At 43.9% G+C, this 69,767-nt stretch overlaps 1 protein-coding gene and 2 long non-coding RNA genes across 8 annotated transcripts; all 3 read right to left on the bottom strand.

Annotated features, from left to right (window-relative positions):
* Positions 1 to 9,292: 9,292 nt before the first annotated feature.
* On the bottom strand, positions 9,293 to 10,685 carry LOC111775775 (uncharacterized). Its single transcript, XR_002811758.2, has 2 exons — positions 10,533 to 10,685; positions 9,293 to 9,959 (listed from the first exon to the last, which is right to left on the bottom strand). It is a non-coding gene; the product is annotated as an uncharacterized lncRNA (long non-coding RNA).
* An 821-nt stretch (positions 10,686 to 11,506) lies between these two features.
* On the bottom strand, positions 11,507 to 16,105 carry LOC138916354 (uncharacterized). Its single transcript, XR_011423559.1, has 3 exons — positions 15,990 to 16,105; positions 12,198 to 12,574; positions 11,507 to 11,677 (listed from the first exon to the last, which is right to left on the bottom strand). It is a non-coding gene; the product is annotated as an uncharacterized lncRNA (long non-coding RNA).
* Positions 16,106 to 22,280: 6,175 nt separating this feature from the next.
* On the bottom strand, positions 22,281 to 38,051 carry WSB1 (WD repeat and SOCS box containing 1). 6 transcript variants are annotated; one of them, XR_011423049.1, is made up of 10 exons: positions 37,673 to 38,051; positions 32,169 to 32,337; positions 30,939 to 31,207; positions 29,636 to 29,767; positions 27,880 to 27,980; positions 26,828 to 27,003; positions 25,459 to 25,631; positions 24,828 to 24,941; positions 23,695 to 23,802; positions 22,281 to 23,421 (listed from the first exon to the last, which is right to left on the bottom strand). XR_011423049.1 is itself a non-coding variant. In XM_001504047.6 (9 exons), the coding sequence occupies exons 1-9, from the start codon at positions 37,710 to 37,712 to the stop codon at positions 23,262 to 23,264; spliced, it is 1,266 nt and encodes a 421-aa protein (XP_001504097.1). In that variant the 5' UTR covers positions 37,713 to 38,051; the 3' UTR covers positions 22,281 to 23,261. The 6 variants fall into 6 exon arrangements, 4 of the variants coding, with proteins under 4 accessions (XP_001504097.1, XP_023508835.1, XP_023508837.1 ...); XR_011423048.1 differs by having other exon boundaries at positions 25,459 to 27,003; XM_001504047.6 differs by lacking the exon at positions 26,828 to 27,003.
* Between the last annotated feature and the right edge of the window lie 31,716 nt (positions 38,052 to 69,767).

Here is a 69,767-nt window from a genome sequence, read left to right as displayed (position 1 = left end):
CCGCGCAGCGCCGAGTCCCGACCGAGCCCGGGAGGGGCCCGGCCGCCGCCCGGAGCCGGCCGTGCGGGGCGCAGGATTCTGTCGCTGGGGAGAAAGGAAATGAGTCACCCCTATCTGGGGCCGTGGGGCGGCCCGGGGCGAGCGAGGAGACGCGGCCGCAGGAACCCGGGACAATGGCGGGAAGTGAGAGGAATGTGGGCCTGGCTGCCGCAGCGCGGCCCCTGGCCCCGGACCCTGCAGAGGCGAGCGGGCCGGGGCGCCGGCTGCGGGGGCGCGAAGCGGGGGATCGGACGGACGGCCGGGCCGGGCCGGGCGGACATGGGGTGGCTGGAGAAGCATGGGGGCAGAGCCGACCTGAAGGACAGCTCAGGTGATCTTTCCAGTAACCTAGCCCAACCCCTGGGTGGCTCCTCATTGCCCTTCGCATAGTGCTCAGACTTGACTGGACAGCAGAATGATCCCAGTGGCTTGTTAATAACCCAGATCCCCAGATCCCACCCCAGAGTAGATCAGAGCTGGGGCAACATGAATGTGATTCTTTTTTCTTTTTTTTTTTTTTTTGAGGAAGATTAGCCCTGAGCTAACCACTGCCAATCCTCCTCTTTTTTTGCTGAGGAAGACTGGCCCTGAGCTAACATCCATGCCCATCTTCCTCTCATTTATACGTGGGACGCCTGCCACAGCATGGCTTTTGCCAAGCGGTGCCATGTCTGCACCCAGGGTCCCAACCAGCGAACCCTGGGCCACCAAAAAGCAGAGCGTGTGAACTTAACCGCTGCGCCACTGGTTGGCCCCTGAATGCGCAATTTTAACAAGTTCCCAGCAGGTGATGCTGAGGCAGGGGTCCTGGGACCACTCCTTGAGTAACACCACCTTAGAATAGGGTCCAAGCTACTTAGCTGGCCTGTTGTGATGTGGCTTCTCCAGCCTCCCTCTCCTGACTTCCTACCCCCGAACACACATGCAGTCTGGTGACACTCAACTACTGACGTTGGCTGTTTCTTTCCTCTGGGTGTTTGCACAGGCTGTTTCCTTTGTCTGGAACACCTGCTCCTCACACCACTGCCACGCTAACTGGCTGACTTCTACCAACCCTTTAAAATCTTCTCCGCAGTGTGCATCAAAGGGCACACACTCAACAGAGTGAAAAGGCAGCCCACGGAATGGGAGAAAATATTTGAAAACTCTAAATCTGATAGGGGGTTAATATCCAGAATATATAAAGAACTCCTTTGACTCAACAACAAAAAACACACACAACACAATTTAAAAATGGGCAAAGGACTTGAATAGACATTTCTCCAAAGATATACCAATGGCCAATGAGAACATGAAAAGATGCTCCACGTCATTAATCATTAAAGAGATGCAAATCAAAACCACAATGAGATACCACCTCACCCATTAGGATGGCTACTATCATAAAAACAAAAAACAGTAAGTTTGATAAGGATGCCGAGAAATTGGAACCCTTGTGCACTGTTGGTAGGAACATAAAATGGTGTGGCTGCTGTCAAAAACAGTATGTTGGTTCCTCAAAAAAATTAAAAAATAGAATTACCATACGACCCAGCAATTCCACTTCTGGGTATATACCCAAAAGAACTGAAAGCTGAAAGTCGAAGAGATATCTGTACACCCATGGTCATAGCAGCATTATCCGCAATAGCCAAAAGGTGGAAGCATCCAATGACAGATGAATGGATAATGAAATGTGGTGTCTACACACAGTGGAATATTCTTCAGTTTTTAAAAGGAGAGAAATTCTGCTACATGCTACCACGTGGATGAACCTCGAAGATGTTATGCTAAGCGAAATAAGCCAGTCACCAAAGGACAAATACTACACGATTCCACTGATAGGAGGTACACAGAGCAGTCAAATTCCTGGAGGCAGAAGAATTACCAGGGCTGGAGTAGGGAAGCGGGCAATGAGGGGTCATTGTTTAATGGGTATAGAGTTTCAGTTTTACAAGATGAAGAGTTCTGTGGGTGGATTGGGGCGACGGTTGCACAAAAATGTGAATGTACTTTATGCCACTAAACTGTACACTTAAAAATGGTTAAGATAGTAAATTCTAGGTTATGTGTATTTTACTACAATTAAAATTAAAAAAAAAAAATCTCCGTGGCAGCCTCTGCCTGCCCGCTTTCCCTCCCGCTCCAGACAGCTCAGGCCTCCCTGTCTGCTCCCGCTGCACCTAACACCTCTGGGAGAACATCTGCCTCTCTGTAGAGGACGGGGCATCTGTTTGTTTTAATTCACACATTTATTTTGCTAATAGACAGTACGCTCCTTGAGGCACATAAACGAAGTGCATTTGTATTTTGCGTCTGTTAGCCAGTTGTTCTGTCATGAGCAATTGGTCTCTTTTTTCCCACTGATTTGTAGTAATACCATTGCTGTCATGGAACAAGTCCCCATCAATACGGGACCCATCTCTGGGTCCTGTCTTCAGCTCCCTGGTCTACCTTTGCTGACAGTAAATCTTTATTCATGGCAGGACAACCCCCTCCCTCCTTATTCTTCTCCAATAGCGTCTCAACTATTCTTCACCTTTAGTCCTTTACTTTTTTAATATAAGTTAAAGGAAAACTTGTCATTTTCATAGAAAAAAACATTGGATTTTCATTAGTATTGTCCGTGGGTCACAATTTCCCTGTTAGTAAGGAGAGAGGAGAATACGTTTTTTTTTTTCCTCAAAAGAGAGAAACACCTCACTCATCCTGAGGTGACTTTTCAGCAACTCCCAATGTCTAGAAAACTAGAGAAAATAAGAAGAGGGTAAAGAAGGTGTCTGGGAAACTACAGCCACCCCGGAGCCCAAGTGCTAAATCACACACACTTTAGGAGACCTTGTCAGGCCCCCCTGAGAACCTATTGACTTTTACTCTGGTCACTCTTCCAAGAAACCTGATTATCTGGTTTCCTAGCCTACAGCAAACTAGAAGGCTCGACTCAGAGGAGGAGTTACAGAGAGGAAAGCATGCTAATAGCGAAGTCTGACAAAGATAGGAAAGTCTCAATTCTAAAGATGTATACAGGAATATAAGAGGGCAGCAGAGTGGGGCCACTCACTTCTGGAACCTTGGAGGCACTGCTGTGCGCTTTGTAAACAGAAGGCCGCTCTGCTCCACGTGGCCATTCAGGAGCCACCTTCACCTTGTGGCTTCCAGGCTGCCTGGCTGTGGCCATTCTGGTCACAGGTGAGAAGGGAAAGTGAAGAAATTCAAGTCCAGCCTCTCCTCTTAGGCGAGTGAGGTGGGAATCTGTACCCACCACCTGCAGGCCCCTCCCACTGGTGAGAGCTTGGCCCTGTGGCCCCACCCAGCTGCACAGGGGCCTGGGAGACAGAGTCCTTTGCTGGGGAATCAGGTCATACAGGGCCGGTGGACCATTGTGGGATGTGGCTTTTACTCCAAGTGAGACAGGCAGCCCTTGGGGGGTTTTGAGCCCAGCAGTGACTTGATCTGATTTGTAAGAAATCTCTCCAGCTGCCATGTTGAGAAGGCTGAGGGAGTGACCTCTTTCTCCCTTGTTCCCTGTGCTTCCATTTCTCACACTTTAAACACTTATCCTTTGCTTCTCTGTCTCCCTCCAGGTCAATGCATCCACAACACCTGGCCCAGAGCAGGTGCTCAGCAACGTCTGTTTCAAGCATGTCAGATGCAATTGAAATAACAACTGGAACCTGCTGTGTTGGTCTGGGTTCTTTGATTGCAAGCAACAGAAACAACTCTGGCTGTCTTAAAGAAAACTGGGAGATGCCCAGAATGCACAGGAAGGCTGGAGAACGGGGCTGGAAGAAGTGCAGGAAGCAGAAGAGGAGTTTCTCGGCAGCCAGGTTATGCTGCTGGGGTGGAGATGCATACGCCTCTCCTGACTTTGTTTCAAAGTCCTGGGAAACGGGCTGACTGGAAGCACTCAGGTCACACGTCCAGGCTTTGGTCTCACCGGGGCAGAGAGAGGAAGAACCGTGGCCAAGAAAACCTCCAGACCCCGCTTTGGCCTCCATGAGGGAGGGCACGGTTCCTTGTTCATTGTCTCACAAGGCTGCGCTCGTGGGGGTCAGGTCATGGGAAAGGAAACCAGAGAGCTGTGAGGGGAAATGAACGCTGAGTGGCCGAGAGCCAGCGAACGTCCCCTACAATTTCCCAGGGTTGGAAAGGCCCAGGGGCATGAATGAGACCTGTGACCCGTGGGCTGTGGATGGTGAAGGAGAGGCATCTTTCTCATCTTCGCATTCCTGGTGCTTAGCACAGTACCTGGTACTCAGTCGGTGCTCACCTAATGTTTTTCCAGTGAATGCATGGGTGAATGACCTGCTATGGAAGCCCAAGGGCTACTCGTGTCTCCTGAAGCACCAATTTTATGAGTAAAAGGGAATGAGATGGCAGCAGCCTCAGTGAAGAGATTTGCCAAAAAGAAAAAAAATTTTGTCTCAGGGGACAAATTGTAGCTCTGTTCCTTCTGCCTCTTCCCAAAGGGGCTGTCGATCTGGCGCTGAGCAGGATTAACATCTATTTAAAGCCATTGGCCCCTCGCAGCCCTGGCTGATGGCGGTGGATGCAGTGGAGACATCAGGCAGGAGCGGGTGGGCCAGCCTCCAAACCCTCTCAGAAGGAAGCCATGGGTCTGGCCTGATGTGGCGTCCAGGAGTGGGGCCCGGCAGCCTCACGGGAAGAGCCCAGTGGGAAGTGTGGACTGGGTGTGCCACGAAGCCAGTGTCTTCCTAGGAGGTCCACTGGACTGGGCACCAAGACGTGTCACCATCCAGGTCTGGGGGTTGGCTGTAGAGCTGGCCAGGAGGCCATACAGACCAGAGCCTCTAAATGTGCTCCTGGGGCCTGGGACATGACAGAAGTGCCGGGTGCATCCCAGCAGGGTCGGGGAGGAGGTTGCACTCTGAGCCCTCAGCCAAGTTGCCTTCAACAGAGCAGAAACACACGTGTTTCAGGGTTTCCACAGAAGACTCCGAATACAGAGTTCTTCTGCATAGCAACAACAACAACAAAGTGTGGGCTCTAGGTCACTGACCTCGCGCACACCCATTGGACAAAGTGGTTTGGGTATGCGTGTGGGAAGGACACTTAAGTCGTGTTATTAAGGACACTTATTAAACCTTAGTGTCCTCATCTGTAGAATGAGGAAAACATCGGAAGATCGTGGTGAGATTAAGTGGATAATGTATGTGGCTGGATATTATTTTGAGATACTTAGCAACATTCATTTTTCTCCCTGTATTTTTCCTTTTCTTCTCCCACATGCAAGCAGTTTTGTGGGTTGCAGCCGAGTGAGGAGGAAGGAAGGCAGAAGTAACCCACAACTCTTTTTTAAGCGCCTAAGCCCTTAGGAGAACTGAGTTGGTTTCTAGTAATGATAAAAGGGGAAAAGAGGATTCATGCAAATGATCAAGTCACCTGGGCCAGACGCAGTGGGCAGAGGGGCCCCCTCCAGAACCAGGAGGAGAGTCCCCTGGCCTGAAGGAGAGCGACAAGGCCAAGAGCTCTGTGGACCGCAGAGCAGCTCTTGGGAGCAGCGGGAGCCTGGGGCAAATGGTTTGGGGACGCATCTAAGCTGGGACTGTGACAGGAAAGTTACAGGAAGACACCAGACCTGGAGGGGCCCTGCAGAGGGACAAGGACAGCCTCAGAAGTGATTTGGGGGTTGTTTTACGACCAAAACACCATCCTCCTACCATGCACCATTGCATTAAGACCTCCAAATGATGACACAACTCCTGGAAGAAGTTATGTATTTTTCCCCATCAGCCCAAAGGAAAAGGGACTCAGAGTCGGAAAGGAGGCACAGTTATAGAAAACAAAGAAAATTCTCTTTGCCACCCTCCTGAAGTGTCTGGGCACTGAGAGAAGACCCAGCCCGTGGATCTAAGGCCTGGAGCCCAGAGGAGGGGCTGCAGGTGCCTCCTCTGTGCCTCCTCCGCCTGCCTCCGAGCCTCAGCACTCACTGCTGCCTGCTCCCCGCCCCGTCTGCTCTGCGTTACATCCCAACTTTGGCGACAAAGGAGGGGGCAGGCTCCCCCATGCCCCCCAACCCAGCCCTCCACAGGGAGAGGTGGCCTGCTCCCAAGTCTCGGCAAGGCAGCCACGGACATTTGCAAAGTGACGAAAGGAGAGGAGGGGCCTAGGAAGAAAACAGCTTTCACACATGGAAATGCCTGGAAATGTTTTCCAGACACATTCTTCTTCTCTGAGGTGATTTTCGAGGCTCACAGAGCCTGGGGCCTAAGGCTCCTGGTGGTTTCTCAAGTGGCCCAGCAGAGATGCAGAAGCGGCCTCTGCAGCATGTGTGTGTATGTGTGTGTGTATGTGTGAGCGTGGGTACACATGTGGATGTGTGTGTATGTATGCATGTTTGTGAGTGTATATGTGTTTGTATGTTGTGTGTGTGTGTGTGTCCATCCCAGGACAGGAACTCTCCCTAGATCCCTGGAGCTGGTAGTGCATTTAGCAATGCCCAAAATCCAACCCCTTTTTTCCAGGGATGTGGATACCAAGGCCTAAGGGACCTGACCTGCCTAAGGTCACATCACTCTCCAGAGATAGAGGAAGAAGTGGCCTGGGGCTCTGAAGTGCTCTCCTCTGCTCCCCAGCACTGGCCCCTCTCGGTGGAGGTCACGTTCCCCTGACAACGCAGCGTTGGCGGGCCAGGCCTGTATTTGTCATTTACGTAGGTTATGTCATTCCATTTCCTCCTCACCTTCATCTTCCAAGAGAGGCATTTGAATCTACATTTCTCAGACTGAGCCCGGTGCTTTTTCTTTCCCACAGCTGTGCTCGTCCTGTTCCTGTAATCGCGATGGACACTTTTGAGCACGTACCATATGGCAGGCACGGTTCTAAGCACTTCACACATAGTAGCTCATTTTCTCCTCATCGCGGCAGGTACTGTGACGGTCCCATGTTATCAAGGAGGAGCTCCTAAAGCAAAGGGTTTAAGTTATTTGCTCAACGTAAAAAGAAAAGCACGGGGAGGAGTCAGAGGTCCAATGTGCCGTGAGGGAGAAGAGAGTGAGACAGAGAAGGGAGGAGAGGCACTGAAGTCTGCATTAATAAGTAAGTCACCAGGCTGGGCAACGGGGGCTCACCCTCCCCCCCAGCCCAGGCTCCCTGAGAGGCTGCACAGAACACACAGCAGGATGGGGCGGCGGGGGCCGGGGCGGGGGGGGGGGGGGAGGACACGCTCCTCTGTTCCTGGAGTGTTGGCAGCTCCTTGGCACTTCTGAGCTGCCCCATGTGGACTCCTCACCCAGGGAATGTCCTGAGGCAGAGAGGCCAGAAGCCCCCTTCCTAAGGTACTGTCTGCGGGTGACTCCAGGTGGTGGGGAGAGCAGGCAGGGCAGCATCTGCCTCCATGAATTAGGCCCCACACGTTGGGGCTCAACTAGTGCTCATTTTCTTCTCTTTTCTCTACAAGTGCTTTTTTTTTGGTACCCAGACTTTCCTGGAAATCAATAAAGTTAATTTCAGAAAGTGTACATCAAAATGTGATTTGCTTTTATGGTACCATGAAATTTGCATATTAAAAATCTCACCAACTGGAAAACTTACTTTGTCAGATAGCTACCCAATTATTCATAAAAATCATAGTCTCTACAAATGTTCATAGAAGCACTATTCACAACAGCCAAAAGGTGGGAGCAACCCAAAAATCCATCAGTGGGTGACTGGATAAACAAATTGTAGTATATCCATACAATGGAATATTATTCAGCCATTAAAAGGAAGGAAGTACTGGGGGCCAGCCCTGTGGCCTAGTAGTTAAGTTTGGTGTGCTCTGCTTCAGTGGCCTGTTAGCTCAGGGCATATCTTCCTTAAGCAAAAAGAGGAAGATTGGCAACCAATGGTAGCTCAGGGCCAATCTTCCTTAGCAAAAAAAAAAAAAAGAAAGAAAGAAAGAAAAAAGAAAAAAAAGAAGGAAGTATTAATACATGCTATAACATGGATGAACTTCAAAGACATTCTAAGTGAAGAAAGCCAGACACAAAAGGCCATATAATATATGATTCCATTTATAAGAAATGTCCAGAACAGTTAAATCCATAGAGACAGAAGGCAGATTCGTGGTTGCCAGGCTGTGAAGGGAGAGCAGTGGAGAGTGATTGCTTACTGGGTACAAGGTCTCCTTTGGGGGTGACGAAATGCTTTGGAACTAGATAGAGGTGATGGTTGCACAACATTGTGAAGATACTAAATGCCAATGAATTGTTCGCTTTAAATGGTTAATTGTATGTTATGTGAATTTCACTTCAATTAAAAAATATACACCATGGTCACATTAGCCATAAGGAGTAGACAGAGGAGGCTGAGCCACACAGGACACGGGAGAGCCACCTCCCCTGCTCGACAGTCCTGCCAAGGGGCTCCCCAGCGTCAAAGAGCTGCAAATTAAGAGAGAACGATGAAGCGGTATTTTTTGTCTTTCAGATGGGCCATGTTTTATAAATCATACTCAACTTTGGCAGGAGTAGTGGGAAGGGCATGCTCACCCCTCTGTGGTGGGATATAAAATAGTCCAGCCATTCTGGAATTTAAAATGTCCGTGCCCTTTCAAATGAACTGTTCTCCACCCAGTTTTCATGTGCAGATGTTCCCTCAAGATGGCATTTTTAGCTGGACCTTAAAAAACCATGTGACGATGTCCTATATCCATGATCAGTGGTCTGATACGTTTTTTTGAAAAGGGAAGTCCATACCCTTGGACTCGGTGTCTAAGGTCAGGGTCCTGGCCAGAGACAGGCCCAAGCATTTGGTCTATTATTGAGGTGGTATTTCCAATGAGTGGGGAAATACTCTACGAAGACAGAAAGGCTGAATGATGGTATTTGGGAAGTTGGCTAACTACTTGCAAAAAATATATATTTAGATCTTTATCTCACACCTTATATCAAAATAAATTCCAGATGCTTCGAAAGCTACATGAAGGAGGAGAAGGAGGAGGGGGAGGAGGAAGAGCAGCAGGACGAGAAAAAGACAAAATAGCGATCTAGAAGACGATTAGGGAAACCTTTGTCTGGTATGCAGATGGGAACAGTCCTGTAAGCAAAAAGCAAAGAGAGAAAGAATAAAAGAAAACATCAAAAGCTCAGACCACATAAAAATGTGAAGTGTATGTGTCAAAAACACCAAAAATAAAATCAAGAGGTAAATTCTAAGCTTAGAAAAATATTTGCAACACATGACAGACATTTTTAAGAGCTTCTAAAAATCAATAACAGAAAAAATAGAAAATAGAGAAATCGAAGATATGAAGGGCAACTCACAAAAGGAGAAGGGCAGAAGTTCCATCTATTTTTAAAATGCAGCAGACACGTGGTCTTGGGGATGAGGAAAGCAGGAACATAACCCCCCCTTTCAACGGAAATGACATTCCCCTTTTTTCCAGTGGTGGCTGGGGGGCCGGCAGGGGCTGCTGGCCCTGTCTGTGCGAGGCCTCCCCAGGAGCAGGGGTCTGGGACGCCGGCCGAGCTGCCCTTTGCCAGGGCGCTGGAGAAACAATTTCATCTTTTGTTGAGGCTTTACCCAGGGCGAAGCCCACGGCCCCTCAGGGAGGTGATTCCTCCCCCTGTCTACAGTGCGGACCACGGGCTTCGCGGAGCCGGCCTTCGGATGGATCGCACAGCCAGCCGCTGGGAGCTGGGCCGCCGCCTCCGGGGCCGCCTCCCGACCACGGCGCTGCGGCCACCGGGGGGCGGTGCTGCCCAGGGGACGCGCCAGCCTCGGGCTGGGGCGGCGGTGCCAGCTCGGGGAGACCACAAAGGCCCCTTTCTTCTCCTCCGGGGATGAGTCAGAGCCGAGGCAAATGTCAGAAATGGCCGCCGAGCCAATGGCCTGCAGAGATGCGCGGGAGTGGGGGCCGCAGGGCCGGCGCCCGGGAGTCACCCCGGATTCCAGCTCTGGATGCATCTGCTGCTCGTCGGGCTTGTCCGGCCTGCCGGCTGGAAAGCAGGATCAAACTGGTGGCCTAGTTCGCTGTTTAGCAGCAGTGGCCATTGGCAGGAGGGGAGTGGCAAGGGCATCTCAATTTACTCCCTGGCTCCTTCATGTGACAAATATCTGAGGAGTCCCTACTAAGTGCCAGGCAGGTCAGGAGACACTCCGACAGCCAGTTTCCAGTGAACTCCTAAAGTGCCAGCCACATGAGTTCAGAGCTGTAATTTCAGGGCTTGCCTGGGCAGGTCCCCAAATCACTGGTGTCCCTGTCGCATCTGAAGTTCAGCTGCCCAAATTGGAACACCTCATCCTAGCATCGGAGTCCCCTGGCATCTACCCCTGCCCACCTCTCGGACTGGCTCCACCAGGTGGTCCTCACTCTGACACCCCCTCCTCCATCCCCTCCTCCCCCACCCCCCACATGCTGCTCATTGGGCCTGGGGCACGCATGTGTAGCACAGCCCGCCGTGGCCACACGCTTCCCACGCCTCCCCAAGCCCATCCAGTCCCCTCTCCCCTTCTGACTCTGCCCTGGGATGTCTGAGGACTGCATCTCTTTTTCTCTCCCAAATTCTCACTTTTTGCTGATAAAGAGGACATTCTTGGCCCAGGTCCAAAGTTGTGAGCTGCTGGACCTCAGCGAAGCCGGGAACAGCCTGTACAGGCCATGTTTGTGCAGCTGGAGCTGTCTGGGGAGACCCAGGAAGGAGGGGCCTGCCTCTCTCTCCCTCTCTCTCTCTCTCTCTCTCTCTCTCTCTCTCTCTCTCTCTCTCTCTCTCTCTCTCTCTCTCTCTCTCTCTCTCTCTCTCTCTCTCTCTCTCTCTCTCTCTCGGAGGCGGAAGCCGAAGGAAGCCGGCGGGGGGAAGGGGGGGGTGCCGAGGGGCACGAAAACCTTCTGTGCTAGGAGGTCACCGAGGGAGTCAGATGGAGGAGGGGCTGAGCGCAGAAGAAACTAGCTATTCCTCTCCTCTTTCCTCTCCCACCCCGCTCGAGGTTGAGTCTGATGCTGAAGCCACATGGCGGTGGCCGTGGAGCTGGGCTGCTGCAGGCCCTCTCTTACTTTGCTAACAGTTTACCCACCCCTTGCACCCCGCACCGGCTTCCCAGCGGCCCTGGAGCACCACAGACGGCTCCACCTGCGCTACGGATGGACACGGTGATGCTCAGAAGGGCTAAATGACTTGCGGGGAGGGGCCAGCCCGGGTGGCGTAGCAGTTAAGTTCTCGCGCTCCGCTTCCTCGGCGCAGACCTGCACGCCGCGCATCCGGCCATGCTGCCGCATCCCACGTGAAATACAGAAAGATGGCCACAGATGTTAGCTCAGCGACAGTCTTCCTCAAGCAAAAAGAGGAAGAATGGCAACACGTGTTAACTTAGGGTCAATCTTCCTCACCGAAAAAAATCAATTGATTGATCAATCAATGACTTGCCAGGAAATGCGGCAGAGGGGATTAACTCTGGCCTCCCAATGGCCCCGCTTTACAGGATGTGGCCAGAGTCCCTGGGACAGCAGGGGTACCGTGCCTTTGCTCAGACGACTCCTTCAGAGCTTTGTAGGGGTCAATCTGTCTTTAAAATTTTTTTTATTATTATTTTGTAAATGTTTGCTGTAGAATGTCCAAACAGTACAGATGTGTATCAAATAAATCCAAATGGAAGTCCAGTTCTCTCTGCCAGCTCCCATCTCCCCGCTAACAGCTTGGTGGAAATTCTTCCAGGCTTTCTTAACAAGAAATAGATGGATAAATAAATACATACAGACGTAAGTAAATAAATAAAATTGAGCATAACATTCAAGAACTTGCCCTGTTCTCTTCCTACAGTTTTATCTCCTTCTTGTAAAGGCTCCTAACATCCCACCACACAGTGACCCCGGCCTTCTCAGATGGACATTTAGGTAGTTCCCTGGATTTAGCGTAGCTGTGCACATCCTTGGTGCACTGTGGGAACGTCCCTGGGGAATAACTTTCTAAAAGTGGAATTGTGAGAGCAAAGGAAATGCCTGCTCCTGTCAGTCTCTTTAAAGGCCTGTGATTGCAAGGAGCCAAGGGGCCCAGGGCAGGCTGCATGGAGCCACCACACAGAGACGTTCCAGATGTTGGCCTCCAATTATCCTGCCCTCACCACCTGCTCCCTGGCCTGCCCCTCACCCCGCAGCCAGGAAGCAGCCCCAGTCTGAAGCTTCTGCCTTTGCACACAGCCTCTGGGGTCCTTCTGGCACCCCGACTCTCCCCATCCCTCACCTTCTTATCTGCCATCAGACACCTCCACCACTCTCTGGCTGTCGGAACTGACGACTGTCCCGCCTTCGGGGACCACCCATTCAGCCATGGGCTTGCCAAGTCTCTCTTTTGCAGCCTAGCAGCACTGCCCACTGGTTTAGGTAACAAACCCCTTTTCCTCCTTTTGAGGCAGTGACAGAGAGAAACAGTTTGTCTCCAAATGCTGATCAGGCCACTTCCACTGCCACAGGGCCAGCACGCTCTGCTTGGAGTGCGTCTGCTTATTGTCATCATGCAGGGTCTGTGGTCCACTCGGGTGGCGTCGCATGAGTGTTGTGGGCCAGTCAAGCAGTTGGGTTTCATGGAGCATCTCTGCACGCTCAGCTCTGAGCCAGACGCTGGGGTGAAAAGAAAGAAATAGAGGACATAACCCCGGTCCATTTTCTCCCCAGTACTATGTGCGCAAGGGTGCTCGCTGTGCAACTCTGCCACATCCCAGCATGGCTTTAAGGAGCTCTGCCACCCTCCTGCCGGTCCCCTCCCCCCCAAAGTTAGTGCATGTGCTTCTTCCACAGAATTATTCTGCAACACGAGTGTTAGTAACCAGCATCACAGATGGGTGGGGGAGGTTCACACCAGCTCAAAGAGCATCCTCAGAGAACCTTCTGTCATCCATCATGCCATGCACTGTGTGTCACCGTCTACTGTGAGAAACAAGATGGAAAAATGTCCCCTCCCTCAGGCCTAGCCTCACAGTCTGGTCACGGAGACAGAAGTGTACACAGTTACAATGCAACGAGACAGGTGCGAGAAGGGAGGTAGGTAGAAGGAGGGAGACTGGTCATCAAATGATGATGTGGAATGTTTATTATCTGTGACATGTTTTGCGGGGAACGTGACATCCACCCAGTCCTCCTTCTTTCGCTCACCACTTGCACATTTTTGCTCAAGATTATATATTCTCTGCTTGTACGTCTTGTTCTTGAAATCCCATAGCCTCAGGAAGCAGTTTTAGTTTAGATAAAGGGAAGATAGTAAGCTTCCCAGTGTAAACACTAAACCCCCTGACTCCGGCCCACCCACAGGCCTGCGTGATCCTCTGTGCTCTCCATAACCTAATATTTCATCCACCTTTCATGAGCTTTTTCCTCCATCCAGGGACTCGGTTAGGGATGTGAACCCCAAGGAGGAAGAAGCTGCCTGTTGAGTAAGCTGGGTACCAAACCTTTGTTTGGCAAGACAATACCCAGTGCAGGCGAGATTGTGGAGAAATTGTCACACCACGCTCGTGCTTCTGCTTCCGGTCTCAATGCACACTACACTTTTGTAAAGCAATCCGGCAGCACACATGAGAGCTAAGGTATAACTTTCGACCTGCATGAGTCCATCTTTGGGGTTACAAAAGCTTGGTTCCTCAGGGAGCTATTTTTAACAGCAACCTTAAATGTCTAGCCGTGGGAAGTTGTTCATCAGATGGAAAGCTCCTTATGTACAGGAAAGGGAGTTCTCTTCCCAGGCATGAAGCCTGGCAGAGGCTGTGGCTCGTAGTGGGCCCTCAGCGAATGTTCCGGAGCCAGCAGGGCCGAGAGACACAGTGTCGTGGTTAGAGGTACAGCTCCAAGAGCCAGCCCGCCCAGTGCAAGTCCCAGCTCTGCCACCAATTAGCCATGCGACCTGGAGAAAGGACACCACCTCTCTGCGCCTCGATTTCCTCTTCTGTAAAATGAGGGTGATGATTAGAGAAGGACCCATCTCACAGGATTGTTATAGGAATTGAAGAAGGCAAAATATGTGAAGTTGGGGTATAAATATTAGCTATTACTATCATCACTGAACAAACCAAAATATTCTGAAATATCATATGGTGATTATAAATGATAATAACTAACTCTAGGTAGCAAAGTGGAGAAAACATTAATGAAGTGATAGTCTCCACTCCCTTCTCCCGGCCTCTTGCCTTGCCCTCTTTGGAACATTCTTTCTCAGCTGTCACACAGCCGACAGGCAGAACTGGCCCTGTCACTGTAGTGCTGGGCCTCTCCTGCTCCAGTTCCCCTCAAATGCCTAGAAGCTGCTTCAAACCTTCACGCCTTTACTGTCTCCCTCACCAACCTGGCAAAGGCCCACTCGCCCTCCCACCTTAGCATTGCATCTAGAACCTTCCTTCCTTGACAAGGCTGAGTGCTGCTGCTGTCTCTTTCTGAATCGTAACAATTGGATCAGAGACAAACAGGCTACTGGCCCTGCCTGCCCTCTGGGTCTGGGGCTCCAGCCACACACACAAATATTGTCAATGCCCTTCTGGCCCCTTGATGGCTCCCATCCATCCTTGAGTCATTGAAAGGCCGGTGCAGCTGCCCCTTCTCCTCTGAGGCCTTGCTCTCCCTGAGGGCAGGCAGCACTGCTATCTAAGGAACGAGCCTGGAGAGGTGTGACCTGCAGAAGGGGTCATAGAGTGTGCTTCGAACTGGAAGAGGCAGCCAGGTAGGGGGGCTAGGGGGAAGGACAGTGGCACCGCCCTGCGTGGAGTTTCCCAGCATCCTCTCTGGTTTCTGGTGCCCCACCCCCAGACCCCCTTCTTTTGAGGGTCCCATTTGCTGTGGGACTGCTGGGGCAATGGGTCCAACAATAGGAGTGAAAGGAAACAGCACCTGCTTCCGAGCCCAGGGCTGCTACTAACTTCACCTTGTCTCGATCGAGTTGATGGACTTCAGTACAATTAAGGCATTCGAACCAGATCAGCGGTTTTCAGCTGGGGACCTATGTTTGTGCAGCGCGGGTTGTGGTTCAGACTCAGAATCTCCAGGGAAAGAGCCTGGCAGGTACGTTTGCAGAAATTCCACAAGCGACTCTTATGGTCAACACTGGCCTTAGTTCATCTCTGGGGTCCCGAGTCACTCTTCCATTCTCCAGTGAGGACCGTGGGGCACCTCACTGTGAGCTTGGGGTGGGGTGGGTATGGAGCCCCAGTGCTATACCAAGAACTCACAGCACAGTAAAGAAAAAAGACTTAACAACGCTTACACCATGCCGTATGCCAGGCCCTGTTCCAGCCGTATAATTATTAAATCCTCGAATCCTCACAGCAACCCTATGCGAATGTAACTCTTATTATCCCCATTTTACAGCCGAGGAAACAGAGGCACAGAGAGGCTCAGTTCCTTCCCAAGGTCTCACAGCTAGTGAGTAGAGGGCTCGGGTGGCCCCCTGGCAGTCTGGCTGCAGACGCTGCTGGCAACCAGCTCTCTGTCGCTTGCTGGGAGAAGCCCAGCAAATAAAGCTGTGATTAGTGATCCTGCGTGTGCCCCATTACAGCAATCGTGAGCTTGTCTTCTCCTTAGCGGTCTGGTGGTTTGCAGGTCTGTTTTGTCTGCTTCCTAGACTGGGGTTCTTCGAGGGCAGGAACTGTGCCTTGATATCCCCAGCACCCAGCATGCAGGAAGTGCCCAAGTGCTGCTGAGTCGATGAATGAATGCACAAATGAATGAATGCACGCAAGAATGAAAAAGGAAGGCATGACACATGGATGAATGAAGGCGCTCATGAGCGAATGAATGAGTGCATGAATGACAAGTGCTGGAAGAGAGGGAGGCACAGGATGCTGAGGAAGCCAGGGTAGGACAGTCACTGCCTGGTGGGAGGTGGGAATCAGGCTCGAGAGGGTGATTTTGTGCCCAGTTGGGGCAGTAAACAGTGTCCTCTGACAGTCCGCACACAGCCCGCCTTGAGGAGTTAGCCCGAGTACTGATTCCAGCAAAGCCCTCCCTCCAGCTGCCCTGGGCTGCAGCCTCCCAGCGCCCGCAGGCTCCCCACCTTCGCCTCCAGCGCAAGGCAGCTCCTCCTGGCTCCAGGCTCGCATCTAGGGGGCTGGAGGCCCAGCTCGCTCTTGTCCACTCCTCCGCCTCCCTGCCATCAGTCCCTGATCATCTGACTGCTCACATGAGGCCCAGAGTGGGGTGTGGCTGTTTTTAAGGCCCTTGGCATTTATTTCATGGAGAAAAAAAAAACTTAGAACAACTGCCTAACACACTAAAAAATATTCTCTGAGTTCCCCTTTGGGGGACGGGGGAAATCGTAAAGGCCCCAGGCCCCTGTTGCTGCGGGATGAGATCTTTTAGGCATAATAATAACAGCTTCCTCCCTTAGGCTAGGCCCTGTGCTACGCGCTTTTGGGGCTTGATCTTTTAATCCTGATGACCCTGGGCCTTAGGTACTCTCGTGACCTCTGTTTCACAGGTGGGGAAGAGGAGGGTCAGAGAGGTTAAGGACTTGCCCAAGATCACACAGCTATGAAGTAGTTAGAGCTAAGATTTTAAACCAAGTATTTCTTGACTCTGAAGCTGATGGTCTTATAGGTGTATAATCAATGGCCTCTCAGTGTTTATTTAGTACCCAGAAAACAGGCAAAGTGACCCACTTTCCACAGAAAAGCTCCACATGGGCATTCCACCTCTCTCTCTCTCATTTGCAAAGTGAGATACCAGGAAGGGAATCTCATATGTTGTTGCAGGGAGAAGAAACAGTATGCAGTTTTTTGTGGTCTTTGTGCTTTTCCACATAGCTTGACTTTAAAAAATCCTGAGCATTTATCTTTAAAAACAATAAAGTCGTGAAGACATTGCTTTAAAAATATGCGTGGAGCTTTATATTTATTGAGCTTGTATTTACTTTTTAGATCCTATTTTGCTCTGCCTGCCAGGAAGCTCAAAGTTGATCTTTGCACTCAATTGCACCTTGAGCATTTTGCTATGTTTATCCCCGGGCCTGGAGTCAGAAAGCCGGGGTGTGAATCCTGACTCCACCATTTACCATCAGGTGGCTTTTTGGCAAGTTAGTGAACGCCTCTCTGCCTCAGTTTCCTCATTTACGAAATGGAGATAACGGTATCTGCTTCATGGGGTTGTTGTGGGGATGAAGTTATACAGGTTAAGCACTCAGAACAGTGCCTGGATCATAGCAAATGTTTGTAAATCTTAGCTATGTTTCAAATTAGTAGACTTTCGTTGGCTGGATTTCATCGTCAAGCCATTTTTCCAGAAGGGCTCTCAGATGTATATGCATTCACTTGCCTCATCTTATCTCACACTTCATTTATCACCTGTTTCTGGTGTCTTCTACCGACATCACTGATAACATCTCACTGACCTTTTAATTACGTATAAATTCCACTGACTTTGTATTTCATGAAATCCCAGAGGCCACTGGTTATAATCTGTCCCGTTACAGTGTGTACCTCTTAAGACAAAAACTTAAAGACACCATCAATTCTACAATCCATCCCCACGGCAGAGATGTTCAAATGCAGAAGGGTAGAGGTGTGACTTCTAATCCATGCATACGGTGAGAGTGAGCTGAAACTTTATTGCTGACTTGGACCCTTCCTGGCTATGGACTGTCCCTGCTCCTTCGGTGGCATCTGTATCAGTTGACCTGGGTAACTCCTTGACCCAATCGAGTCTAGTCTCCAGGACGCCGGCCCAGGGCCACCCTGGGTGGCTGGGTCTCCCGCTGGGTCAGCTCCAGGCAAGTGAGCCTCACCTTGTCCGCACAGCTGGTACAAGGGGTTCAGGGTCCCCCTGGACTTGGCAGCGTGTAACCTGACGTGGTGTTGATCTTTTTAAAGCCAGTGGCTGTGAGGTCAGCTGACTTTCTCACCTCCAGGACCCGCTCTGCTGCTTCCTGCTTTGGCCTGAGTGGGATGGTTCACATGGGCAATAAAAGTGATTTGTTTGAGATAAGTTCCTAAGGAGAGCAGCGTGGAGGAAAAAACCAACCAACGTCCATCCGGTGTAATTTCCCCAGGCAGAGGGCAAAGGACACAGCCCAACAGTCATTTTCTTGTCTGTGTGGGTTTCAGTCGCCAAGTTATATTTGGAGTCATTCCTTCTATGTTCGTTTTTTCCACGATTCAGTGAAAGGCGGGGTGTGTTGGGAAAGGTTAAGCCTGACATCAAGGCTGACCCCACGGGATTGGCAGACACAGGCAGGGAATAACAGGAGTCTGGTGTTGACTGAGCGCCTCTCCTAAGCACAGTGCCCATCCACGGCCATTACGGAAACAGGGCTCTGGAGGCGTAACCAGAATTTAAATCCTGGATGTCATTTCTTAGCTGTATGACCTTGAGGAGTGAGTTGGTCTCTCTGAACCTCCACAGCTATAAAATGGGGATAATAATACTTCAGAGTTGTTGGGAACCCCTGGAAACAGCAATGAGCTCACGGCCAATGCTCAACCACGGGTATACCGGATGTCGAATGTCTGCCATGTACCTGACACTGTGCAGATGTGAAATAAAAACTGAACACTGCTCACTGGGGGGAGGCATCATTACAGCATTTTTTACATCAAACCCCCAAAGTTACGTGCTGTTAAGTGGCCAAGCCAGCAACCACCCAGGTCTTTCTTGGGACTGCGGCCTCAGCTAGCACTTCTGCAAAGTCCTCTGGGCAGCAGGCCCTGGGGGAGAAACTGGGCGGACCTGCTATGTGAGCATCCTCCTGATCTGAGGCCAAATGCGGCCAAGCCTCGAAGGCTGGGTCTCTGCCAGGTGTTGGGCAGCGTGACCCAGACTGTCTGAGGGAGCTGCTTTCTCCACCCGGCACAAGCTGGATGGGCTGGCACTGGGCCTGTCTTCCAAACTCCCCAACCCAGGGGTGCTTCCATGCCTGCTGACCAGGGGCCAGTCTCTCCTTTCCATGGCTCCACCCATCAGTCACTGTGACCCAAATGCCAGCCAAGGGCAGAGCCTAGTGAGAGAAAGCCGAGAGCCCCCACCAGTGGGAGGCATTCGCCTTCTAAATGAGGCACCAACCCCTACGGAGGAGTAACTAGCAACAGGGCATATTTGAAAGTCCAAGGAAGGGGTTTGGAAATTAATACTGATGGAATTCAAGAAATAAAGGGGCAAGACCACTTTGGGCTGGGGCGGCTTGTCTGTGACCACCAAAAAGAGGCCATCTAGGTCATAAACTCAAATATCTACAGGGTTTGGACATGTGAAATTGAGTAAGACAATTGAAAACAGGCTCGTGTCACAAAATAGGGGATGGCGGGAACAACCTTTGACTTGGGGCCTGCAGACCCTTGCAACACAGTTGGCCCACAGTTGCTGTTTCTCTTCAAAGCTCAACTGGTATCATTCGGGAGAGAACTCGAGACTTATGTAATTCTTGCCAAGCCATCCCAGGGGTCTTAGGGCAGATGTTTGAGGACCACAAAGAAATGGATGTGTGCGCGAGAACAGAGCTTCTGTCTGTTTAAGGTTTACGGAGGCTTGCCTGCTGAGCCTGCAGGAAGCTTGAACTGTGCCGAGACCACATCGAGTCAGATCACTTCACCGGGTGGGCTTCCCATTTCACGTTAGTTTAGAGCCAAATATTTGGCTCACTTGGTGCAAATGTCACATCTTTGTGGTTTCCGTCTTATATTTGCTTCATTCCTGGCTCTGTTTTATATCATTATCTTTCTCAGGTGTATTTTAATATCCATCATCCTTATTCTTTTTTTTTCTGTAAGAACATTATTCATCAAAAATTGGGAAACATGCACAAAACTTACTGGAGTCTTTACTTCATCTGTCTTCTTCGTAAGTCATTTCATCGTCCTCATTTCCTGACCAACACTAGATTTCTCTAGTTCACTCTCTACTTTTGGAGAACGATTTTTAAAAAGAGCCATCAGTGCTTCAGCTCATTTAAAACCAAACAAAGAAACATCACCGTACTACAGGTCCTCCTAAACGAAGTTTAGTGTTTTCAGACCAGAAGAGCAACTTCTCTGTGGTATTACAGGTGGAGAAAGTTCCTGAATTTCTATCATTCTCTCTAAAAGAGAAACCATACCAGGGGAAATAATGCTGGAGTTAACCAAAATTGAATTAAATTGCTTTTCTTTCCCCAATCCCAGCCTCAATCTTTTCCTCTGATTCCTCAGCTGTTAAAATAAACCTATATAAATACCAAACTGTAACCAAACAAAGCTACCCAATCACCTGTAATGTAAGTAGGCCCCCTTACACCTGATTCAGACCAGATGTTTAGCTTTGGGCTAAAGGCAAGCCTTAGAGAGCAAAGGGCAGGCTGAGACTGCCTGCTAATCTTCATTCCTCCCAACACCTCACCGTAAACACGAGCCACGGTCACAATGGCCATTTCTCCAGGTTGCACTTTATCCCTCACTTCCGAGGGGAATGGATTTAAAAACAAAACCCAGTACACTCCAACTGATGCTTTATCTATGATTTTGAAATGGGCATACAACAGTAAACTCATATATAATTCTACTATAGTTATTATTTTTTTTGTAACCTGTATGTTCGATAGTTAAAATGCATTGGGGCCTGCCCCATGGCTGAGAGGTTAAGTTCACACGCTCTGCTTTGGGGGCCCAGGGTTTTGCGGGTTCAGATCCTGGGCGCAGACAAGGCACCACTCGTCAGGCCATGTTGAAGCGGCATCCCACATGCCACAGCTAGAAGGACTCACAACTAAAAAATATACAACTACATACTGGGGGGATTTGGGGAGAAAAAAAGCAGGAAAAAAAAAAGATTGGCAACAGTTGTTAGCTCAGGTGCCAATCTTCAAGAAAAAATAAAAGGCATTATCTTAGGCCAGAACCTGGTCAGAATTACTTGGACAAAATGTTTGTCATCCATAAGCTTCATTCTGATTCATCTGGAGGTTGAATTCACTGTCTGGTTTCCAGCTTGTAAGACGTTTCACTTCTTCTTCTCTGTATTTTCTGGTCCCTGTGCTGGCTGGCCAACAGCCAAGTCCTCCGCACCTGTTAGCCACTGCGTCAGCCCATAGGCGTGTGACACCGCAGTCCAGCCATTTTTGGTCTCGCGGCCCTGAGGGCAGTGCAAGCCAGTTGAATCCAACTTTTTACCTCAATCACCAGCAGGCAGGGAATTTCAAGGATCATAAATTTAAGATGTGCCAACCTAAGATCAAGTACAGGTCTGGAAGTCATTTGAAATCGCTTTAAATCATTGGAAATTGTCAAGATAGCTTGGCTGTGGAGGGTGAGGCATTTTCCTATGTTCACATGTACTCTATGGGGCACTAAAACAGGAAATCAAATCTCAACATAAACAATCTCTCGCCAGTTCTCCAAATGACGTGCTTGTGGCAAAGAGTAGAAGACAGAAAGCGGCAGCAGCACTTTAAAGTCATGTAGTTAGAATCTGCGCCATGTCAATAACCCAACCACGCCTCCCCTACCTTCCTTGCTCAGTCAGTCTAAAGTAGCAGCATCCTGCTGTTTACTTCTTCCCAACAGACAAATGGGAAGTTTCAGTGTTTCTACTTACATTCTGCACTCTTCCTTTTATCTTGGCACTATGGTTCTCACGGGAAGAGGCAGCAAGCAATTCTGGTCGCCTTAGAGAATATATCTTCCAGAAATGCCATTTTTACTTGGTTGGATATGTTGGTTGGAGAGCAAATAATTTAATGGTGTGAACAGTATGAAACGGTATCTTACCATTTTAAAATTATAAAGCAGATATATTACAAAGTCAAACCCCCAAAAAAATCACGACAGGTTTCCAGATAAGATGCTGCTGTGCTTGTGTAAAACACAGGTGACTCTCAAGAAGTAACTGGGGCAGGTTCTCCACTGGCTTTTCAATGTATAACCTCTACCTATATACACCCTGAAAAGGGCCAAGGGTAAGAACTGACAAACAGTTTCTCAGTGGCAACAGCTCTTCAAAAGCACATGGCTAATCGAAGTTTTGCCTTTTTGCCTCCCCAGAGGGCCCACAGGACTAGCTTCTTCTCACGGCTACTTGAACCAGATAGGTTTACTCTGAGTCTGTTACTATGTTAGATGAGATTTTTCTTTTGCTCAGTATTCTCCTTTGTTCTAGAGGTCTTCTGTGATTTGAAAGTAAGCAGTACTGCGACAGTGCTCTGAGGACAAACCGATGTAAAAGTCGTTGCACGCATTACTATCAGCTCTGGGGCAGCTCCCCCATGCTGTGCTCTTTCTTCACCACCCTTCCCGCTTACTTTGCTGGCGGTGCTCCATCAATCTTATGGCGACAGACAAAAACATTAAGCCCTCCAACATAGTTAAGAAACATTTGCGATGATGGCTTTTTTTTTTTTACAAGTCTTTAATTAAAAAACTCAACAAAAATATATAATCAAGCATTTTACATAATGCATACATTCTTAGTATCTGCAGGTGAGATAAACAACAGAAGGCAAAAGCAGACATGCTGTATGGCTTCTCTTTGGCAAGTCACCAATATTATCCCCTACAGAAACACAGGATACATGTAAAAAGAAACGCGCAAAAAAACATGGTCTTGAAATAATCGTCCCTTAGTACAAACAACAAAATATTTAGCAATAATACAGTAGGTGGATTTTTCAAATTGACTAAAAGTTTATAATACTTTATACCACAGGGGTTAAAGTAACAAGCTGCTTTCCAAAATTAAGGCCCGCAGCAGTAGTGAGGGGGTGGGGGGGAGACACCCTTTTTCTAGTTATATCCTGGCTCTGTTTTTTATTTAATGATGTCACATTCAAACTCTACCTCTCAGATGCCATTCCTAAAGAAAACAAAATCCCTTCCCTATACAAAAACCGTGTCTTACTAGCAGGTCAGATGTCTGAGCCTCCCAACATACACATCTTGGATGAGGCAATTCAGTTCTCTTCAGTCAACATCTACCATCCAACTCAGTGTCCCAGAGTAAAGAACGATTCCTTCCTCCCTACAGCAAAGACACACACTGTGTCTCTACTGAAGCAATATACACACGGCAGCACTAAAAATTAGAAAAGCAAAACGAGGGGCCATTCAACACACAGCAGCTTACATCTAAATATATATACAGGTATGTATATGTTTTCACAGTTATAAATGTACATTTCATATGTTCAGAAATATTTCTCCTATAGTCTATAAATAATATTTTAAAAGCTCAACTGATCAAAATGCAATACAAGAATGTATCAAATTAAATAAATCTTTTAAACCTTGAAGAACAGATACTTGAAGTCAGTAAAGCTTGAGGTTTGTGTAAAGGGTGCTGTCAGCCCCTCCCAGCAGGGAAGGCAGACCCTCTAAATACGATAGGAGAGAAACTCCACAACTTTGGAAGGAATTGGCAGCTCCTGGACTTCTTGGGTGGGCATCACTCTCCGGATTGACATGCGACATAAATGTTGAAGGCTAGGGACTTGCCTCGGAGTTGCCCAAAAATACACACTTCCATCATGTGTCCTAAACAGAAAGAAAAAAACCTGCAAGTTCAGTCACCCAAGTACACGTATTTCAACATCCTGCAGCTCAAATAACTATCATCTAAGGCGGAGTATTAGAGTCACGAGCCGCAAATTAAAACCTAATTAAGGAGACCTAACCAATGATCTCCTCTATGATAAAGTTATAGTAGTATAAAGAGCCCTTATGGAAGATTTATTGACAATAAAATACTGCCTGCTTTGACTAAAAGCTACCTTAAATTGCTTAAAGAAAAGAGAAAAATTGATTTACCCAGCAGCTAAAACACTGCCATCAGTAGAAAAGGCACAGCAAAGACCATTGCTCAAAGGTGCGACTTGCACAGGATAATCCTCGTCAATTCTCCAGAACCTCACCATTCTGGAAAGGAAATAAATTGTCCAGTGAGTATCCAGTAAGAAATTTAAGATAAAAGCAAATTATAAAATTCAGAAAGAAATGCCACTCTGTTCTGAGTCACCACGAAATACACATACAAACAAATCGCTGCAGCGAGTGATTACTGTAAACTTATTTTATAAAATATTTTATAGTCTATACCAACCGCTAATTTGGATCAACTCAAGAGACTATGTAATGCATGGCAGCCTTCCCTTCCCAGTGTCCAGATCTACAATGCTCACAACCGGAAGCTTTCTCCTTAGTTTCTTACACTTAAAACCCAATCAGCATCTGATCTGTTTTACTCTTTCCAGGACATTTATAAAGCCTTTTCACCTAGGCAGAGTGTCTACAAACAGCAGAGAACTGATGTTCAGAATCTATCTGAGCAAACAGGAAAACAGTGATTGCTAGCAAATAAAAAAGAACTCTCTTTGTACATTTGCTCACATTCTGGAAAGATGATAATGAGTGCCTTTCTAAACTGAGGTGACCAAATTGCTTACTGCTATATCCATGCACATTGTATGACAAAAGCGTGAGAAAAAGGAGTGGCTGCACCTAGTTTCTGCTTCTTAACAGTAAGCAGCATATCTCACTTCTCTGGCATTCCATCTTCTAGTCTCTATTGTGGTGGATACAAATTATTGTTTTTACCATTTATTTCACCGTGAAAATGTCCTTCTGCTTCAACCTTTGTAAGATATTACTGGAAAAAATATCTGCACTGAGCTAAAAGCTAATTAAAACTCTACCCAGCTTGCCTGAACAAGGAACACAGGAAATGGCACGGATGATCTCTAGTTTACAGGGACATCACCCAGGCAATGTTCTTTAAGACACAACATCTCCCAAGGTCCTGTCTAGAGAGACAGTCAAACCCCAATGGAAGAAAGGCTTTTTTTTTTTTTTAAGCCTTGAGAATGTTTTCATTAAGTAGAAGGATGAAAGGAAATCTTTAAAAGACAATAATAAACAGGTCAAGCTGTAATTTACACACTTACTTATCATCAGCAAGGCTTGCAACATGCAGTCCATCATGACTAAAAGATACAGATCGTACCCATCGGTCATTTGCTCCTCCGGCAAATATTGGAGTAGGTGGGGGAAACAGGTGCCTGAGGTCAAATACGTGTTATCAGTGGAAATGAGACACTTCAAGAAACTAAAGTATCCAGCTATAAAGTACGTCTGTCTTTGAATAATGTTTAGAGTGGCCTTATCGAACATAACTGAGAAGACTGAGTAGACCTGATAGATTCAAATCACATGGAAGGGACCTTAAAAAAATCACTAATCTCCTTTTTACAACGTGGTTTAAGACAGTAAGATTGAGTCATTTTAGTTTTAACCATCTTTCCCCAAACATGAAACTCTAAATATAATTACCATTTCTACAGAATCATGTACTGTTTAAATAACAAGATCTGTCTCAAGGGAGTCAAATTTATTTTTAGAATTTATCACTAGAGCTTTGCATTATCCGAGGGCTTAAATAATCCTGCAATTCTAATTCATGACAGACTGAGATTTCAGGTCTCACATGCTGATGATTCTCATCATTCACGGAACTTCTTAAAGCTATACTGACAGCCAGAGAGGAAGGCAGACTAAAATAATTCATGCTGCACCCACCCAAATTCCATCAGAATGCCTCCAGTATGCGGATCCCAGATATACACTCGAGTATCATAAGATGCAGTAGCCAGTAATGCTCCATCAGGAGAAAAGTCACAAGCTACAACATCATGGTGATGTCCTTCTAGTTTCCGGATCATGGTATATTTATCCATATTCCAAAGGAAAACCTGCAATAAAAAGGCAAATGTTATAGCTTCATTCGGACACACAGAGGACAAAATGGCACATCTTAAACTAAAACTGCTAAATTTAATTAAGATTATATTAAATTAAACATTATAAATTATGAATAATTAAAAGAATATGCTCAGTGTCATAGTCAGATTAAAAATCAATCTTTAAGTTAATTAAAGTAGACATGCAAATTCTATTTCAAATATTTCTGTTAAATGTTAATTAAAAAATAAGCCTAAACATAAAAAGGCAATGCAATTTAACCACAAAGTTATACTGAATCCATTTATTCCAAAAACTAATTAATTAAAATATACAGAAATAAATAGGGTTAAGTACTACAAACCCCCTTCTTTTTTTTTTCCAGAAACTACCAAAATTTTTAAAAAATATACAGACAGAAAATGTAAGGTTAACAAATTGTTACTCCATTGGCATCTCCCTTTGAGATAATCACTTGTTTACAATAGGCTTGGGTCACCAACGTGAGCCTAGGAAGAGAAACAGATACTGCAAGCAAAGAGAATTTTCACAGCCAAATGAAATATCTTTGGCAAACAACAAGGATCTTAAACCACATTACAAAATGAAAATGCTAATTTACGAAAATCATACAATTAACATTTCTGTGAATCAAGATTTGCCAATCTTACTTTTCCCAAACTGACCACAATCATTAGTCATTTTAAGTATAAAACATTTAAATTACTTTAGTACAAGTTCACATACAGTTATCGAGTCTAAAGATCAGTAGTGAGACTGTGCAGAAGGGCTCTAAATAGGATTCCAATGTTTACTTCAGTCTGTTATATTAAATGTGCGCTTGGAGGTTTATAACAATCCTAATAAGACAATTCTCCTCCTCTTGGAGTAAAGCAATCCTTTTTGCTACTTATTTTCTGCACAGACACAATATATTATTTCCAAAGAAAAATAAGTACAAATTTTAAATTGGAACAAAGACTTAAGGTATCTCTAGCATCTCAAAGAATTCCAAAAAACAGCACAGAGAAACCATCTGAAAGCCAATTACATTACATTAAATTGGTTTCATGTGTCAGACTCCCAATTCCGTCAGACTGGAAGATCAATTTACTCGGAGGAGTCAGTAGGTTTCACTGTGGGGGAAGTTATTTTAAAAAAGAAAAAAAGAAAGAAAGAAAAGCAGAAAGTGGACATCGACCAGCACCTGTGTACGTACAGTACACCTTGCAGCCGAATGCAAGGTTACTTCATCCTATGGTAAAGGTCGCCCCCAGCCCGGTAGCCAGAGATGCCACTCTTTCTGCCCAGCTAACACCATTGTGCGCCTGTGTGCGAGTGGTGCCAGCATAACCTCAATCACACCAATATTGCTGCCACCACCTGTGACAGGGAAAGCAAGAAGCATATGGAAAACACACAGCCTAAAATAGCAATGTCAACATCTAGCTTTGTTCTTCTTATGATTTTTAAAGAACTAAACTGAATATTTTCTTCTAAATTTCCAACATTTGCAACTATCATTTTAACATATTTCTTGGCTAAATAAAATGCATTTTAACCAGCCCCCCACCCCCTATTAAAGTGTATTGTGATCATCACATGTATTTGGATTTCAACCATTTTCATAAATATCTGAAACTAGCAGAAGCTCTATACTGTACTATACTAACTCGGAGCTGGCAGACAGCCTAAAGAGAGTTCATCAATAAGCACAGCCCTCTTAAGAGTCACTCTATCCCTCATTTACCTACAGTTACACTATGCAAGACAGACCATATCAAATTTCATCTATCGTTCACTCTAGGACATACATGAGTGCTATTTTTATTATTAGATTTTTGTTACTTTTTTCAGTTAAATGTCCAGGACCAGCTGGGACTCAAAACTTTTTAAACAGCAAACTGGACAAAAAAATAGAACAACAGAGAAGAAAATAATTAGCAAGGGAATGTCTTAACATTTGGACTACATCTCTTTTATGGCACATAAACTTTCCTAGATCTTAGAACAAATAAATTTGACATACCCCTTAATTTATGAATATTATCTCTAACTGAAAGCAACCCAATTTCTCACCTCACAATCAGTGACTACATTTATTTAAGTTTCCTCATGCAAATTCTCCCCCATCATGAAATAAAACATTTAAGATATTCAAGACACCGAGCACAGACTTAATAGGTTACTTAGATTTAAAATGATTATGCACACATTATATTCAATTCACAATGAATGTACAAGAACTTTGACACATACTGCTTTACTGGCTCCCACTGAACACAGCATAGAAGAGTCAGGAGAGAATGCACAGCTGTATACCCAGTTCTGATGGCCCCTCAATACTTTCATCATGTTTCCTGAACAAAAAGAAATACCAGCGTTAATCCTAGAATCCATTTCAAATGAGCAGCTTTTCAAAAATGGCAGAATCACAGAAGCACACACTTCTACAGCAGCAGGGAGTGACCTATACCAAGGGCTGGCAATCTATCCCAGCTGCCTATTTTTTTAACTAAAGTTTTAGTGGAACACAATCGTGCCCATTTGGTTATGCTGTACAACGGCACAGTAACTCTGGCAGAAGTGGCAAGATCCACAAGCCTACAATATTCACCATCTGGCCCTTTAAGAAAAGGTCTGCTGACCCTTCATCTAGAGAAGATAAGAACTCTTGTAGTCTAATCCTCTTCAACTGCAATGAAGGAGCTGAAACACCACAATGTTGAGACTGATGAACATCTTCAAAACGCCTTTTCATCCTCCTTCCTTTCTTGGTAACCTAGATTCCACTCCAAAAGCTCTGTGCATTATACCCAAAGCACACAATTATGCTTAAGTATACTGCACTCAGTTTTACAAATACTTACTGAAAGCCCACTACATGCCAGGCACTGAGGAGACAACTGTGACTAAGACAAAGTCCCTTCTCTCTCGGAGCTTACATTTTACTGAGTCTACATTCTTAAAACATGCACACAACCGAAAATATGTTGAGATAAGCAAGCACCATTTGATATGCAAAAGGAAATAATCAGACTGTTTTAACTGTTGGGATCCTCTCACCCCTCAACAGCTGAGCACTCAGAAGAGAACTGAGAAAATGCAGCAGACACCTCATGCTCTGGTAATATCAGCACTGTTTTATCAGGCAATGGGTACTGACCGTCAGCTGGAACAAGGCTCCAAATCTGAGGGTTCCGTTTCCTACTACCTTCAATTTCAGCCACATTACCTCTAAGCAAGCCTGTCCATCTGCAAGCTTGAGGCTGTGAGAGCACCAGCAGATCTTATTTAAATAGAAGGTTTTAGTTAAAACTGTAAATTCTGTCATTAGAGGCTAAGAAGGGGGAAGAGATGCTCATCTCTGGTCCTCCAAAACAAGGGAGACTCGCCAAAACTTTTTAAGCACCACAATTATCAAGGTTTCAGAAAAAGCTGAGTACTTGACACTGACACACCTTACTATTAAATTAGAGGGCAGATCTCTTACTTTTTACAAAATAATTTCTTACTTAATCTACCCAACTTATTATTATGCTTATTACCATTTACATGTTATGAATTCTGGAGTATAAATCATGTTTTAACCTAAATTTCATTAGATCACAAAGTTGTATCTGTTTGTTACTTCAAAATCTACTTAAATTTTCATGAAGCAAATGAAAGAGGTTAATAATCCTCCCTAAGATAAAGGAAATAAACGAACACAGATCAGTTCATATAAACCCTAAAATTGATCCAGATTTTGTCCTCACATAACTGATACGGATCTGTGTGGCTGGTTTCCGAATAACATCAGATTGTTTACTTAGAGTAACAGCTGGCTCCTGTTCTGGGTCACATTTACGGTTTTGTCTGATCTATACAGAGAAAGGGACCAAAGGATTAAGCAGAGAAAAGGAAACTGATCATATGCCCTCTTTAAAGCCAAAAGCCCCAGATGATCCCAATGCCTCACAGTAGCAATATCAAAAAACCGATTCTTATTTCACGGCCTGGAAAAAGGACATACCATCATCCTTCAGGTCCCACACTCTCAGACTTTTGTCTCTTGAAGCAGACACTAGGATTAAGCTCCCATCTGGAGCAAAAGTTAAATCTCTGACCACTTCAGTATGATCTACCAAGTTAAGGAGGAGTTTTCCTAAATGCAATGGCAGGGGGAAAAAAAGACAATGTTAATACTTTTTATCAGCTTCAATTTTTAAAAATAGGGTCCCTCACCATAAAAAAAAAAGAAGAAGAAAAAAAAAGACTAGAAATACTTGGGCACCTCCTTAGTCTACCAAGTGTTTATTAGTGCTTTTACTATTACCCTTAAAGGTTCACCATTTACATTGATTTAAAATGAATTATTTCCAAGATAGCAAAGCCGAAATTTATTTAAAAAATTAAAAAGAAATTTGTGGAATGTAAGCAAACCCCTGGATGAAGTTTATTTACCATCAAGAAAAATTATCATTTTTTAATCTTTGTATAGTCTGATTTGAAAATACAAAATCAAATTTTTCCTTTCTTTTCCTTGGTCTAAGATTACTAATGAACTATCAAACTCCCCTAAAGATACATGTTATCCCACAACAACCTAAATTTTCAGACAATCTCAGTGAAAAAGTGTACTTTATTCATCTAAGACTGTAAGAGATTTGTTTTCTATGAAAATCTATGTGCTGACCTTAAATTTTTTTCGAGAATCCAATCAAATTTACTGACTCATTATCCCTACTCAATGTTAGTATCACTTGCTGTGTTCTAATGTACATGTTTTAATGGTTATTTTTAAAAATCCTTCAAAGTTTTGAGGACATACTATCAGTCAGAAACTGTGTTAGCTAGTGAACAACACATTTACTTTTAATTGCCCAAAGAATTTAACTTCTCAACCTATCTAGTTAAACTTTAGATAAAATGTCATTAAAACCTTCCAAAGATTAGATAATGATTGTTGAGAAACAGATCTGCCTTGAAAGCCTCTAAGCTATCAATCATTGGAAAAGTATATGAGAAAACACCTTGCTCCCTGAGTCATAGCCTAAATTACGAGTTTGTAAGCGATAATTAACTAAACATTCCTCAGACATGCCCTTCCTGCTGTACTATTCTCTGAAGAGTGATCAAGCAGTGTGAACTCTATTTTCCTAAATTAAAACCATGAGCTGAAGATGCTATGCAGGCCAATTATAAAGATACATTCATAGCACCAATTCTTTTCTTTTCAGAAATTAAAATCCTCATATCACATATTCTAGTACCCATGAGCAATGCCCTGCAGCACAAAATCAGTAGGTTTGCTTTTAAAACTACTAACTCCGTACCTGTATATACATCCCATATTTTGATACGCCCATTGTTTAACCCTGTGGCAAGGAGGAGCTGATCTTGTCCAAATCGGAATCGATGCCATTCTATATTTACACAGCGACTCTGTTTTTCTGGAACCGAAGATCCAAAAGCAAGACTCCAGACTATATCGCCACAGTCTATAATATGTTCACGAGGCTTATTTTTCTGACCACCATCGCTATTTTGTCTTGACAATCTCAAACTGCTTGAATTCGTAATATTCTTGGTGCCATGCAAGAGACTGGGGGGAAAAAAAGGTCAGATTGAAATCTAGTTGTTATTTATTCTGGACTCCTGTGGATAATAGTGATAAATGTTTGTTAAAGTAACCTCAGTATTATTATAGCGATGCTGAGTAACAACAGAATCCTATAGATGGAAAGGGGAAAAGTAGCTATTAGCTATGAGGGCATGACTAAATAAATTCAGATCAAAAGAAATTCTCAGTGGCTGAGAAAGAGAATAAGCCCAACAATAAAGCAACTTTTATTTGTTTCAAAATTTTCCTCAAAACCACTATATCAATTAGGATTCCTTTAATCAACCTAAAAGAAGAATAAACAAGCATCAAAAAACACCCCAATAACTTAAGATATTGTGAAGCTGACAGCAGAAAATTACCTTTAAAAAAACCCATAGTAATCAGTAGCTTCCCATACTTTCTAGGCTTAAAGTAATATGCAATAAAGACAACAGCGAACATAACCACGAAGGTCAACCAGACACACAAAGCAGGGAAAGATTAAATTCAGTATATGTTACATTTTGGAAAAACTTTCAATAAACATTCAAACTCAATCAACCCCAACCAGAGGGGACTGTAAGTGCATAAAAAGTAATTATGTGATCAACGCACCACTGTTAGCTAATAAATTATTGTGAAATCCAAAAAGCGTCACATAACAAAGGTCACCTATCCTGGCACAACTCAATACATACACCAACAAGGCACAATTAATCTCCCTTTTAATACACAGAAAAACTTAAAGACACAAAAGTATCTGAGAAAGTGTTCTATAATGCATAAGGCTAGATAATTCTTCCCACAAATTTTCCAATAAATCTATTCATCTTATGATTAAAATACATTTACGACAGTCTACAAAGGAAAAGCTTAAATATCAAAATCTTATTACTCCACGGAGAGAAAACAATAAATGCCACAAACAGATACAAAATAGAAAAAAGAAAAAGAGTCTTACAAGTTCTTAAGGCACTGGGACCACGGAACAAGCTTTACCGTACGATGTCCTTGTGACCAAGCAAAGTAAGAACCATCTGGAGCAAAAGCAACAGTCCAATTTTCACGACCACATTTCTTGTCAAAAGGAGCTACTGGAGCTAAAAGTTCACCTATAGTACGTGATCTCACTAAAAGAAAAAATAAAAATACAGGATGTCATATGTAACCAACAATGAATTTGAGACTGTCTCCCTATTACTTTGGGACTCACTCAACTCCACCGAGTTTTTTCCCTTTTCTATGTAGACAAGGTATGATGAGTTCTATTTTCTACCCTTTGAGGGAAGATATGTGGTGTAAAGACCTCTTAATGATAATAGCTACAGTTGGCTTTCCATGTCTGCAGATGTGAAAACCTCAGACAGAGGACCGACTGTATTCATCCTATTCACCACCGTACATAAGGGACCAATCCCCCTCAGATACCGAGGGATGGCTGTATCTTCAAGTTTTGGTGAAGTGATTTTCCTAAAATTTCCCCAAGCAAGTGCTTTTTCACAAAGTTTCAGTAAAAAGATATGGCCAAATAATAATAATATAATGATCAATTAGAGTCAGCAATTACTAAAGTCCTGACTTTTGCATTGCCTTATGTTTTCACCAAACATTTAAATACAAGAGACTGAAGTTATCTTCCAAATTAAGTTTTGTAGTTTTCAAAAACCATAAACCACTATAAAATACATTACTCAAAGGAAAGCACTATAAAATGGTCTATATCAGCTAGACTTCATTAAAAAAAAAAAAACAGAACATTCTTATTTTTTTCAGGCCCAGGTCACAAGTGTCACAAAACCCTCAGAACTTGAAAGGACTTAACGGTTATCTAGTCGAACCTCCCAACCAGTGCTTTAAAACGCGTGACATTCGTGATTCTCGAGTAGTCGTTCTCAAGCATCTTCCTAATGGGCCACAAATTGACCCAACATGGAAGTAACTCTCTTGTTTTTTAAGGCCAAAAAATGGACTGTCATGTATTTTTAATTTAGTTAAGAGTATGTAACAAAAACTGGCATATTAACAGTATATACAGAGCATTTTTCTTCCTTATTTAACAAGAAGCATGGTCAACAAGCCACTACTGAACATGCATGCATGCAAACTCAGCTGCAATTTCCTCAGTTTTGGCAAAGGATCTTCTTTACCAGTGTATTACCAATGCTGTCTTGGGTTGGTCTTGATGGCAAATTTTGCTATTCTTCCTTTTTAGTTATAAGTTATTGTGGGTTTAGTTTCCCTATTATCTATTCTGTGGTTGGTTGGTTGTCTGGTTAACTCTATAGTGTATTTTTATGATTTCGGCTTAAACTTTCCAACAACCAAACTTCAATATAATCTATGTGTTGCAGTTCAAATAAGGACTCATACTCCTATTGCTAGAGCAGAGATATATACATAAACCCCCAGAACGTTCTAGTTCATTGTCACTTCCAGTTTCAACGTGTGCTCCGCCCCATCAATAGCTGGTGTACCACCTGGCATGACAGGTAAGATTTTATTTTTCCTTCTCCCCAAAGTCCCACAGTACATAGTTGTGTATTTTTAGTTGTGAGTCCTTCTAGTTGTGGCATGTGGTACGCCGCCTCACCGTGGCCTGATGAGCAGTGCTAGGTTCGCGCCCAGGATCCGAACCGGCGAAATCCTGGGCCAACGAAGCAGAGTGTGAGAACTTAACCACTCGGCCAAGGTGCAGCCCCCATAAGCTCCCGTTCTTAAGTGATTTAAATACTCCCTTGCCCAATTCTTTGATACATTAACAAACGAACTACAATTTAAAAAGTAAAAAACAAACAAAAGCAGAGACCTATTTTTTATGATATTCATAAATACGAACACTGTTACAAGGCTTATCCTATTTTAGTGCAGCTCAGATTGTCAGAAATTTTCCTTTTGATGACTTAAAATCTCCCTCCTTGCCACTCCACCCACTCAGTCCTGATTCTGGCCTAAGAGAATAAGCCTAATTCTGCTCTCATACGACATTCCTATATTGAAGATGGCCGTGACATCAGCAACTAAATCTTTTCAACTGGCTAAAATGTCTAGACCTTTCAATCATTCCTTAGATTACCTGGTTTCAAGTCCACTCTCCGTCTTTACCCTCATCACACTTTTCTGGATAAACTCCAGTTAGTAATGGCCGTCATAAAAGTGGCACCCAGAACTAAACGCAATACTCTAGGTGTGGTTTAACCAAAGCAGCAGAACCACTCACCTACCCCTGCCCCACTTGTACCAATACAGAAAAAGGTGACAGTAACTTCACCTGGCAGGAACATGACTTTCTTAATACAAAATTCACAAACCAGTGACCCTCATATGCCCGCAGAACGATTTTTTAAATACACAGAGGACTTCTGAAAGGGCTTGCTGCTCCAGGTTCTTACACCCCTCCAAGCCCAGTCTTGTACGGTCATTTCACTAGGATACTTTATGTGCCTGGCCCCTGAATTTGCAACCCCTGACTAAATCTTTTTAACTAGGGTTTCTATTTAACCACATCTATCTTTCAAAATCTATAAATTTTAGGAGACAAAAATCAAAGTTCAAAAGTAAGGAAAGGAGGTTTTTAAAATTCAACTGTAAAATGCAAACATTATCTTAGAAAGCCCTTGGTTAAACTAGATGAGTATACTTATGTAACTTCTACCTCAAAAAATAGAGGACCAGGGGGCCAGCCCTGCTGCATAGTGGTTAAGTCTGGTGCACTTCGTTTTGGCGGCCTGGGTTCACAGGTTGGGATCCCAGGTGTGGACCTACACCACTTGTCAGCCATGCCGTGGCTGTCACCCTCATATACAGAGGAGGAAGACAGGAACTGATGTTAGCTCAGGGCATCTTCCTCAGCCAAAAAAAAAAAAAACAGGACTGGCCTTGCATTCAACTTCAAAACACCTGGTAAATTAGACTAGAACTCACCTCTCCTTTAGCAAGCATAACCAAGACAAGTCAACTCGCCCCAAGAAGACTCATTTCTTGTCTATATTTTAGGATCACTCTTTATTTTTCTTTGTTTACCTGGGCCACAATCACAAAACTCCTCTTGTGTAAAGGGTGGCAATAAATTAACAACTAAAAAACTGGTTCAACTAACAAAGACCACAAAATAATTAGCTAATTTATTCTAGAGAAATTCAAGAAACAGAGCTACTATTTAAAGAACCGCCTAAGACGTTATACTGTGACAACTATTGTACTAATAAGTACCTTGTGAAACGCCTAGCAGGCATTTCAAATGATCTCTGCATTTCAGTCAAATGATTTCAGCACTCATTTAAATACTTACTGGTTACAACATTATAAACTAATGCGAGGTTTAAAATGAAGTGCTTTGGAAAAAAATTTTTTAAGTTAAATCTTTATTACATAACCTGCAACTATTTAATGTTAGTATCCTATGAAATCTATGATTTAATGAGCTCCATATAAGGGAAAAACTGCCTGCCATTGGGAAATCGGCCATAAGAAACAATGCTACATCATTAATCTCTGTGGGGTAATAACACATCATCTGAGTCACTGCCGAAGCAAGTAAACCAGATTTAGCTCCTTCACATTCTTCCCTGCATTTCATCACTACAAAGGGAGGATCTGTGGCAGGAGCCCACGGCAGTAACTCCCTGTCACAGACTTCTGTAGTCATGCATAGCATCTTGCCTCTCCTTTCAGTATATACTTCAGAAACCAAACACCAGTAATTAACACTCAAGAAAAAAGGGGAAATGTCAGGCCTTACTGATAGACACAAAGCTACAGGAGATGTTAGCGTTTAACTTTGTATCCAAATGATACTACAAAAAAAAGAGAAACAAAAAACTGAGGTTCAAAAAAAGGTTAGAAAATGCCAAAGTCCTTTTGGATAGATATTTGGCACTTAGCTGTTAACTTTATACTATATTCAGGAAATAACAGAGACCTAAATATGCAAAAAAAAAATTTAATTAAAAATAAAAAGGTTACTTAGTGGATGGTTCTACCTTATGCAGGTATGCTAAGAAGCTCTATCCGTCCCTTAGATGGGAGGACTGGAAAGTTTTCAATGGTTCATCAAGATGAGGTAAAACTCAGATAAATGAAAGGCAGATCAGCCATCTGTAATATTACTGCGTAGTAGGGAAAAAACCCCACTGGACTGAGAATAAGAACTTTTGAGTTCCACATTCCACTTCAGGAGGTACTTACTAGTCTTAAAGGACAGTTACAATAAAAATTGGACACGAATTCTGTGTTCTCTGTATGTTTAAAAAAGTTACTAAAAGCAGAATTAAAGTCCCTTCCTGACCAGCCATTCAACATCATCCCTAAGAGAACAAAAGTGCAGAAATCTCAGACAGCTGTCTCTAGATATAAAAATTCACCTCCTACAGGGGAGAAGGCATTTTGCCTGCTTCAGTTCTCCCTTTCTCTAGAAATATCTCCTCCACGTATTTAGTAAAGGCACACATTTACTTGAAGAACAGGAAAATGCAGACTCTGCTCAGTAGTCACCTCCAATTTTCATTTAATAAACACAGTAAGTTCAGTGTTAGGCCGTTTTGGGGGTCTTTTTGGATGCTGAATGTATTTCATTTTTAAAATAAAAATTGTATATATTTAAGATGTCTAACACGGTGACTTGATAAGTTCAATGTTTACTAAGCATATCAATCAATGCACAGCACCCCCACCTCCCCCAAAAGTTGTTCAGTTACTTTACCTTAAGAGAAAGGATTTAAATAACGTGAGATGCTTTCAAATGAGCCCGAGTAGGTCTGGACGCACAGCGTTCCCCATCTACAGCCCTGACTTCGGCGTGGCAGGGCTGGCACGAAACCAGCTTCCAGACAGCCTTTTCACAGACTGCTCTTCCCTACAACAGCTTTTCTTCTGTCACTCCACCCAACCACTCTGCTCCTCCCTGCTCCTATGTGTGTGAAAGATAATGCTGCGTTTCCTCCCCTGAACTGCTGCCTTTCTTACCGCCGTACCCTTTTTAAAAATACTGCTTTTTCCAGGCTGACCGCACTTTTTCGGTCGCATTTCTCTTTAAAGCGTGGTTGGTATATGAGGACCCCTCCTTTCACTACAGCTCAGAACACAGAAGTTTAGTCTTCCCATCGTTAACTTAGGGTCCCCGAAACTTGCCCAGCACCCGCCTGTCCACTCGATGCCCCCAGGGCTGCGTGTCCGCCCTGGCCACACGGTCACTGGGGCCCCAGGTACCCCTCGACCCTGAGATGCGCGCACCGCGCCCCTCGGTGCCAGGCGCACAGTAGGTGCCGCAGCGATGTCGATCCCATCCACCTCCGGCGACAGCCGCTCGCAGGGCCGCTTCCTTCCTCTCGGCTCCAGGGCTTGGCTCCGGCTGCCCCTCCTTCCCTCGAACTCAGAGACGCTTCCTCCTGAGCCTCCCCCGGGAGTCCCTGCCTCTCCGCAGCCCCCGCGCGCCCCCCAGCACCCCGCACCCCCCGTCCCGTTCCTCACCGATCTCTTTCTCGTTGACCCTCAGGGGAAAGCTGGCCATCTATGGGGCACCGTCTGATTCCGGGGACGCGATGCGGACGCAACGACACAGAAGGGAACGGCAGGCGCGGAGGGGCGTGACACGGACTCGGTCCCTCCCGGTCCCGGGGACGGAGGGGAGGGGCGGGGGCGGTCGCGGTGGCCTCGGCCGACTGCCCCAGGAAAGCTCTGGAAGGCCTGGGACCAAACTATGGAGTCAAATACAGACAATAGACCCTGGTCCCTGCTTCACGCCAACGGACTAAGACACTTGCTTCCGCGCTGCCGACGGCCAACGAGACACTAGAGACAAAATGGCGGGCGGCGCCGGTGATATCAGGGAGGCGGGGCGGGGTCTGATGACGTCACCGACCGAGGCCCCGCCTCCCGACGCTCGGGACGTGACGGCCTGGGCCGGGCGCCCCGCCCTCCCTCCGGGCGCGCGGGGGCGTGGGCTGGGGGCCCGACCCCGGGAGCAGGAAGAGCGAGGAGGCCGAGGGGGAGGGCCTGACGTTGGGTAGGAACCTGCCGACTAGGTTCAGCGCCATCTGGTTTTCCCGGGCGGCCCGTGAGTGTGGCATTTAGAAGTTGAGTGCCTTTGAAAAGGCAGAGACTTGCATAATACGTGTTAGCCCACAGCTTAAAGATTGCATGGAATTTAAACTGGCTGAACCGAAAAGAACAAAAAGGACATTTCAGCTTTTAAGTCGACTTGGCCACCTCCCCAGCCCGCACGTGCTGAGGAACTGGAGGTTGCACCGATGAGAAAGACAGGATGAGAATGAACATCGCTATTCACCGCACGTCTGGCCGCGATCGTTCTGACGCGAGCCAGCCGGTTTTAGGAAGGGCGGAGGGACCAGGCAGGATAGCGTCCCACCCCACCGCGGGACCTCCCTGGGCTGCCTTTGTCCTGACTGGCTGCTGCTGCTGGGCCTGCCCCGGGGCTGCAGCGAGGCTGGTGAGCTGCAGTGTCCTGGCCGCTGGCCGAGGCAGACCCCCACCGTGCCAGCTCAGAAGCGGCCCTTCCTGCACCCAAGGTCTAGGCCTCAGGGAGGCAGCTAGCTATTCACACAGCGGGGCTGATAAATGTGTCGGTGTCTGCCGGAAGCCAAGTTGGTCCCCCTTTACAGATGACATATTTGCATTTTCACGGGCCCTTCTATGGACTCTAAATCTTATTCCAAAGGAGGACATTTAAGGCTGGGAATTTCAAATATGCAGCAGATACTGATGGGAGAGGAGTTGCAAAGCCAGACTCTGCGAGATCTCAAGTGACGACATGTAGGGCATGTCTACTTCATCTTTTTCTTTGCCTGAGTGATAATAGTGAAATGTTTAAAGGCAGATAAGAAAGCATCCTCCCTCCTTATTAAAAAAAGTCACGTTGTTACACTTTGTTAAATACACGTTGTTAACGTGTTTATTGACGGATTACTCTGTGCCAGACACGGAGGCTAGTTGCTGAATATTTAGCGTAGAACAAAAGAAAATGTTTAATGCAGTCCTGTAGCTCATATGCCAATATTTCTATCAGTCCCTGTTAATCCTTTTACCCAACTGCTATTACTTCTGTTTACTTGTATTACACCATACAAATTCATGGAAAATACCAGTAGTAGTAGTTTATTCTTGCTAGCCAACAGCTTCCTGACCATTTTCTCAACTGGCAAAGCATGCCAGTGGAATGTTGTCTTAACAGTCTGGCCTTTTCATTTAGTTATACCTCTTAAGAGTATGTTTTTTCTACACCATTTTCTTATACTGACAAGGAGGTACTTAAGCGTAAGAGAGAGGGAGCAATAATTACTACATTCTTTTGTTCAAAGAGAGCAAATATAATGATGCAGATGTGAATAATTAGCATTTGAGTAGACTACAAAATAAAATGTTGTATCTTGCCTTTTTTCTTTCATATTATAAAATAATATGTTCCCATAATGATAAACACTTTTCATTGCATCGTTGGAGGTAAACTTAACTTAGTTTGGAGGTGAACTTTTTCCTTTCCTCCCCCAGAATACATAATACTTAATAGCGCGGAAAAGTGGGCTTCTCCTGTAATTAACTTTTCACTACTCATGTGGACGTTGAGGTGTACTTCCCTTGATGTCATGAGTCTAACCAGTTCACAATTGTGGCCTTTTTTAGGAGAATCCATATTCACCATAAGTTAGAGCAGTTCAAGTAGATTGCTTTTAAGATTGTACATCTATGTGGGTCTCTGAAGTTACAGATAAATCTCTAAGTAAGGAGTCCTGGGAAGGATTCCTGCAGGATCTTATTTCTAAACCTATTGTCTTGGTGAGAGTATAAAGTAAGCGTCCTCTTCCTATAACTAAAAGGAAGCAATATTTATTTAAAACAACCACCAAACATGACTAAAATAAAAATAAGTAAATACATTTTACAACAGGAGTTTGAAGCCCACCAAATATTTTGTTCTTCCCTAATGAGGTTAAATTTCAAAGATGAAAAAGATTGCCATCGTTTTTTGACTCTGTGTTGACCACGACCAAACAAACAAAAAAAAGTTAATAACAGCTTGGAAAGCCTGCCTTGTTTAAGCAATAGGAGAGTTCCTTCTTTGCTTGTTTTTGCTGTTTGGCCCTCTTAGGGTTACTATAGCTACTCTAGCCTAAGCCTTAGGCAAAGCCTGAGAATTCATCCCAAATTATCCTGTGCTTGGGTGCTGGGCAGGAGTTTCAAATCGTGGGATTTGTGGAGTTGGGTATGGGATTCTAGGTTGAAGAGTGTGGAATTTGCTCAGGATTTACAAGGATGAGCATAATTTATACACATAAACGCATGCATTAATAAATAGTAAGAGAGGGCCCCACCCCCCTACCCCCGGCCGAGTGGTTAAGTTCGAGCGCTCCGCTTCGGTGGCCCAGGGTGTCACTTGTTCGTATCCTGGGCACGGACCTGGCACTGCTCATTAGGCCATGCTGAGGCGGCATCCCACATGCCACAACTAGAAGGACCCACAACTAGAATATACATCTATGTACTGTGGGGCTTTGGGGAGAAGAAGAAAAAAAAGAAGATTGGTGACAGATGTTAGCTCAGGTGCCAATCTTAAATAAATAAATAGTAAGAGATAATTGTGGAACATGCTGGAAAAATAATAGGGCCCAGAGGAAAATTCTGGAGGCAACTCCTTTTGCCTATGGTAGTCTTGCTGGGCGTGCAATGTCTAATACTGCCCCCACTTTTACCCTGCTCTCTTATTCTTCACTTTTCTTCCTGATTTCACATTTTTCGTGGGGTGTTTGACAGTGTGGTATGAGAATATTAGCATGGGTTTTCAAAGATGTATAATTTGATCTTAGTTTACAACTATACCAAAAGGGCTCTAAAGTGTGAAAAATGGGTCAGCCAGTCTAGATGTTTCTACATCTTTGTCTGAGCCAGAATGCTTCTGGCAGCTTATAGGAAATTATTGCATTGTTATATCTAAAGAGTAAGCGGGAGCCTGTCTGGCCCCCCAGCCTCCCGCCCCATGTTCTGTAGGATTCTCTGTGCTTGAGGCTGAGCTAACCCAGCTCCATCTCCCTCCTTTCCTTACCCCCAGACTCAGGGCACTTATGTGTCGGATGTGTCCTTTAGCTCGACCTTCAGGAGAAATCTGTATAAAATGGAATGTTCCACCATATGATAAAGGTTTCCCTCATATCATTTTTTTCTTCCTCTGATAGAGCTTTGCGTTTTTGTTTTTCTGAATATTTCTGTCTGTGACCATTCTATAGTGATTATGAGGGGCAAGAAAATTATCCTTCACCGACTGCACAAAACTCAAAGATTTCTCTTACCGGTCCTCCCCCCGCTCCCCTCCCCACCCCGCCCCGTCTTTTGTTTCTTGTTTGGGAAATGCTTCCTGAGTCTTCCCATGTCCAGTTGCCTGGCTTTTCTGGCAGACTTATAAGTCAGCTGTTTCTCCCTTCTGGTGGAGGGCCGTGGTGTTGGCTGGAATTGGAGTCTTTTTCCAGGAGACCCAGAGAGTCCTGCGGACGGCTCACAGGCTGTCTCTGTTTGAGCTTCTGGCCCTTGCCTGCCGGTCTTGCCCTGTGTACTGGATTTAAATGCAGGATCTTCCTATTGATGCCTTTACTTGCTAATTTTAGGTCATAGTATTTTTAGGCTGAGGGATTTCTGACTCCAACACTCCTCCACGTCATTTCTTTCTAAGGTTTTTAAAGTCATCCATATTGTTTCACTTTCTGAATTTGCTTTTTCTTTCTATGTAATGAATCCTCTTGATATATGGAAATGTTTTATTTTCTCTGCTTGGTTGTAGGTTCCTTAAGAGCTGAGACCTTTCTTTATCTTGGAATTGTTTTTTAGGACTTTGCACATAATTGATTTTCAATAAGTGTTTGTTGAATGGAATTGAACTGAATCTTTCATCTAACTTCCCAAAAGAGTGTCTGAGGTTAATTTAGAAAGCAAGTGTTCGTATTACTGTCTTAACAAAAATAAAAAGAAGTCAAAATAGAAAGTTTGCTGGTAGCAGAGTTCAAAAATTGAGGCAATTGTGGATTGAAGCCAATAAAAAAACATTTTGTGGGGCCGGCCCCATGGCCGAGTGGTTGGGTTTGCACTCTCCACTGCAGTGGCCCGGGGTTTCACCGGTTCGGATCCTGGGCGCGGACATGGCAGACTTGGCACCGCTCATTGAGCCACGCCGAGGCGGCATCCCACATGCCACAACTAGAAGGACCCACAACTGAAAATATACAACTATGTGCTGGGGGGCTTTGGGGAGAAAAAGGAAAAGTAAAATCTTAAAAAAAAAACATTTTGTATGACTTTGCTAATTACTTTTATATGGAAAAATAAGTGTGTTGAAGAGATCATTTCCAGTATTTAGTTAAGAGTCTTCAGGGCTAAGCATTTAAAACTAATTCTCAGAGGCATACAATCCTTTTCAGACTCATAGCTGCAGACTTTAGGCATCATACAGTGTAACCTTATTTTATGGGTGATGAAACTGATGTTCGATTGTACAAATGACTCTCATATTTGTACAACTAGTTAGTGGAAGGATGAGGATGAGGCACAGTTCTGCTCGCAAGAAGCCTAGCACTTTTCCCACTGCGTTGTTGTTCTTTTAGCATAGTGTAGTTATCGGTATATGTGCCATCTCCCTGAAAAGGGTCCTAAGTTAATGGAAGACAGAGGTTGTGTCTTTTTCATTTTGCTCTTTATGGAAGATCAAAAGGTATATTTCCTGGCAAATATGGCTGCCAAATAGTAGGTGTTCAGTGAACTCCCTTCGAATTAATTAAGTTCTTACCTGATGAGATGTGATTCTTCTTGGCCTCACGTTCATGAGAAGCCACTCTTTATTTATTCATAAATATTTACTGATTACCAACTATGTACCGAGGTCCGTGCTAATATCAAAATGAGAGTTAAAATGAAGATCTCCTTTCAGCTTTGAGCCTCTAATAAAATATTACTGTGGGGTGTTTAATATCTCAGAAAGGAAAGGAAGTGAATTCTCAGGTGATGTATTTCCTTTTTTAGACTCATTTGGATCTCATAGAATGCAAGCGCTAAAGGGAATTTATGGTTACCTAAGATCACTCGGTCAGTAAATGGCAAAGTGAGGACCAGAAAGAATGTTACCTCCCTCAAAATCCACTGTTCTTTCCATTACAAAGAATTCCTTCCTTTCTGTTGCATTTTTGGAATAATATGTGCCTTAGTTATGTTTGTCTGATCCATATTTCTTCTGGTTTAGATATCAAAATGCCTGAAGTGGGGTATAGAAGGAAAATAGGGTAGAAGGTCAGAGCAATTGATCTTAGCCAAAAGAACAGAAAATGCCCTATTCATCTCCTTCAAATTATAGAATATTACAACTGGAAGGATGCTGAGAGACCACCTAAGCAAGCCCTGTTGGCATCCAGATGAAGATGCTGAGGCTCCGAGAGGTTAAAGGGACTCCACCAGAGTCACACGGTAAGTTACTACCTGAGGAAGGCCCAGAATCCAGGTGTCCTGACTCCCCGTCCACGAGGCCAGTGTTTCTAAAACTTCAGTCATTTGCGAAAAACCTTTTCAATTTGTCTGAATCCACATATTATCTGTATTAGTACTTACTTAATACTTTTATTTGAACCAAGTCATTTTTTAAAATTAAAACTTGTCTAATATGTAATATATTTTAAAACGAAGTTTTTTGGCCATTATCATAAATGGGAAACCAGCATTTTTTGCTATAATTAAAGATAAAAGTAAAAATAAAAACTTTGGAAATATTTCTAAGTTTTGCTTAACTACTCGTCTTGCTGAGAGCATGAAGCCTGAGGTTTACTCTCTTTTTAAAGAAAGGTATAAGCAAGTGTTAGAGACCCAAAATAAGACTTACTTCTTGATGTAATCAAAGACAATTGAAAAAGGACTAACTTTTCTCTTTATGTATTCTATGTCATTTATGCACAACCAATTCCCACCTGAAATCGTTTTGTGTACCACCAGCAATTCACATCCCACATTTTTGGAAACACTGCCCTGTCCAATAATAGCCTTTACTGAAAATGTGTTTTGACTCTGCACTTTCATCTTTGGGTAACATAGTATTTTATAAATGTTAATTGGTGTTTTACCTAACTGTGTTTTAAGGGCATAGATTGTTATTTCTTCATCCCATGGAGGAATGAGCTGAGTTCCAGAGAGGTTTTGAGAATTATCTCAGCACAAAGATAAGTATCACTGAGCCAAGGGCAAATAAGCTGGGAGCTTAAATTCCTGATAAGGATTTGCCACCTTCCTCCCCTTGATGTGATCTGGGAATCTAGGAGTTCTGCAGTCCTTAGGGTTTGCTCCAGCTATCAAGCTAAGGGCTAAGGAGGGAGAGGAGAAGGCTAACCTTCGTGAACCTGTCTGGCCCTTGCCTGGTTAGCTCGTTTAATCCTCCCAGCAGATGTATCCCCATTTCGCAGAGAGGGAAACAGTTTCAAAGAAGCTATGTAACTTTTGCAAATTCACACGCTTATGGTAAGAGACAGAGCCGAGATTCCAGCTCCTCCTCCTGACTTGTTAAGCTCAGGCACTTCATGGGTACCATGATATCAAAAATTTGGAGACCTGGATTCTAGGCTGATTTTGCCACCAAACTCCAATGTAATACTGAGCAGAAGATCAAAGGATCCTGAGCCATTATCATCTCTACTCCCTTTTGTCCAGACTGGGTTTCCTTAGTTTTCTTATCCTCTCACACAGGGCAAATGAGTGAATTCATGACGCGGGTCTCTCCCTCCATCTTTTGCCTGCATAGGTACCTGCATAAGAACCATTTGACCCTTAATTTATATTGCATCATGCGGTTCCATTATTAGAGCAATGGCAAAATTGGAGAAATTGGTTTAAAAAATAGACATTCCAAAGTTCTATTAATTCTATTAAGAATCAACATAATCTAGACTAATTTTTTTCATACGTAGAAATAATCCATGTTGAGAGAGAATTTAGAAATCATGCGGGGCTGGCCCAGTGGCGCAGCGGTTGAGTGGGCTCGTTCCACTTCTTGGCGGCCCGGGGTTCACCGGTTCGGATCCTGGGTGTGGACATGGCACCGCTTGACAAAAGCCATGCTGTGGTAGGCGTCCCACTTATAAAGTAGAGGAAGATGGGCATGGATGTTAGCTCAGGGCCAGTCTTCCTCAGCAAAAAGAGGAGGATTGGCAGTAGTTAACTCAGGGCTAATCTTCCTAATAAAAAAAAAAAAAGAAATCATGTGACTTGCCTATCTCCTAAATCTCATCCAGAAGGATCGGGGTGGGGGGGAGGAGTGAGGGGATGCTGAGGGGGAACTTCTGGGAGTGAGGTCATTAAAAGAGAGACTGAAAGGGCCTAAACATGCAGAGGGAAGGTGTCTTAATAACCAGAAATTCCGAGGGACCTGGCGATGGGGAACAAAGTGTGGGGGCTAGAGATAGGGATGGTGGGGAGTGGGGCGGCAGGAAGTGACAAAGCAGGAAGGACAGAGACAGTTTTCTCCTTTCTTCCACTGCTTAGCCTGGCTGCTCAGCCTGCAGCAGCCCCTGCATGTGTCTCAGGGCCTCCTCCCTTCCTTGAGTGGTGCCCTCAGCCAGGCAGAAGATACGGCCTCATTGCTCCTTTTTGCTTCCTTTGGGCAGCAGCCCCTCCAGCAGCCTGATGCCTTGGAGAACACCATCATCATCTTTTTTACAGATCAGCAGGTCACCCATACACACTGCCTCATTCAGCCTCCCTGGATGCCCCCGCCCTACAATTCTTGCACTGCCCAAGCCATGGTTCTGGCGTCTCCATGGCCCACTGTATCATATATTTTAATACATAAGCTTTGTCGAGCATCTGGGGAATACTTTTGAATGGGGAAATAAGGGTTCTATCTTTCCACTTTATTTTTTGAAATGTAGCCAAAACTAATGGACCTCTATCACAGGAGCCAGTAGGTGACATAGCCCTCTCGCTTCTCAATGGCTTGTCTGATGCAATCATTGATTTTGGATAATTCACCTGCCAGTCATTTCACCCCCATCACAGCCTATTCCACACAAACACACAAATCCTACTCATTTTCTTTTTTGGTCCGTAAACGTAAGGATTGTGGATAGCCAATGGCATTTAAGAAGCTGGGACTTCTTAATATCTCATATCAATGTCATAATATTTTACAACGAGTAATTATTCTGCCATTGGAGAGATTCCAGTTTTATTAATATGTAGTTTGAAAGCACAAGAAATTATTTTCAGAGTCACAGAGCAAGGAATACTGAAAGTCCTTGAGTCAACAACTAAGACAACAGTCAAAACCTCTCCCTTCTTTGCTAAGCTCTTGACTTGCTCTCTTGGAAAAAGTGATTTCAAACAAGCATCTATAAAAGGAAATTAAAACTCAGAGTAGGTGAGAAGGAATTAAGAGTATGCAGTCTGATAAATGAGCTTGTCTTAAGGCCCAATTTCCATCCCAGGGTTCTAAAAGAACCTGCAGGTGAGAGCATGAGCCAGAGTAGAATCTCTTTGATGAGAAGTCAGGAGGAACAGGCGTTGACTGAATTTGTAACTGGTTGAGGAATTGTACCCAAACAGATTAATGAATGGAACGGAACGAACCTAGAGAAAGCTTGCTATGAGAGATTCCTTGGGAATTAGGAATCAGGAAGATGAATAATCCTCAATGAGAAGGAACCAGTGTGGAAAGTATGTCACTGGGTGTAAAGAGGTGGCAGAGTTCAGTGGAAAAACTCCAGAACTTGAAGTCTGGAATTTGGGTCTCTTCCTGACAATTCACATGACTTAAGATCCACAGCCTTCTGTTGCGGTCTTCGAAATGCTTGGTGAATAAAAGAGAAAGTATCTGTGAAATGCTTTATGTCTTTAGAAGGAAAAAGTGTATAGGAAGGCAGGATAGTATTATGATCCTTTTCATTTAGTGCTCGGGCTTCACTGGATTCATTAGAAATTTCTGTAGCTGGAATTACCAAATGGGTTAAGGAATAAGCTACAAATTATGGAGGAACAGGCAGTTCTAAAATGAATATAATTGAATTAGGAAGATAATACCTAACTATTTTATTACTTTGAAATAAGACTAGCAAAGCTGCCAAATTTACAGTTTGTTTTTCTTCTGCCAAAGTAGAACCGTTTCCCCAGAACTTTTCCTTACATCTTTCTTGTTGTTTTCCTCCCAACCTTATATTTTTTCTCTTTTTTAGAACCTCTCATCCAACTTTTTTGGTGGGGGAGGGGGACATTGTTAAAGGATTAGCTACCTAACTTTTTTCACTCTTGCCTTGACTTAAATCAGTCCTGATATTCTCCAGTCATGTTTCTGCATATAAACTTGGGTAGAAAATAATAAATGCTGAGGGAAAGGTCAGATTGGGGAGGGGTTGAAATCCAAATGCTTGAGTCACGAAAAGGAAATGAATGAGACTAAAACATAATCAAGCCGTGTGAGGAATCAGAGCATTTTCTTAAGTGATAATTACTGTTTATGGCCATTGCTATGCCAGTCCCAGAACTCAAGGCTCCTCAAGTCTGTGAAATAGCTCTGAAGGGAGCTGCTTCAGTGTGTTTCAATAACTTCTTAGGTTTGGATCCATTCGGTACACTAGATATATATGAGAGAAGGCAGAGGTGGGGAGGAAAGAGAAGCCTGAGAAGATGCTGCCAAGATTTTCTTTTTGTAGCCAATGACTCTTCCAGAAGGAAGAGCTCATTCTCTTCTTCCTTTAAATCTTACTGTTTCGTATTCTTCCCCAAACTTGACCTTCCTTTCAACTTTTATTGGAATCTCTCCAGAACTAAATTCTATTGTCCAACTCAAATGATAACCTTTCCCATTTCCTTTCTTCTTGCCTGCCCTGTTACAGATAGGTGGCAAGGATTTTGCTTTTTATTAAAACTTTCTTGTAACCAATGTTTGTTTTTATCAAAATATTCCATGTAACTAGTTTAGGGAGTCAAATAATGCTAGGAAAGTCTTATACCAATAGCAACATCTCCTTGATGCCTTGGCTTCCACTCCGTCACTTCCTGCTACTCAGAGACAACCACCCGACTGGTTAAATTGACCTCTTCTGAAATTTACCTCCACATTTCTGAGGAGAATGTGTGTGTTATCTCTTTTTATTTTGTCACAAAGCAACTTTTATAAGTTAGGCAGTTGTGAAAAGCTTAAAGATGTGAACAAGCTGTTCATCTGATCAAGTTTATTGTTCTCCAAAATTCAGGTATTGAGTTTAATTTACTTAATCTTCGAAGTACAAAATTTACATAACCAACCTACAGTACACCATTCTGAATGATAAAGTTTTTGGAAGTGCAAACCCAAAGAAGATAATGCATTTACGCAACTGTAAAATCAATATAATACAGTCAGGAGTCAATCACAGAAGCAGAACCTGCTAGGAGCTGTGTGTGTGTGTGTGTGTGTGTCATATATACCATATCTAGTCTTACACAATTGTGGGAACTGATAAGCAATCTCTGTAAAGCTGTTGTCTTCACACCTAATCCTGGAGCTTGAAGACTTCAGGGAAGGCCGCCTGGAAGGGAAGATAGATTTAAAGTAGGGAAAAGCAAGTACAAGCTGGAACCTTCAAGCATGAGCTAGAATCCCTGAGGACAGACTGAAACCATGTTAGTTCTCGCTGCCTCTGACCTTGATGGTATAGATATCCTGCAAGGGAAGCTGTCCTCCTTCATCATATACGTAGCCCAGGAGTTGGAAAAGCTGGAGAAGGATTCAGGGGAAGATGGAACAGTTGTAGGTCTGGCTGCTGTCCCGTGCCAGGGAAGTAAGCCAGCCCATAAGCAATAACATGAGCTACAAAATGGCTGCTGCTTCACTTCCAAGGCCCAAACCTGCATAAGAATGTCTCTTGTGGTCCACTCTAGCCACAAACATACAGGGAGAGAATTCTGGGAAATGTAGTTCAGCCTAGCCAAGTTGACACATTACATTACAAAGCCACCACAGTCCAACTCTTCTCAATTTGGCACCCATATATATATATACAGATTCAAATGCTCATCGTGCCCCCTTACCAAGAGAACAATGGAAAGTCATCTTACATTTCTGGGACCATGGGCACTTTGGGAAAAATTATCTGTAAGAGAGAAAAAGAAGAATAGTGGTGTTTAACCCCTGGAAACTACCTAGAAGCCCATCATCGGGGATATTGGCCCAGTTCCTTTTTCTACTGCCCAGATTAAGATAACTGCTGCATAAACTGCCTCTTCTGAAACTGTGTTCCCTAGACTGTAAAGCAATAAAATGTAGCAGAACAAGGCTTTTAACTCAGAGCCCTTTTACTTCCAATCAGCATCTTATTTAAAAGAAAACAAACAAAAGGCTTCCAAATGGATCCTCTCTGTGGTAATCTGCATTTATTTCCTTACTTCTTGGCATTTCAGTGAATTTTGTTTTGTTTTGTTTTAAGTAGGTAATCAAGTTTCTCATCATCACAGTGCAATCTTAAGAAATGCTGTTTATACTGTTTTTAACAAGCAAGAACAATGCATGCTATTCAGTAGAGAGTAGGGGAAGTTGGACACATGTTAAGTTTTGAGTAGTAAGAAATGTGCTTTGATGGAGCCAAATAATTTAATGTTTTTAGATGAACAAATTGTTTTCACTTAATATTTTTCCTTTTTTTTCACGGAAAGTTATGTACAAGGAAGGACTAGTCCTAAATTTTAATTATCAATTAAGTGTAGGTCTCCCTTTTTTCTCCTAAGCTATTCATAGATGAAATTTATCATTCTTTCCACTGTATGACAAAGCACATAAACAATAGACTTGAAGAAAAAAGAAAAAAAGCACTGTATCTGTTTCTTCCCAGGCTTCCCTATGTCAGGAGGAGTTAGGAAGCAGAAGATAGTCATAAAAATCTCCACTAAAGGAAAACTCTTCAGAAGTAAATTATGTCTTTATAAAAATGAACTTAGCAGGGGCCACCCCAGTTGTAGTGGTTGGGTTTGTACAGTCCACTTCAGCGGCCTGGGGTTCAAGGTTCAGATCCCAGATGTGGACTTACACTCTGCTTGTCAAGCCACGCTGTGGTGGCATCCCACATATAAAAAACAAAGGAAAATTGGCACAGATACTAGCTCAGGGCCAATCTTCCTCACCAAAAAAATAATAATAATAATAGAATAAAAATGAACTTAGCATGGGGCTGGCCCTGTGGCCGAGTGGTTAAGTTCACATGGTCCGCTTCAGAGGCCCAGGGTTTCGCTGGTTCACATCCTGGGCACAGACATGGCACTGCTTGTCAGGTCATGCTGAGGCGGCAGCCCACATACCACAACCAGAAGGACCCACAACTAAAATATACAACTATGTACTTGGGGGACTTGGGGAGAAAAAGCAGGAAAAAAAAGATTGGCAACAGTTGTTAGCTCAGGTGCCAATCTTTAAAAAAAAATGAACTTAGCAGAAGTTGATCATATTGAACACAAAAAGCAAGCAAAGCCATAAACAGTATATAGGAAATCAATCTAACTTATAAAATGGTATTCTCCCAGGCTACTACTTTATGTAAGAATTGGATAACTTAAAGAACTACATAATTGTGTCCCAAAGGCAGAGGTAAGATGTTTAAATTACAGGCAGTTTTAAAAATAGTTTCTAAATGTTTCTGCTTCTGACAACAGGAGCTATCAAAACCCTTTTACGGACTTCTTTTCTCTGGATCCTAAGATATGCCCTATTTTTCCTGCCTTCTGGAGTTTTTTTGGGTGCTGGCAGGACATAGCCACTTGGCTCAGTGTCTCAGTGAGTTCATCCTTCCACGTCGTGGGTATTGCCTCACTCCTTCTATGCCTGTGGGATCTCCTGCTTCTACAGACCCCATATCTCTGCGAGCGTTTCTACTTTTTACTGTGAATACCATTGGGGATTCAGCTGTGTTGAGCAGGGAGAGTCCTTCCACCGTTTCTTTACAGTATAGGTTTATCCAGATTCAGCAAGATCTTCCATAAGAAGCAACATCTTCATTTATCCATGTGCTGTGTGCACCTTGTGAAGTATGAAGAGCATTAACTACAAAGACTTCTACTAGACTCATAGATTTAATGAGCTCACCTGCCAAAGGCACTGAATTTGCCCCTATTTGTTATGTTAAAAGTGGTTGAATGGGCTGGCGCAGTGGCGAAGTTCACAGGTTCCACTTCGCCGGTTCCGGTCCCCAGTGCAGACATGGCACCGCTTGGCAAGCCATGCTGTGGCAGGCGTCCCACATATAAAGTAGAGGAAGATGGGCATGGATGTTAGCTCAGGGCCAGTCTTCCTCAGCAAAAAGAGGAGGATTGGTGGCAGATGTTAGCTCAGGGCTCATCTTCCTCAAAAAAAAAAAAAAAAGTGGTTGAAAATCAGAAATGTTTTTGTGATCTTTTTTCAATTTGCAATGCCTAAAGAGTGCATATGAATAAAAAAGCCAAATTTAATAGGCAAATTATATTATTAAATAGCAAGGTAGCTATAATTTCACTGTGAACTAGAAAACATACTACCAGTAAAATTTCCGAATATCCCACAAATATTGAATTATAATCTTAAAAATATTCTACAGAAGCTTAGCATGTCTTTTCATGACATTCAGGCTCTGAAAGTTCAGAGCCGTTTGCAGCTGGGGTCTCAGGAGGAAGATGCCGAGGTCACCTTTGGGACAAACACCCAGAGCTGGTCTCCAAGGTTTCTTCAGGCAGCAGGAGCCAAAATGACAGTCTCGTTTAGTTGGGGGTGGGGAGAGGGAGGAAGAGGAGAGAAGCACTCAGGGAGAACCTACAAATTCTGTCACAGCCAGAATTGCCATTTATTCTTACTTGGGGGAAAAAAAATAGACAAAAGAGTAGCAAATACTTTCTCCATGTATTTCTCTGGTTGTTTCATTGTGCTCAGTAAAACCAACTCTGTTTAAAATTCTTATCCAGGAGACGATGAATCAGCAAATTGTTTTCTTTTTAATTTGTGGTACTCAGTTCTTTTGTGTAAACAGTGCCTTATCCGCCTGCAATGTTTCACCATGATACAAGTGACATTTTTCTCTGCTCTGAACCTGTAGATTTACTCAGCCGACTTTCCTTTTCAAAGGCAAGGCGTGCTTCTCAAGGAGAGCGTGCTGCCTAATGATGTTTAAATATTTACACTGGCACCTTTCAAATGTGCTGCTGTCTTTAGGGGCTTTGCTGATGAAGGCTGGAAAAACCAAGTCCACACCACCATTGTTGTTCCCTTGTTATGGTGAACAGAAGTTTCAGTGTAAAGAGCAAGGAGTAACCACAAAGGTGAGCAAATTTGGGTGTCGATTTCAAGTAAATTAGTTTTAGGTAGTTGTAAGAAGACATTCCTTTGTTCCCCTTCATTATTGCATTATTTTCCTAGCAGTTGAGTCCCCAAGCCAAGAAACTGCTGGCTAGAGATGACCTCTGTTGCCACAGTCTTCCCAGTAGACGCTGTCGGGAGCTAGGAACAAAGCTTAATAAGAACTTTCTCGTATGTTCTCTGCTGCCCTGGCATAGCATTAAAAAGACGTGGATGCTCTTTCAACAATGGCCCGCATTGAGGCAAAAAGTCCCCTCATCTAATCCTTTACTCCCACCTACTGCCTCAAAAAGTTACTAACGGATGTAACTAAAGAAATAAAAAAGGAGAAGGATACTAACAGGAGTCCCGACACCTGCTCTCCTGAAAATTGCACAGTCCGGCCTCCTCAACCAACAGCATTATACCCAGCAAGAGCTGTAATTTTGCAAAGTTGTCTGTGTTAGACCAGTGGGTCTAGAAATCCCTGGTGATCCCTCTGCAGTTATTTCCAAATTAAATAATTATTCTTTTGTTCATTTTTTGCCCCTATGAATCTTCAAGGTGTAGCCTCAAGAGTTAAAGCCAGATAGGGCTGAAAGGAATGTTTCTAAAAGCTGTCCTCCAGGAAGTTGGCCCAGCATGGGGGCATTTTGTAGGATGACTTCCCCGTCATCTCATTTAGAGTATCAGGCTTCTCCTTAGTCCAGCTGGATCTCTTCCAGGTGTTCCACTGGCCCTTTCTCTGCTTTGTGGTTTGAGCTTCAGCAGATTTCAAAACCAGCAGAGAAGAACCCTAGAGAGGCCAAGACGAAGGTGGACTCGTGTTGCAGAAAGCTGGCCAACCGTTTCCAGTCCATTATGTCCGTCAACATCTGAAACTCCCTGACAACTAGCCGTGGATGTGTGGGAACAGCTGCTGCTGGGCCAGCCTGGAGTCCCTTGGCAGAGAGGCTCTTGAAGGAGAGGAAACACATATCAAAACACTTAAACTGGAAACGCTTGCCAGGCATGGCGACTCAGGACTCTCATGAAGGCCACAATGGCCAATGGTGGTGAAATTTGACACAAATCTCTAACTAGGAAGAAGAGCAACAGGAAAACTACCTGAAATATGCCTAGATTCCTTGTTACCTGATGGTCACGATAGCTACTTCACTCGCATGTCTGGAACTTGGGCTGGGATGGCTTGAACAGCTAGCGACTGGGCAGCATCACTGTCTCTCTCCACATGCCCAGCTTGGGCTTCCTCACAACATGGCTGCCTCAGATTTCTTTTTTTTTTTTTTTTTTAAAGATTTTATTTTTTCCTTTTTCTCCCCAAAGCCCCCCCGGTACACAGTTGTATATTCTTTGTTGTGGGTCCTTCTAGTTGTGGCATGTGGGACGCCGCCTCAGCGTGGTTTGACGAGCAGTGTCATGTCCGCGCCCAGGATCCGAACCAACGAAACACTGGGCCGCCTGCAGCGGAGCGCGCGAACTTAACCACTCGGCCACGGGGCCAGCCCCTGCCTCAGATTTCTTACATGGTGGCTGACTTGCCCAAGAACAAGCTTTCAAAGAGACCTGGGTGGAAGTGCGAAGTTTCTTATGACCTGTCCTTGAAAGTCCCAGAGCTTCACTTCTGCCGAATTCTATTATTTAAGAAGTCACCAGCTCAGCTTTAAGGAGAGGGGAATTTGACAATGCCTCTTGATGGGAGAGGGGCGTGGTCACACTGTAGAAGAGCACATGAGGTGGGAGATATTGTGTGGCCATCTTTGGAAAACAGAATCTGCTGTTTCTCAAGACTCCGAATTTTCTAAAACTCTCCAATATTAGTAGTTCTAGTCCACTGTATTTCTGTAGGAAGAACCCTAAATTTTGTTCTCGGTAATTCTATTGGGCAAGTTGGAAATTTCTTAGGCTTTCCAATCAACCAAATTTCTGCATTTGAGTTTTAACCACATGTAAGTGTTACTAAGATTTCAAAGAAGCTATTGATTCTGAAGTAGTGGACTCTGATTGGGTTGACTTTAAAAAAAAATAATAATACTGTTTGGATTTTAAATGTGATGCAGACATTTTAGTAAGAAATCATTGGTTATTTCTCTTCTGGAGAATAAATTCGATAAATGTGACAGTCAAAACTTTAGAAAGAAATGAGGACAAGTACAGATAAAGCAGCACCCAGAAAATCCTTTTCTAAGACTAATTAGAGACAAAGTCACCGGGAGTCAATAAGACTCAACGAGGTCAACCTCCATTGTTGAACTTGGAGGAATAAGCCCAAGAGAAACCTGAGTCATTAGAGTTAATCTCCGTCACATCATCTTTTGAGATCCAGTCGGTAGAAGGGGACTCCATCTAGAAATCAAGCCAGTCAAAAGCACAGACAAAGACGATGATTAGGGCTGGGTGGGTGGGGAGGAGCGAGCAGATCCAGATATAAGCACAGATAGAGAAGCTTCAGCCTGGAGGGCAGTCTCCAGTTGGCAGAGTCTCCCAGGAGAGAGGCAATGCAAAACAATCGGCCCCCTGGGTGGGACATTACAGGATAGACCTTGAGGAGTCCCCAGACAGCAAGGATACCTTGAAGGCCCAAGATTCAGGGGCGGTGCTCAGATTCCCAAGAGAGGCTAAACGTGCAAAAGCAAAGGACACACAGTTGTTTGAAACAAAACAGGATTAATACCAGTTATATTGGCTCCTGCCTAAGGTTGTGACTGATCCTGGGAGCAGAGGTGCCTCTGAGGTGGAGAGCAGCTGATTAGATGTGGGGGTCCTGGGAGGCCTGTTCAGGGCAGGAACTAAGCTTATCTGGCCAGAAACGAGCCCACTGACTCTCAAAGATTACTGTGTCCCGGAATTGCCTAACTGGGTTGTTTTAAATGTCGTATTCTAAACTCTACCCCCAGAGACTCTCATGGGTCAGTATATCTGTGGTCCAGCTCACGAATCTGCGTTTTTACAACCACACCAAGGGATTCCGCTGGCCCACATTTTGAAAACGACGGGAAGCACAACCCTTTCCATTTGATTGCAGGCTCAAGGATGAGGACGACAACTGGGTTAAGGTTTTAGCCCACAAATAGCTCGGTTACAATTTGAGAGGCCTTAAGAGGGCCTTCAGCATAACTGGGCTGAGGGAATAATTACTCACAAATGATCCTATTTCACAAGTTTTGCTTTTAAACATCTGCGGCAGAACCGTCACATCAGAGGTTTGAAATGTAACTAGAAACATTTCACATCGTTGAAAAATGTTAAGCATTTGAGAAGTTTCCCAGCCTGATTTTAAAAGCTGCACACACATGTGAAAATAAAAATACTTTTTTTTCTTAAAGTAAAAATAACCTTTGTTGATGGTAGAAAATTAAAAATTTAGATAAGGAAAGATAATATTTTTAAACATCCATGGTCCTATTACCCAGAGATAACCACAATTAACCCCTTGGTGTGTATCTTTCCAGCCTTTCCCTAGACAAATATACTCATATATGGGCTTGTTTTTCTCCTCTTTGTTTTGATAAATGGGATGGTACCGTACATGCCTGGGTAGTGGTGGTTATTTTTAAAGCTTTTGTTTCAGAACAGGCTCTGAGGTCACTCTCTACCGCTCCTAGGCCCTGTGGTCTTCCATCTCTTCTTCCCTCAACATCTTGGCTTCTTTTTTCTCTATTAATTGGCTGTTACTTTGTGACCAAAACCGGGTGTTCTATAAGTTACTGATAAATGCAACAACATGCATAAATCTCACAGGCATTGTGCCAAGTGATAGAAGCCAGACACAGAGGAATGCATGCTATATGATTCCATTTATACAAAATTTTAGAAAAAGCCTAACTCATCTACAGTGGCAGGACATAGGTGAGTGGTTGTGGTTGCCTGGGTATGGGGTGAAGGAGTTGACTGCAAAGGGACATGCAGGAACTTTTGGGGGCAATTAAAATATTCTATCTCTTAATTACAGTGGTAAATTTCATGGGTGTCTACATTTGTCAAAACTCATTGAACTTAAGCTGGGTGCGTTTTATTATATGTAAATTATGTCTCAACAAAGTTGATTTGCCTTACGCTAATTTACTGTCCAAAATTTTGAGAGCGGGATTCTTACTGGCTCAGTTTGAGACTGATATCCACTCTGAGTCCCATCAGCCAAGGCTGGAGGGCCCCTGTAAAAAGACACAGACTGGGGTTGATTCCTGGCACACGAGACGCCCCTCTCCAGAAACAGCACTGAGACCCAGGAGGGGACCCCAGTGGTCACACCTGTGCTGTGGGATTCAGTCCACCCGCCACAGCTGGCTTGTGCAAGGTGGACACGTGACACAAGCCAGGCTCATCCTCCCCAGGAGTTTACAGGTGCTCCTGAACTCCCCAGGTGCTGCCAGTCAGCAGGTCTGCTATCTTGGGGAATAAAGTTAACATGCAGAGAGGAGCAAGACAGAGCAAGTGCTGGTAGAAAAGGTTTCTCTGCAGAGTTGAGCGGGTGTGGAATAGGAAGTAATCATTTCAATCACCAAAAGTCTAAACGTGCCAAGTCAACCTGCTACTAGCTTTCCTCTTCTGGGGCTGGAGAAAATTCCAGGGATGGGGCTTCATCTGGGTAGTTTAGCAGAGTTTCCAGAAGCAGGCGTGTGTGGAGAGGGGCGTCTTCTCAGGCAGGGGAGCAGATGCAGACATGTGATCTAAGCAGCCAGTGGGAGATCAGACATAGGAGGCAGTTCTCTTCTTCGTGCTTTCAGTGCATACTTATCCAGCACCTACTGCATCCTCGAAACCGTTCTAGGTGCTGGCAACACAACAGCGAACGAGGTGGATAAGGTCTCTGACGTGTGTCTATCCCTTGTGCTGGAGGGAGAGAGGCAATAAACAAACAAGAAACACACATGGAAATTCTAGGTGGCGACTCACTCGGTGAAAAAATAAAACACGGAGATGTGATGGCAAGTAGCTTCAGCAGAGAGCAGGCCACTTTAGACAGATCGGGAAAGGCTTAGCAATCGAGGGAGCATCTGAGTTGACACAACGAGGAGCCAGGCCGCCAGAGCAGCTTCCGCAAAGGCTCTGAGGCAGGAAGGAGCTCTGGGTGTTGGAGAAAGAGAAAGGAAGTCTATGTGGCTGGAATGAGACCAGCAGGGAGAGCTGAAGCAGGTAATGGCAGAGAGATCAACAGGGGCCAGACCACACAGGGCACGTAGACCAGGGTAAGGGGTTTGGTTTGTGCTAAGGATGATGGAAGACATTGGAATATTAAGAGTTGGTTTCCATTTTTAAAAGCTCCCACTAGCTGAACCATGCTGAACACGGAGGGTAGGAGGCAAAAATGGATGCAGGGAGACCACAGAAGACATCACAGTAGTAAGTCCTGTTGAAGACAAGTAAGCAGGTAAAAATTTGGAATATGCATAATATCAGGAGCTGAAAAAAGTCAAAAACAGGTGTTGGACATGAGTTTAAATGTGTAGACTATGAACGAAGCTAGGTCACATGACACAGTGGCTAGTTAGCCAACTTAAAACAAAATGTGGACAGCCCAGGAGGCTTGGGGTACCCGGATGCTGCTGCCCTCAGGACCCAGAGGCCCCCCTGAGGCTCTGCTGCCAAAGTGGAACCTCAACCTTTTTTTGGTCATGTATCTATGTCACTTGGGCATCGAAACCATTGGGCTTGTGCCTTGATGTTTCAGACTTGGACATGACAGCTCCCTCAGCATCTTTTGGAAGTCCCTCTCTCCCTAGCTCTCAGATCCTGTCGTCTGGCATGGGCAAACGTTCTTGCTTCTCCTGCAGCAACTCTTATATAAACAGAGTCTCAAGAACCGACTCCTTCGGAGCCCCTACTTGCAGCCTCCACCCCCATGGCCATACACATCTGAATAGCCCAGGGATGGACACAGTTAGGTTCGAGCCAGGACTGCTACAGCAGTATTATTTTAAACCTCTCTAATTAATCTTCCCTCACATGTTAAATATTAAGATCCTATTAGCAAAATTGATTTGGATAATCTAAGCTGGAAATAAGTACTTAACCAGCAATACCCCTAATCTGACCTTTCTGTTGGACTTTGGAACATTTTCCTCCAATTTTAAAAAACAGAGAGACAAAACAAGTAATGAGAAATAAGACATGCGATTCTAATCTCCAGGGGAGGCACAGATGCTGAACTGAGTGCCCAGACACAGAGACATCAGTCCTCAGAGGTTCATTCTCTCTTCCCACTCAAATTCTCCCTTCCCACTCTCCCCAAGTTCTGAGCTAATACTAGTAGGATTATAAATCAGTAGTCTTAGATTATTCGGGATTAGATTATTAGGAATTAATCTACCTATTCTTTTAGTCAAAGGTCTATTGCTTGCTAGAATCAAAGGCTCATACCTGGAAAAAACTAAACGTAGGTTTGAAGAAGAGCAGAAATTGGGGCTACCTTTTCTTGTCTCTTCCTTTTTCTCAATCCCACCCCCTTGTTTGCGTGTGTGTGTGTGTGTGTGTGTGTGTGTGTGTCTACTCCAGTTCTCTCTCATTTTCTCTTCTGGCTGGCTTCCTCTGCTTACTCATTGTCCCTATTCCCTCATACCTTAGGCATGCACATGGCCCATTAGAGCCATCCAACCTTAACTCTTTATAACTTACCACAACCCCAACCTCCACCCCACTTAACCATCCTAAATTCCCCAAAGAGGAATCTGATGGCCCAGCCGATAATTTCAAGCCAGTCCACAAGTCGAGGTCACTGGCCAGGCCAGGAGTCAGCTGCCCTTGGGCCTGACGTCTGTCTTTGACTACGTGAGTCATGGCCAGGGGGCTCAGAGTCACACAGTACGTGACATGATCACTCAAGGGCAGCTGGATGTAGGGACAGCGATCCCCTAGAAGAGGGAGGGGATGGGCAGACATCCTAAAATACCTTGTAGCACACCTTCCCCATTCTGGGACCCAATGGCCGGGTCATAACTGGTGGGTTCCCATGTTGCTACCCACGTCACCTCGCTAGCAATAAAACCTAGGACCGGAACTTCTACAGATGTCCATCCCCGGGCATCCAGCTGATCCTGAGTCACCATCCTCCCGCTCTTCCTCTCCTTTATTCCTTTAATTGCCTCAGTCCAGAGTGGTAGAAGTGCTTCGCACACTTTAGTGGGCATACCAATAACTGGGGATTTTGTAAGATGCATATTCTTAGTTGGTCTGGAGTGGGACCTGAGAGTTTGCATTTCTAACAAGCTTCCGGGGAGCACCAATGCTTCTGCTCCAAGGACCTCACTTGGAGTAGCAAGGCGTGTAGGACTCAGTCTGTTTCCAGCTCTTTAGTTGTAACTAAGTTTTGTTCGCAAGTGGTTTGTTGTTTTTAAAGCCCTAGGCGTGGCACAACAGGAGAGCATCAAGCTGTACATACAAATTACGTAAAAACTAGACCCTGGTGTCTAAGAGACTTGAAATAAACTGTTCTTTATGTGTAAGGAGGTGGAGGAAATTATATTTCTTAGAATTCCAGGAAAGCTTCTCCCTTAGAGAGAAGCTGTCCCTGCAGAAGACAGGACCACACCCTCCAGGAAGCTCCCATTAGAACCATCCCTGCCTTTGCCGGCCCTGGGACTAGACCCACAGATCTTATGCTTAATCATTTAAAAGTCATAATTCAGGTGAACAAACTACAAGATCAAATGTGTTCTATCTTCCTACCTTGACAAATATATCTTCAAAATGACAATATTTAAAACTACACGTAAAGCTATGGTTTCACATGATCAAATCAGTAAATTATCAAAGATGACCAAACATAATTGTTATTGCTGGGGCCGGCCCAGTGGCACAGCGGTTAAGTTCGCACCTTCTGCTTCTTGGCGTCCTGGGGTTCGCCGGTTCGGATCCTGGGTGTGGACATGGCACTGCTTGGCACACCATGCTGTGGTAGGTGTCGCACGTATAAAGTAGAGGAAGATGGGCACAGATGTTAGCTCAGTACCAGGCTTCCTCAGCAAAAAAAAAAAAAAGAGGACGACTGGCAGTAGTTAGCTCATGGCTAATCTTCCTCAAAATAAAAAAAATTGTTATTGCCTGTGTTTTGATATTCAATTGATGAATCAGGGATGTTTGGAAAAGTAATAAAATAAAGCAAGCATAATTTGTAATTTATATATTTATTTCATAAAATTTATTTATTGTACTTTGTACCTTCATTTCAGCAAAATTACTAAACAGTTGTGATAATCAACATTTTTCACGTAATTGTGCTCTGTTGACAGTAATGATCTAAAGCATTGAAAAATAGGTTGTAATTGTATTCAGAGTGTAAAAAATTTGAATATAGTCTTATCCAAAAATTAATGAGATGTAAAATCAAAATAATTACTTTTCATGTTTTCAAAACAGTTATTTTACTTCTAAAATACTTAACATTACATATTGCAATCAAAAGGCAATGTAATTGCAATTAACGAATACCAAAATTTTAAATAGAAATTACTTAATGCCAAAAAGTTTTTTTGTTTTTGAAAATTTTACTAAATTTGTTAACTATTTTCATTTTAAAACTATGCATTTCTAGAATAACATCCATGTAGCAGCCTTTGTAAAGGTAATATTACACTTCACACGTATTATGTATTTAGATGTAGTTGAAAAGTGAATTGTTTAATGTTGCAAAATCTTTCCTGGCCAGCATGTACGACTGTTTTGAACATTGTGCTATTTTGCTAACTTGTGAGTACCTCCAGGACCACAAATTAGAACACAAAGAGAAGAAAGACAATGGAGCCCAGCACTCCTGAGAAATGATGCCTCATTAAGCAAGAATCTGTTGCATTCACGCTATCTGAGAGGAAAGAGGTGACAAGTTAATCAATTTGGTGTTTCTCTTACCTAAATATTCTCCCTGCAGTCTAGGAAATATCTTTTTTTTTTTTTGCTAGGGAAGATTTGCCCTGAGCTAATATCTGCTGCCAATCTTCCTCTTTTTGTATGTGGGCTACTGCCACAGCATGGCCACCAACAGACAAGGGTGTAGGTCTGAGCCCAGGAACTGAACCCAGGCCACTGAAGTGGAAGGCACTGAACTTAACCACTAGGACACCAGGGTTGGCCCAGGAAGCATCTATTGTTAATGCTTGCTGTTACCCAACTCACTCACTTCAAGGCATTGTTCTTAGTCACCTTTTGTATTGAGAGCAAAGGACTAAAGCTGAAAGCACTGGGACTTAACCTGTGTTGGCGGATGCTGAGAGTTGCAGATTGTTTGCAGCCACGCTGAGCACCAGGTCCTGAGTGGTGGAGGCACCTATGTGGTCTTCAGGGGCTTTGGATCGACAGTCAGGGAAGTCTGGGGAAAATGCTAAGGAAGGGCAATAATATTTAACAGAGTACTTGAAACATAGTAGTTCAAACAACTGGAGGTGCAAAACGTATTGATGATTTTGCTAAAGAAATGGTGATGGAGACTATTATAACATCACTTAAAAATTTTTGTATGGACAGAGTTGATTTCACTTATGTTTTCACATTTCAGTTTAGCTTTAAATTTTTAAAATATGTTAATTCAATAACATGTTGGTATTATTAGAAATGATGCTGTTTAATTATTAATAATGTTCTAAAGTGTGGCAAAGCAAAAGACTCTTGTTTATGCAACAGGTTAGGGGAGCATGAAGACCTCACAGAGATTTTACATTGGACCCGTTTAGACCAGTTGTGCCATACTTGGCTTACCAAATGGAACCTCATCTTGTCCGTATCTTTCTACCACTGCCACTTAATTTGAGTTTACTGAGAGCAGTTTTTTTCCCCCTGGATTTTGGTTACTAAACAGATGGAACTTCTCCAAGTTCAAGACAGCACCTTGGTGCAGAGCCAACCCCAGGTCCATGTTTTGGCTGCAGCGCGTCCAATCTGAAAGGTGCCTGCTGTTTCTTCACTCCTTAGATTATTTTGGTTATTAGAGTCTGGCGTCCCCAGGGGATCTAGGGGCTGGTGAGAACAAAAGCAAACAAGATGCCCTTACAAACGTTCCATGTTCTCTTGACCTTAGAGGGACCCACTAGGAAATGGAAAGGCTTGCTCTGCTTCCTGAGAAAACTACAGCAAGAGGAATTTTCAGCTGGGTATTATTTTTGGGAAGTGTTCAGATTTCTCTAAGCTGATCTTTTCCCAGCAGAACAGGAGTAAAGAAATCTAAAGATTATCTTAACAAAAATAGGGGCAATGCCACCTTGCCTCCTTGTGTGCTAAAGCACACAGGTTATAATAAGTTATCTATCTGAGGAGACCCTCTCCCTACACCTGTTCAAAACTCAAAATGTGGTGAATATCTGATTTTTAACCTAAAGAGCTTTTCTACAAATTAAAAAAGTAAGAAATTATTAGTACTTTTGGATAAGATGGTGACTTTGAATGCTAACATCTAACTCCATCCCACCTCGCACCCCCGGTCCCTGGAAGAAAGGAATAAGACACAGTGAAGAGCCTCCGTGCCATGGCTGGAAGAGGATGCCATCCTCACTGCAGAAACGTTGGGGAATTTGTGCTAGACTAGAGCAGGCAGCGCGCGTGGGAGAAGAGCTCCAGGACGTCCTGACCCTCCTTCTCCCCAGGAAGCAGAGTCCTAGAATCATTGATGGAGAGCCTGGATCCTGCTACTGTCTCCTAATTAGGAAGAACAGAAATGAAAGGTAAAAATAGGCCCTGGGGCCATCACTCCACTCACGATCCTTTCTACCTTTAAAAATAGCTGTGCAGGAGGCCCAAAGTTACAAGTGGCTACCCCATGGAGAAGGAGGGAGCCCCTTCCTGAGTTGGTGGGCACAATAGGCAGGCTATACCTGGACCTGGGGCCCCTAGGCTGGTCACACGGCCATCAGAGAAAGTGGCTCAGGTGTATCCTCGAACAGGCTTCCCATCAGCTGTAGCCCGGGAGCCCTTTTCCTTCCCTTTGGCTGAGGATCAGAGACCTTCAAATGAAGATCATAGCTGCATCTGGCTGGAGAGGGGAGGAGACGGGTTGTGGGGGTGCTGTGATGGGACAGCTATGGGATCCCTAGAGAATCATTTTGCCCTGTTTCAGGGCCTTATGGGAAGTTTAGATAAATCTTCCAATTTTTAAAGGTAGAAAGGCAGAAAAAAACCAATGTGGAAACCATGAAAATATTCTGTATCTGAAAAGGCAGAGAACATAGCACTCAAGAGGAAAGTCATGCTGTTGACTAAGGTGAAGTGCAGTGTACTGGCAAGGAAAAAATATTATTTTATGAGCTGAAGACGTAATTTCCCACAGGGAGTGAAATGTCTTTGTTTAAGAACATATCTTGCAGAGCATGACTAGCTTTGAAGATGAAGCCTTCTAGGCATGGCCAAGATGGTCTGGTGAGCAAAAAGATCAAGAGATAGGGAAACGAACCAGCCTTGGGAGGGGCTGGAGCAGATCAGAGGGGCCATAATGGGGGGAGAGTCTGAGAAGAAGGGCTAGAGGTTGAACAGCCTTGAGGGGAAGTTAGGCCCTGAGCAGAGAAGAGAGCAAGCATGACGCAGAAGAAACAAATCAGGTCTAGAGGAGCAGAAGCAGGAAACTGGGGCAAGAGGTGACCACAAGGAATCCACGGAAATCTTGTGTGCGGCATTGAACACCCACAGGGCCTACAGGGGAAGGCTGACCCAAGGTCATCTGGCTCTCCGGGGACAGGTTGATTCCAGCTGACATCACAGTTACAGCAGAGACCTGAAGTAAGGTCTAGATGGTAAATTTCATTATGATCCCAACAGAATTAAAATGTGGACTCTGAAACAGTAGCTGGAGATGATGTTCTCCAACGGTAGACAGACATGAGAAGATGTCTAGATGAGAGGCAAAGGCCAGTAAAATTTTTTCAAAAAGGGAATTGGATCGGGTAAGAAAATAATATAAATGTACTAAAACAGTGCAATGGAATTCGAAAATATAGAGAAGCAGTAAAGTCACTAGACCCAACAAGATAGAACGCTGAATCCATGATATGGAGGCCAAAAGTCCTCCAAAAACGCAGAAGAAAAGGATAAAAGTTCAAGATATTGAGAGAAAGGATGATAAATGCAGAAAGCAGAGAAAGAAGATAAAAATTAAGAATTAAAGACATTGCTGAAGACAAAACAAGAGCTTTAAAACAGACCTAATAATCAAAGATATAACTAAAGAAACTTTCCTGAATTGGAAAAAGAAAGTTTCCCATGTATAAATTCATTGAGCAGCCTGGGTAAAATCAATAGAATTATACCAATATTTAAACCCATCCTGGCAGCTATTCCTGATTTTAAAGCAAACAAAAACTATCACACTAAGAATTAGATGGCTGCTTTCCTTTTTTTTTTTTTAAAGAGTCTATTTTTCCTTGTTCTCCCCCAAGCCCCCCAGTACATAGTTGTATACTTTTAGTTGTGGGTCCTTCTAGCTGTGCCATGTGGGACGCCGCCTTAGCATGGCTTGATGAGCCGTGCCATGTCTATACCCAGGACTTGAACTGCTGAAACTCTGGGCCACCAAAGCAGAGCACACGAACTTAACCACTCAGCCACAGGGCCGGCCCTGCTTTTCTTAACTATCTCAAACTAATGTCTTAGTTCACGGTTAATACTTGGGATATTTCCACTAATATTAGGCCAAAATCATCACCACTACTGCTTAACATTGGTCCCCGAATTCCAGTCGTTGCAGAATGACAAGAAAAAGAAATAAAAGAGGACTATTAGAAAGGTGTTGAATTTATTGTCATTTGCACATCCTATGATCATTTACATTAAAAAAACAAGAAAGGAGACCAGTTATACAATAATTATATAAAAATCAATAGCTTTTAAATGTTAGTAAAAAAAAAAGCAGATTATATAATATGTGTATAATATGTATATTATGTATTATATTAGTAATAGCAACACAAGTAGAAACAGAAAACCTCAAGCCTTTAACAAAATACACAAAGAGTACATGCAAAGATAAACCACATTCCTTGAGTGGAGGACTGGCTGTTCTCCTTAAATAAATTTATCAATTTAATGTAATTCTGACAAAGGGATTTCTTCTTACAGCTTAATAAGATATTTGGGAAAATAGCCATGCAAAAGCATGGAGAGGCCTCATCACGAGCGGGACCAGGACTGCAGATCTTAACACGTGTTTTAAAGCTGCCCTGACTTGGGCAGAGTTGCCCCAATGGAAGGACAGGCAGCTCCATGCATGCGACACTGGACGGACATGCATATGCGAAGAAATCAATATGAAAAGGTGAAGGCTCTAATTTTTTAAAGGATCAATTCACAGAAGAAGGATTACAACTGGCCAATAAACATATAAAAATAGTTTTTAATGCAAAATAAAACATTTTCACCTCTGTAACTGGGAAACAGGAAAGATCGTTGGTGAGGGTTTGCGGGGAGGCATCCTCTCAGACACTGCTGGTGGGAGTAAAGATTCTTGCCGGGCATCCTTGTCCTCTTCTTTTGGTCTTGGCGCTTTGATTTCTCTATCACCAACCACCGCTCCTTCTGCTACAGTCCGTGTGTGTCAGATGGGACTGCTCTCGTTCCCCCTACCTCCACCCCAGGGAGAGGCAAAAGACCCAGGCCTGGATAAGGACAGAACTTTTGCTTTAACCATTAGAAAAGAAAGTTCCCTTTCCACTGTGACTGCTAAGGTGGTGGATTTTGGCTGAAGCTTACATCTTGTCCAGGACCTGGAGAAATCATAGCTCAGAGACAGAGCAAGACAATGTTCAGAGAGCATCGTTTGAGCCCCTAGATCCAGCCATTCCTGAAACAGGTTACACCATCCTTGTTCCCGAGGTCCTAGCCATATGGGCCGATGAATTCCTTTTGTGGTGATTGTTATTGCTTAATCTGGTTTCACTTAGCTTTCTGTCACTTGCAGCGTTCTGACTAATGCGTCTATCGATTCTGCAATTCCCTTTCTAGGAAGTGGGCAGGACAAATCATCAGATAGGTGCACAGAGTTTCACCTCTAAGCGTGTTTATCACGGACTTATTTATACGCGAAAAATTGGAAACAACAGGACATTGGTCAATTATAGTACATCTACAAGATGAAAGATACAATCATTAAAAATAATGATTTGGAAAACTAGAAAAGGAAATATTTTCATGATATTACAGCCAACATTTCTTTTCTTTGTGCTTATATGTTTATCTCAATTTTTCCATAATGAGCAAATATTATTTCTATAATTAGGTGGGAAAAAACAAAAGTACGTATGTCTTTAAAAATCCGTAATTAGAGGAAATTACACATGCCGCTGGTTTCTCCCTCTTTTTTTTCCCATCATGATATCTTTTACCTCCATTCCATCTCCTTTATGATTTTTTAACCCATCTCACTGGAGTATATAGCCCTGGAGGGTGGGGACTCTTATTTCTAGGTTCTGTACAGTTGCTAGCACATTGTAGACATTGAATGAAATAAGATCGTCATTGTACCTGGCAAATACTCTCTTCAATAATTTTGTTGTAATATTAGGGCCAAAGTGGTGAAGAGAAACGCTTACGTCCAGGTCATGCAAGAGAGCTCAGACCCTCACCTCTTCTACGAAACTTCCCTTTCTCAGCAAGGTGTTCATCTCAGCCCAACCCTTGATTGCATTTGTGTGCACTCAGCCACAGGGGAGGGGTGGACGCAAGGTGGTGATGGGGGCACATTGTCCTCTACTCTTATCATTTTATTTCTTTTTATTTTTATAAAAATCTGAAGCTATGTAATTCTATTGTTTCTCAGCAACAATCCAGTTGTGTCCAGAGGTTGCAGTCACGGGCATCCTGAACTGGTAGGACCTGGGCATCTCTCTTAGCAAAAGAAAAATTCTAAACTAGTCTCCTAGAACTGTGCTGTCCGATATGGAAGCCACATGTGGCTACTTGAATTTAAATTGAGTAAAATTTAATAAAAACAAAAATTCACACAGTCAACACTAGCCACACTTCCGGGGCTCATAGCCACACGGCTTAGCTACAAAACACTTCCAGCATTGCGGAAAATTCTATTGGGACAGCACTGGTCTAGAAAATCTCTTACGCTGCCCCACAGAATGGAAATTCAAACAAAGGAAGATGGTTCTTAGGGTAACCACGTTAGCCATGAGCAGAGATTGTAAATATTCCTCTTCCTGGCAGCACAACAGGGAAATTCCTTTCCCTTAACCTTTCTGATTCAGTTGACTTTGGATGCTTAGGGGTCTTTATCAGAATTTGTTTTAGGAAGGAAGACAAGAAGAACTTTTTAAAAAAATCTTTTATCTGACTAAGTTGCAGAGTATTCTTTGCCAAGTTTCTTAGCCATTTTTCATCCAGTTTACTTGGAAATGCTAGGACTTGGTTTGATGAGTCTGCTTTCTGGGTCAACAGATGTCACAGTATTTTCTCAGACTCTCTGTCTGCTAGTGACTTCTCCAGAATGTCAAGAAGCTTGTTTCTTGTTTACTATTTTTAACCTATCAGATTGGCAAAGATCAAAAAGTTTAATAGCACCCTTTATCCCTCATAATGTTGATGATGAAAGTATAAATCATTACAACCTCTATGGAGAGCGACATGGTAATCTCTGTCAAAGTTGCCAACGCACCTGCCCCTTGACCCAGTGATTCCCCTTCATGAATTTATCCTGTGGATATACTCAGGTGGCATAAGATGACATACGTGCCAGGTTATCCATTGCTGCGCTGTTTAGAAACTTGGAAACAACCTGAATGTCCATAAATAGAGGCCTGGTGAAATAAGTGATAGCATCCATAAATAACAGAATACTATGAATCCATACAAAAGGATGAAAAAGCTCTTTATGTACTAGTTGAGAACAATTTCCAAGATATATTGTTAGGTGAAAAATAATCTACCCTCAACGCAATCCCTATCAAAGTTCCAACAACATTTTTCACAGAAATAGAACAAAGAATCCTAAAATTTATATGGAACAACAAAAGAGCCCGAATAGCCAAAGGATTCCTGAGAAAAAAGAGCGAGCGAAGCTGGAGGCATCACAATCCCCGATTTCAAAATATACTACAAAGCTACAGTAACCCAAACAGCATGGTACTGGCACAAAAATAGACACACACATCAATGGAACAGAATTGAGAGCCCAGAAATAAACCCATACATCCATGGACAGCTAATTTTTGACAAGGGAGCCAAGAAGATACAATGGAGAACAGAAAGTCTCCTCAATAGATGGTGTTGGGAAAACTGGACAGCCACATGCAAAAGAATGAAAGTAGACCTTTATCTTATACTATGCACAACAATTAACTCAAAATGGATTAACGACTTGAATGTAAGGCCTGTAACCATGAAAATTCTAGAAGAAAACATAGGCAGTACGCTCTTTGACATCAGTCTTAGCAGCATATTTTCAAGTACCATATCCGACCAGGCAAGGGAAACAATAGAAAAAAGCAACAAATGGGACTACATCAAACTAAAAAGCTTCTACACAGCAAAGGAAACCATCAACAAAATGAAAGGACAGGCTAACAATTGGGAGAAGATATTTGCAAACCATATATCTGATAAGGGGTTAATATCCAAAATATGTAAATAATTCATACATCTTGACAACAAAAAACTAACAATCCAATTAAAAAATGGGCAAAAGAACTGAACAGACATTTCTCTGAAGGAGATATACAGATGGGCAACAGGCACATGAAAGGATGCTCAACATCATTAGCTATCAGGGAAATACAAATTGAAACTACAGAGAGATATCACCTCACACCCGTCAGAATGGCTATAATTAACAAGACAGGAAACAATGAGTGCTGGAGAGGATGTGCAAACTGGTGCAGCCACTATGGAAAAAAGAGTGGGGATTCCTCAAAGATTAAGACTAGAACTACCATACGATCCACTATTTCCCTGCTGGGTGTTTATCCAAAGAATGTGAAAACACAAATGTGTAAAGATACACGCACCCCATGTTCATTGCAGTATTATTTACAATAGCCAAGACTTGGAAGCAACCTACGTGCCCATCAAGGGACAAATGGATAAAGAAGATGTGGCATATATACACAATGGAATACTACTCAGCCACAAGAAATGATGAAATCCGGACATTTGTGACAACACGGACAGACCTGGAGGGTATTATGCTAAGCAAAATAAGTCAGAGGGAGAAAGTCAAATAATGTATGATCTCACTCATAGGTAGAAGATAAAAACAATAACAAATAATCACATAGAGACCGAGATTGGATTGGTGGTTACCAGATGGGAAGAGGGGAGGGAGGAGGGTAAAAAGGGGTGATTAGGTACACGTGTGTGGTG

Source organism: Equus caballus, chromosome 11 (assembly GCF_041296265.1).
Source record: "Equus caballus isolate H_3958 breed thoroughbred chromosome 11, TB-T2T, whole genome shotgun sequence".
In the NCBI taxonomy this organism is placed as follows: Eukaryota; Metazoa; Chordata; class Mammalia; order Perissodactyla; family Equidae; genus Equus; species Equus caballus.
Note: the sequence above shows the minus strand (reverse complement) of the source record. Positions and strands in the feature narration are given on the sequence as shown.

Excerpts from the sequence above, each read along its gene's own strand:
- WSB1 (XM_001504047.6), bottom strand. The coding sequence starts at position 37,712 with ATGGCCAGCTTTCCCCTGAGGGTCAACGAGAAAGAGATCG. Across the intron at positions 27,981-29,635 it reads GTGGGACCTGAAGGATGATG|GAAACATGATGAAAGTATTG; the intron begins GTATGTCCTTTT and ends CTTTTTGTTCAG. Across the intron at positions 23,803-24,827 it reads GCAAGCCTTGCTGATGATAA|AATGGTGAGGTTCTGGAGAA; the intron begins GTAAGTGTGTAA and ends TTTCCTTTCCAG.